At 47.7% G+C, this 70,960-nt stretch overlaps 3 protein-coding genes across 3 annotated transcripts in view; 1 reads left to right on the plus strand and 2 right to left on the minus strand.

Moving 5' to 3' along the window:
• LOC115117401 (cell division cycle-associated protein 7-like) overlaps positions 1 to 4,048 on the minus strand; it is a 7,124-nt gene extending 3,076 nt beyond the window's left edge. Inside the window, exons 1-7 of the mRNA XM_029645874.2 lie at positions 3,633 to 4,048; positions 3,409 to 3,531; positions 2,797 to 3,114; positions 2,586 to 2,678; positions 2,273 to 2,428; positions 1,902 to 2,045; positions 1,620 to 1,769 (exon numbers count right to left, since the gene is read on the minus strand). Of these exons, the coding sequence (XP_029501734.2) occupies positions 1,620 to 1,769; positions 1,902 to 2,045; positions 2,273 to 2,428; positions 2,586 to 2,678; positions 2,797 to 3,114; positions 3,409 to 3,531; positions 3,633 to 3,641 (993 nt within the window). The 5' untranslated portion in view covers positions 3,642 to 4,048. The remainder of the gene's footprint in view (positions 1 to 1,619; positions 1,770 to 1,901; positions 2,046 to 2,272; positions 2,429 to 2,585; positions 2,679 to 2,796; positions 3,115 to 3,408; positions 3,532 to 3,632) is intronic.
• Positions 4,049 to 6,805: 2,757 nt separating this feature from the next.
• Positions 6,806 to 38,342, plus strand: LOC115117405 (anti-Muellerian hormone type-2 receptor). Its single transcript, XM_029645881.2, has 10 exons — positions 6,806 to 7,247; positions 12,446 to 12,610; positions 13,055 to 13,144; positions 18,840 to 18,958; positions 19,037 to 19,258; positions 19,578 to 19,692; positions 34,197 to 34,354; positions 36,897 to 37,047; positions 37,512 to 37,639; positions 38,186 to 38,342. Exons 1-10 carry the CDS (start codon positions 7,142 to 7,144, stop codon positions 38,294 to 38,296), a joined length of 1,365 nt encoding a protein of 454 aa, XP_029501741.2. The 5' UTR covers positions 6,806 to 7,141; the 3' UTR covers positions 38,297 to 38,342.
• An 8,935-nt stretch (positions 38,343 to 47,277) lies between these two features.
• Positions 47,278 to 70,960, minus strand: part of LOC115117404 (NLR family CARD domain-containing protein 3-like) — a 29,468-nt gene continuing 5,785 nt past the window's right edge. Inside the window, 10 exon segments of the mRNA XM_029645880.2 lie at positions 47,278 to 50,500; positions 53,814 to 53,860; positions 54,901 to 55,053; positions 56,603 to 56,776; positions 57,154 to 58,742; positions 58,745 to 59,103; positions 60,108 to 60,330; positions 60,457 to 60,541; positions 60,698 to 60,814; positions 61,123 to 61,216. Coding sequence (XP_029501740.2) covers positions 50,001 to 50,500; positions 53,814 to 53,860; positions 54,901 to 55,053; positions 56,603 to 56,776; positions 57,154 to 58,742; positions 58,745 to 59,103; positions 60,108 to 60,330; positions 60,457 to 60,541; positions 60,698 to 60,814; positions 61,123 to 61,211 — 3,336 coding nt within the window. The 5' untranslated portion in view covers positions 61,212 to 61,216 and the 3' untranslated portion in view covers positions 47,278 to 50,000.

Raw genomic sequence — 70,960 nt, forward strand, 5'->3', positions numbered from 1 at the left:
CCCAATGCACCTGCAATAGGCTCTTGACAGTTCGTGTAAGCAGCTAGGCTCTAAAGGTAATGTTAATTTATTTTATTTATTTTTACCTTTATTTTACTAGGCAAGTCAGTTAAGAACAAATTCTTATTTTCAATGAGGGCCTAGGAACAGTGGGTTAACTGCCTGTTCAGGGGCAGAACGACAGATTTGTACCTTGTCAGCTCGGGGATTCGAACTTGCAACCTTTCGGTTACTAGTCCAACGCTCTAACCACTAGGCTACCCTGCCGCCCCTCCACTCTAACCACTAGGCTACCCTGCCGCCCCTCCACTCTAACCACTAGGCTACCCTGCCGCCCCTCCACTCTAACCACTAGGCTACCCTGCCGCCCCTCCACTCCACTCTAACCACTAGGCTACCCTGCCGCCCCTCCACTCCACTCCAACCACTAGGCTACCCTGCCGCCCCTCCACTCCACTCCACTCTAACCACTAGGCTACCCTGCCGCCCCTCCACTCCACTCTAACCACTAGGCTACCCTGCCGCCCCTCCACTCCACTCTAACCACTAGGCTACCCCACTAGGCCGCCCCTCCACTCTAACCACTAGGCTACCCTGCCGCCCCTCCACTCTAACCACTAGGCTACCCTGCCGCCCTCCACTCTAACCACTAGGCTACCCTGCCGCCCCTCCACTCTAACCACTAGGCTACCCTGCCGCCCCTCCACTCTAACCACTAGGCTACCCTGCCGCCCCTCCACTCTAACCACTAGGCTACCCTGCCGCCCCTCCACTCTAACCACTAGGCTACCCTGGCTACCCTGCCCCTCCACTCTAACCACTAGGCTACCCTGCCGCCCCTCCACTCTAACCACTAGGCTACCCTGCCGCCCCTCCACTCTAACCACTAGGCTACCCTGCCGCCCTCCACTCTAACCACTAGGCTACCCTGCCGCCCCTCCACTCTAACCACTAGGCTACCCCACTGCCGCCCCTCCACTCTAACCACTAGGCTACCCTGCCGCCCCTCCACTCTAACCACTAGGCTACCCTGCCGCCCCTCCACTCTAACCACTAGGCTACCCTGCCGCCCCTCCACTCTAACCACTAGGCTACCCTGCCGCCCCTCCACTCTAACCACTAGGCTACCCTGCCGCCCCTCCACTCTAACCACTAGGCTACCCTGCCGCCCTCCACTCTAACCACTAGGCTACCCTGCCGCCCCTCCACTCTAACCACTAGGCTACCCTGCCGCCCCTCCACTCTAACCACTAGGCTACCCTGCCGCCCCTACACTCTAACCACTAGGCTACCCTGCCGCCCCTACACTCTAACCACTAGGCTACCCTGCCGCCCCTCACTCTAACCACTGTGTGGATAGTTAATGTAGCCATGAACGCTGTAGGCTACTACCCACTGAACTACTTTCTACGAGCAAGGAGACTAAAGACTTTTAAAAAATATTGATGAATCATTAGTGCTTTTTTTTTTTTTTTCACAACAGCTGAACCAAGCCAGGCCACATCAGGTGTTAACTGTGCTGGCCTGGTTATGCAACTGTGAGAAAATAAAATAGAGCCAGCACAGTAAGATTTTGGTTGACATGAAAAGGGTATAAAGACAAGTGATGGAGTTCCTACCGGGTCGAGCAGGGCTTTCCTGACGTCCTCTCCATATCTGTTCCTCAGACACGGGCCACAGAACTGTCCCACTATACCACGACACTCCTCACTACGGCAACACGTTTTGGTGTCGGTAGTCTTTTGGCGACACTGGTGACACGTTGAGCCCTGAGAATCAGACAGACGTCAAATCAACAAGAGACCGCAAAAATACATTTTTGATGCAAATTGGTCAACAAAATTGTATTGTATCGTGCGCACAAGACAATACCCCTTCGACTTTGGTGAGACCTAACTTACTGTGGCTCTGTTGTACACCTTCTCTGTCGTGTGGTCTGCCACCAGCAGTAGCACATCCTCAGTGATCTCCTCCACAGGTGTTATGTTGTGAGGTTTGGCCTGTTTGGGACGCGGAGCACGCCTCTGCCTCGGATCACCACGTACCTGGAACAGAGAGTGGACCGCTCGTTGATAAATCTATTACCAGAACAAATCTCTATACATCACAAGCTACATTTCATACTATGTGAATCTAGAGGTTATTGTACCGTACTGGGGACACACAAAGCTGAACTTAACCAAGAAATACTGAGCTAGCATGGTTACGGCATCCACCCTCGGTGAAGCACAGTTTGGGTTGGTATGATCGCGTCAAAAGGGTATTTGTTAACCTCCAATAGTTCCTCCTCCAGACTGAGCTCCAGCGCTCTCTCCTCCTGGTGGGCCTCCAAGCTCTCAGCCCCCCCCATGGAGCGGGTCCGTCTCTGGGAGGATCTGTTAGGGCTCGTCCTGGACTTCCCTACTGCGCCCTTGGAGCGGGGGGCTCGCTGCAGGGGAAATAGGAAGAGATCAAGGAGCAATGAAGCTGCACTAGCCAATAGAAAAGCTGAAGAAACCTGCGCTGGCCAATAGAAAAGGTTCTAGGGACTTGAATATATTGAACATGCCCATCCATGGTGAGCAAGAAACACGGAATCAACTCACAGAGCCTTTCTCCTTTTTAAGATTGCCTTCTTTGTGACTCTTCAGCAGGGCAGCTCCTGGCATCTTATGCAGGTCTGCTATCAACTGAGCCAACTGCAGGAGACGGAGTTAAAACAAGGAATACACAGCATTAGTTGTACAGATAAACGTGACGTTATTTGATTGTCACCTCTCGGGAGTGTGTGGTAATTTGACCAAATGGCACGTTTACCATAGCTTTGTTAGCCTTGACGTTCTGGGCCCTCTTGGCCAGAAAAGATCCAGACTGTGCTAGATCAGCCTCAGAATCAGAACCTGACTGTTGTTTAACAGGCGGTGCTGCTTCAGTCACCAGCTTCTCTTCAACTTCAAATCTGACTGTTCCCTTCTCAGCCTCCATCTTCCTCTCCTCTTCTTCTTCTTCACTGGAGTGAGGAGTTGGTGTGGCTAGTTTATGGGGGTGCAGTACCACCCGTAATGTGAAGCGATGGGGTACAGGCTGTTTTATGGGGCTGCCTTTGAGATCCACTGGATTATCACGGTCTGAACTCTGGTGGAAAGACGGGGTAGATAGATGAAGGAAGAAAAAACAGTTGACAACCAAAATCTACCTGAATATTAGCACGTTTTTGACAACCATATAGAACCACTGAATGAGAACAAGGTCCATACAAATCTGATTCCCTCCAAACAGTACATTTTGAAATGAGGCCTATTATTAAAGTAACTCGCTGTGGGTATAAATTAGGATTTTACAAGACCCGATTAAATAGCATAAACTCATTGACTGGATAATTTGTAAACAAGTGCAAAATAAATGCACAAAATTACACTTATAGCAAACCTTGTTATCACATAGATCACTTTCACAGTCGGAAAACCCATAGAACGTTCTGTCATTTTCCGAATCTTCTGTGAAAATCTCGGCGAGTTTATTGGAGAGCAAAGATAATCCCAAAACACCAGTCTAGAAGAAGTGGAACAGAAAACAATTCAAAAGATCGACTAATTCAGTTAAACATTGTAACTAGAATCCATTTAGAGCAAAAGAAGACGAAACAAACTTACTTTGTCCATTTTGTCAATTGCGTTTGATTTCTTGTCAAAGGCAGCACTGAGAATCTTGGCTGTGTAGCCTATTGATCAGCCTAGCAAGGTAGCCTATCCAATTATTCAAATGAATCTTAATCAGGGTCGTGTTTATTAGGCACCAAACGGAAGGAAACGAACTGAAAAAGAGAGGAACTACCTAGCATCCAATAAAAATACGTTAATGTTTGTTTTCCGTTGCTAAATATTTTCCGTTGCTTGCTTTAATGAACATGACCCAATATTCATTCCACATGTTAAAATCACTGGGAACGCGGTTATATCCGACGTCCGAGCGTTCCGAACAACTGGGAACTCGGGGAGAAAAAACGAGCTCCGAGACCGTATTTAGTTTATGTCAGGGACCATAAAATAAATATCGTTCCTTTAACATATCATATTGATGATGATTTGGAATGGGACAATTTTACTCTAACCTACTTATTTTCAACAGTACAGTCAAAAATATATTTATAACTAACCCAAGATAGTTAATCTGTGTCGTTTTCAGTGGGAGAAAATGAAGCATAGTGGGCAGAACAAGCAAGGAAGTGGGCAGAGCCAAGCACGAGCTAGCGAGATCCTATTGGCACGTTGTAACATTTATTTGCATATTTCCTTTGGGGAACGCCTCTTCTGTGAAGTGCGCGTGTGCAGAATCTCATTTAGACCTTGTACTTCATCTGAACAGCGCCCTTTTTTTTATATAAAAAAAAAAAACTTTGTCAAAGAGTCAAATCTGTCAAATATAGTGCACTGTGTTCGTAACAGATTCTAGTTTTTGGAACAGAAAAATGTATTGAGATCAGATGTTTCATCAATGAGAAAATTAGAAGAATGTCGGCCCAGTTTCAGCCAGTTCCATCCTCTCCCACTATCCGCAACTGGACTTCCTCTCACCACCATATTTGGGGGGTGAGAAAACGTTCTAAACGGATGCTTCGACTTTATAGCGCCTGTGACGTATCTGAGTTACCCCTTCTGTCTGTGGTACGGTTGACAGAGATGAGGTAAGGGGGGCAGGGGATGTCTATGAGGGGGCATACAGGAGGAGAAGGAAACGTGCCACATCGATAAAGGTACTTACACTAACAAATTAAATACATTTATGTCAAACTATTTAAGATTGTGTGTAATTAGATACAATGAAATGTAACACAGTATACTTGTTATTTTAATAACTTTTTTAATAACCTAAAGTTACTTTAAGAAGAAAAAATCCTGGCTATAGGCTATTAATTGCAGACAAGTTGCTGCTATGCATTTGTTATTGAACAATTTAGTGTTTGTGTCCTCCTTATCAGCCAGTGTGTGCGTGTCACAGGTGTGTGATAGTGAAGGGGGGCTGGACTGTGTGGGAAACTCAGCTTCCACTCCCATCCCAGCTCACAGACATCAGACCTAGCCAGCAGTCAGCTCACAGACATCAGACCTAGCTTACAGTCAGCTCACATACATCAGACCTAGCCAGCAGTCAGCTCACAGACATCAGACCTAGCCAGCAGTCAGCTCACATACATCAGACCTAGCCAGCAGTCAGCTCACATACATCAGACCTAGCCAGCAGTCAGCTCACAGACATCAGACCTAGCCAGCAGCCAGCTCACAGACATCAGACCTAGCCAGCAGTCAGCTCACAGATATCAGACCTAGCTTACAGTCAGCTCGCATACATCAGACCTAGCCAGCAATCAGCTCACATACATCAGACCTAGCTTACAGTCAGCTCGCATACATCAGACCTAGCCAGCAATCAGCTCACATACATCAGACCTAGCCTACAGCCAGCTCACAGACATCAGACCTAGCCTACAGCCAGCTCACAGAGAGACAGAACAAATGTGGCTGTATTTAGTAATCTTTGGTAAGTTATGTTTTTATCAAATTTAATGACTGTGCTAATAATTTGAAGTTGACATGGAATTTGGGATACTTGACATTTGTAATCATAATTCAAAATCATTGCAGAATTATTGATGTGACTATCAGTTGCCATTCACTGTTTGAATGCTTTCTATCTGAAGGCCTTGAAGTTTTGAAACACCAAGAATAATGTTTCCGTTGTGTACTTTCTGTATCACCAAAGACCTTAAAGTTTAGCCTACATACCTTTGCAGAAAGGAAAACGGATGAGAATGTTTTGAAAGCAATTCTTATGGGAAAATTCTGAGGAAGTTTTTCCGTTTTTATATAATTGTATACCTAGGTCTGTGTAACCGGTGTGAAATGGCTTGCTAGTTAGCGGGGTGAGCACTAATAGGGTTTCAATCGGTGACGTCACTCGCTCTGAGACTTGAAGTAGTTGTTTCCCTTGCTCAGCAAGGGCGGTGGTTTTTATGGAGCGATGTGTAACGATGCTTTGTGGGAGGCAGCTGTTGATGTGTGCAGAGGGTCCCTGGTTCGAGCCCAGGTAGGGACGAGGAGAGGGACGGAAGCTAAACTGTTACACCTATTCCTGAATTTCAGTTTTTCCCTGATTTAACGTAATTTCAAATCAAATCAAATTTTATTTGTCACATACACATGGTTAGCAGATGTTAATGCGAGTGTAGCGAAATGCTTGTGCTTCTAGTTCCGACAATGCAGTAATCATTCTATTCTGTTTCGTTTCGTTCTGTTCTATTCTAGTCAAGTGAAATAACATTGTAAGTGTTTCTATCTTAGTTAAATTATTACACACTGAGTGTACAAAACATTAGGAACACATTCAAATATTGAGTTGCATGCCCTTTTTATTTTTATATTTGACCTTTATTTAACTAGGCAAGTCAGTTAAGAACAAATTCTTATTTTCAATGACGGCCTAGGAACAGTGGGTTAACTGCCTGTTCAGCGGCAGAACGACAGATTTGTACCTTGTCAGCTTGGGGATTTGAACTTGCAACCTTTTGCCTTCAGAGCAGCCTCAATTCATCAGGACATGGGCTCTACAAGGTGTCGAAAGCGTTCTACAGGGATGCTGGCCCATGTTGACTCCAATGCCTCCCACAGTTGTGTCAAGTCATTTAACCACCACTGCGACCTGTGTGCTCTCATTGGCTGGCACTCACTACATTCCGTCGCCAAACCCACTGGCTCCAGGTCATCTATAAGTCTTTGCTAGGTAAAGCCCCGGCTTAGCTCAGCTCACTGGTCACCATAGCAACACCCACCCGTAGCACGCGTTCCAGCAGATATAATGCACTGGTCATCCCCAAAGCCAACACCTTTGGCCACCTTTCCTTCCAGTTCTCTGCTGCCAATGACTGGAATGAATTGCAAAAATCTCAGAAGCTGGAGTCTTATATCGCCCTATCTAACTTTAAGCATCAGCTGTCTGAGCAGATTACCTTATCTGTACCTGTACAGATAACCTGTTCCTAATATTTTGTAAACTCTGTGTATCTTCCCTTTCTCGAATAGGATGTCTGCCACTGTGTGTTCCTGCTCCAGCGGTGGAGCAGGGAAGGAGTTGTGTGTTCCTGACCAGTTCCCGTAACTCCAAGAAAATGGAGGAGGGTCGCCTTAACGGCACAATCCAGTACTGTGCCCACACTAACTGCTGTGTCGGCTTCTTTCGTATTATCGCGGGCCAGCCAGTGGCAGAACTACAAGGTGATATTTATTTAGATTTTTTTATATTAAAAAAATATTAACAAACAAAAGAGGAATAGTCACATGCAAACAAGCATACATACAAACTATTTACATTGCCAGGAATCCTAAACAAACAAATTATATTCATTAATAAATAATACAACAAGTTTGAATTTCCTTTTTGTTTTTCATTTTAGTTAAAGTAGTGCCATATTGTTTCAAATCATTTTTAAAGTGAAAAAAGTTAGGTTTTGAATTAGACCACGTTTTGAATTAGACCATTTGCATAGCTACAAAGTGTCAGTAATTGCATGGAGTGGAAACAAACATTTTTTGGTGAAAACGGGCAGATTTGCGAGTGCTAATCAATCAACCAACCATCACTAACGTTAGCTATATCATAGCTAAATTACCTGGGAAATGAATCAGCCACACATTCCACCCAGAGACCAACAGTGGTGCTCACAGACATATTCAACTAACCTTCATGCACCCAGGATATATCAGGAGTCAATCAATCAGGAGTCAATATGTTTGAATGCACCCAGGATATATCAGGAGTCAATATGTTTGAATGCACCCAGGATATATCAGGAGTCGATCAGGAGTCGATCAGGAGTCAATATGTTTGAATGCACCCAGGATATATCAGGAGTTGATCAGGAGTCGATCAGGAGTCAATATGTTTGAATGCACCCAGGATATATCAGGAGTCGATCAGGAGTCGATCAGGAGTCGATATGTTTGAATGCACCCAGGATATATCAGGAGTTGATCAGGAGTCGATCAGGAGTCGATATGTTTGAATGCACCCAGGATATATCAGGAGTTGATCAGGAGTCGATCAGGAGTCGATATGTTTGAATGCACCCAGGATATATCAGGAGTTGATCAGGAGTCGATCAGGAGTCAATATGTTTGAATGCACCCAGGATATATCAGGAGTCGATCAGGAGTTGACCAGGAGTCAATATGTTTGTTGGCACCCAGGATATATCAGGAGTTGACCAGGAGTTGACCAGGAGTCAATATGTTTGAATGCACCCAGGATATATCAGGAGTCGATCAGGAGTTGACCAGGAGTCAATATGTTTGTTGGCACCCAGGATATATCAGGAGTTGACCAGGAGTTGACCAGGAGTCAATATGTTTGAATGCACCCAGGATATATCAGGAGTTGATCAGGAGTCGATCAGGAGTCAATATGTTTGTTGGTACCCAGGATATATCAGGAGTTGATCAGGAGTCAATATGTTTGACTCTTTGTAGTTGCAGATCTACAACAAAGGAAAGAAATCCTTGTGACTCTACGACGTGTCATCAACGACAGGGCAAAATATAGCCAAGATATGGCGTGTGATGTGATGATGCCTTCCTCTGTCCCAACTTCCAGGACAAACCTATGAAGGGGCCGCAAGCATGGCTGCAGGAAGCATGGCTGCAGGAAGCATGGCTGCAGGATTGCAGGGGGGTGCAAGACATTCTAAGGAAAGAACAACCCGCTGGCTATGTATTGTCACTGTGGTCCACACTGAGTGAACTTAGTTACGCAGGCTGCCTGTGTAGCCTCTCCACTAGGAAGAGATTCAATGGGTCTGGTGCATGAATCGGGGGGCTTCTTTAATCAATCTGGCAAGTTGATTTTACCAGGAAATCGCAAAATCAAAGCATGGTTTCACCTCGTTGAAACCTCTCTGTCCCACCAGGTGGACTGTTCACACCCCCTGTTTAGTTCTCAGCCAGTATGGGTCAATTTTTATTTTTTACTAGGCAAGTCAGTTAATAACAAATTCTTATTTTCAATGACGGCCTAGGAACAGTGGGTTAATTGCCTGTTCAGGGGCAGAACGACAGATTTGTACCTTGTCAGCTCGGGGATTTGAATTTGCAACCTTCCGTTTACTAGTCCAGCGCTCTAACCACTAGGCTACCCTGCCGCCCCAATGCTGACAGTCCTTGAAGAAATGGCACCACGCAGCTCATCTGACACTTCAACTAAGGCTAATGGTCTTGATGGAACATTTCTTAAAGGGAACACTGTGCTCGGCCTTGAAATGGCTGAAGACCTGATGGGGGATTTGTAGAGCCTGCACACCTCCCTGCAGCTTAGGAAACAGACCGTTTCAGGCATGTTGGAGGCTGTGGACCATGTCAAAACAAGCATGCAGGACAAGCAAATGGAGGAGCACTTTGATGTCTTGTTCGCAAAAGCAAATGCTATGGCAACAAAGTTGGACCTACAACCTATTCAGATGCTTCATATCCACAAACCAACAAAGTGTTACACCGGTCAGACTGCAGCCCCTATACATCCGGATGCCCAGTCTTTGTACAGAGCCCAGTTCTACAACTCTTGGGACACAGTGAATACTCAGCCCATATCCATCCGGATGCCCAGTCTTTGTACAGAGCCCAGTTCTACAACCCTTAGGACACAGTGAATACTCAGCCCCTATACATCCGGATGCCCAGTCTTTGTACAGAGCCCAGTTCTACAACCCTTAGGACACAGTGAATACTCAGCCCATATCCATCCGGATGCCCAGTCTTTGTACAGAGCCCAGTTCTACAACCCTTGGGACACAGTGAATACTCAGCCCATATCCATCCGGATGCCCAGTCTTTGTACAGAGCCCAGTTCTACAACCCTTAGGACACAGTGAATACTCAGCCCATATCCATCCGGATGCCCAGTCTTTGTACAGAGCCCAGTTCTACAACCCTTGGGACACAGTGAATACTCAGCCCATATCCATCCGGATGCCCAGTCTTTGTACAGAGCCCAGTTCTACAACCCTTAGGACACAGTGAATACTCAGCCCATATCCATCCGGATGCCCAGTCTTTGTACAGAGCCCAGTTCTACAACCCTTAGGACAGTGAATACTCAGCCCATATCCATCCGGATGCCCAGTCTTTGTACAGAGCCCAGTTCTTCAACCCTTGGGACACAGTGAATACTCAGCCCATATCCATCCGGATGCCCAGTCTTTGTACAGAGCCCAGTTCTACAACCCTTAGGATACAGTGAATACTCCATTCATACAGAGGTTTGATCAAGCTGGATCCCAGCTTGAAAATGTGTAGCTACGCGGAGACACGGACAAGGTGGTAGACCAGTATCCTGAATTGAATTCAAGACTACTGCAGGTGCAGCTGGCCTTGTTTTGGGGTTAATTACACATAACAATTCTAGCTCAAATGTTGCTAACATTATTGGGGAAATGGTGCCAGAGGTGAGAGGTCTCTTCAGTCAGGTGGAAGCTTTAGTAAGGCGTCTGCTGGTCGTCCCTGCCTCCTCTGTAGAGGCTGAGAGGAGTTTTAGTGCTCTGAGGAGGCTGAAAACATGGCTTAGATCAGCCATGAGTCAAACAAGGCTGAATGATGTGGCCATGTGGCACGTGCACTAAGGAGAAACTGGACAGACTGGACCTTGAAGGAATATGCCAGTCTTTTATTGGTGTCAACGATAAACGCAAAAAGGCCTTTGGATCCTTTGCTTGAAGAATGGCAAGTCAAAACACATGTCATTGCCTGGAGAGGAGATGAGTGGAGAGCAGGGGAGATGAGAGGATGGGGAGAGGAGAAGAGATGACTGGAGAGGAGAGGAGAGGAGAGGAGAGGAGATGACTGGAGAGGAGAGGAGAGGAGAGGATAGGAGAAGAGATGACTGGAGAGGAGAGGAGAGGAGAGGAGAGGAGAGGAGAGGAGAGGAGAGGAGAGGAGAGGAGAGGAGAGGAGAGGAGAGGAGATGAGATGACTGGAGAGGAGAGGAGAGGAGAGGAGAAGAGATGACTGGAGAAGAGAATATAGGACCAGAGGAGAGGAGGAGAGAGGGCTGGAGAGGAGAGGATAATATAGGAACAGAGGAGAGGAGGAGAGAGGGCTGGAGAGGAGAGGAGAATATAGGAACAGAGGAGAGGAGGAGAGAGGGCTGGAGAGAAGGAGAGAGGGCTGGAGAGGAGAGGAGAATATAGGAACAGAGGAGAGGAGGAGAGAGGGCTGGAGAGGAGAGGAGAATATAGGAACAGAGGAGAGGAGGAGAGAGGGCTGGAGAGGAGAGGAGAATATAGGAACAGAGGAGAGGAGGAGAGAGGGCTGGAGAGGAGAGGAGAATATAGGAACAGAGGAAAGGAGCAGAGAGGGCTGGAGAGGAGAGGAGAATATAGGAACAGAGGAGAGGAGGAGAGAGGGCTGGAGAGGAGAGGAGAATATAGGAACAGAGGAGAGGAGGAGAGAGGGCTGGAGAGGAGAGGAGAATATAGGAACAGAGGAGAGGAGGAGAGAGGGCTGGAGAGGAGAGGAGAATATAGGAACAGAGGAGAGGAGGAGAGAGGGCTGGAGAGGAGAGGAGAATATAGGACCAGAGGAGAGGAGGAGAGAGGGCTGGAGAGGAGAGGAGAATATAGGACCAGAGGAGAGGAGGAGAGAGGGCTGGAGAGGAGAGGAGAATATAGGAACAGAGGAGAGGAGGAGAGAGGGCTGGAGAGGAGAGGAGAATATAGGAACAGAGGAGAGAGGGCTGGAGAGGAGAGGAGAATATAGGAACAGAGGAGAGGAGGAGAGAGGGCTGGAAAGGAGAAGATAAGAGGAGAGGAGAGCAGAGCAAACACCCCTGCTGCCCGCCCAAGCTTACTTGTAGATAAAAACAACAATTTGCTAAACCTTGGCCACAATATCTGGACTTGTCTTCATATAACAATGCATATATTTCTGTTTATATGATTAGGGTTATGGTTGTACTTCATTAATTCCTCATCTCTGCCGTTACATAAAATGAAACAAGAAAAGGTTAAAAAAAAAAATATATAATAATAATAAAACAGAGAAATGTAATACAATACATTTATTAGATATTATTACCAAAAATGTAAATAAATAAAAAGTTAATCCAATAGTTTAGTGAATTTGTAAATATTTTAGAATGGCAGGAAATTAGTTTTCCCATGTTTATGTTGTTGTCTCCATGGCTACGGCCTTGTGACAGATGTATACAGACCCTTCATACACCAGACACAATTAGACCAGATACCAGATTTAAATTAAAGGCACAATGTGAAATTTCAACAACATTTTTTCTGCCTCTTTGCTTGATAATCTGAGGAATGGGGCAGGCGAAATGTAAACCTCTCTCATTCATAAACAGTCCAAAATAAATCCAAATAGCCTAAAAGTGGCGTTTGTGTACACCTCTGTTAATCTGTCATTCTCTGTAGGTTGCAAAATGGTAGTCGGTGGCTGCCTAGATCCTACCTGCTTTACATCAACCATCCATTTAGACTACATCAGATGTGAGTGCAGCTCAAACCTCTGTAATGGCAACATCACGTGGAACGCAGAAGAGAAGCAACCTCAACTCAAACACTCATCTCACTCTGCAGGTATGGATACTTTTTGTTTACTCGTGATTTAAAAATATATATAAACGCCTAATAGTGTTCATGTTAATGTGTGTGTTTGTGATTGCATCATATTCATTTCCTTTCTCGTCTGCCCATTCAACCTTGTGAGATCACTCCCTTTCCACTCCTCTTTTCTGTGTTCTGTTGTTTAACCTTGGAACCAAAGCCCAGCGTGTGAAGTCCCTGTCCCTTTCACTCCCTGTTCCTCTCTCCCCGTCCCCTCACTCCCTGTTCCTCACAGCCTGCACCCACGCAGTCACACAAACATCTACCCTGCTGCATAAAGACATAGCAAGGTGTCATCCATATACCGTATGCATTTATCACAATGGCGCCATGTACCGTAGGCATTACGAATGCAGATTTGACCTAATGCACATTTAAAAGCATGTACTTCATTCTGTTACTTTACTGTGTCTGCAGACATGGTCACGGCCCCTGTGGTTGTCCTTGGGATGTTACTGTGTACCCTAGTGGTGGCAGTTAAATGCAGACATCGTTTCAGAGGTTACGGTAAGTTTATGTTTACACAAATATTAATTTGGTAACCTTCTCCGACATAACTTATCCCCTTTTGATTTCAGCTTATTCTACACACACGGAACAAAATGATAAACGCAACATGTCAAGTGTTGATCTTATGCTTCACGATTTGAAATGAAAAGGTTTCTCTCCAATGTTGTGCCCAAAATTAGTTTACATCTCTGTTAGTAAGCGTTTCTCTTTTTCCAAGATGATACATCCACCTGACTGGTGTGGAATATCAAGAAGCTGATTAAAACAACATGATCGTTACACAGGTGCATCTTTTTTTCCGAGGACAATAAAAGGCCACTCTAAAATGTGCAGTTGTGTCACACAACACAGTGCTACAAATGTCTCAAGTTTTGAGGGAGCAGTGCCATTGGCTGACTGCAGGAATGTCCACCAGAGCGGTTTTGAGGGAGCAGTGCCATTGGCTGACTGCAGGAATGTCCAGCAGAGCGGTTTTGAGGGAGCAGTGCCATTGGCTGACTGCAGGAATGTCCACCAGAGCGGTTTTGAGGGAGCAGTGCCATTGGCTGACTGCAGGAATGTCCACCAGAGCGGTTTTGAGGGAGCAGTGCCATTGGCTGACTGCAGGAATGTCCAGCAGAGCGGTTTTGAGGGAGCAGTGCCATTGGCTGACTGCAGGAATGTCCAGCAGAGCGGTTTTGAGGGAGCAGTGCCATTGGCTGACTGCAGGAATGTCCAGCAGAGCGGTTTTGAGGGAGCAGTGCCATTGGCTGACTGCAGGAATGTCCACCAGAGCGGTTTTGAGGGAGCAGTGCCATTGGCTGACTGCAGGAATGTCCACCAGAGCATTTTTGAGGGAGCAGTGCCATTGGCTGACTGCAGGAATGTCCACCAGAGCGGTTTTGAGGGAGCAGTGCCATTGGCTGACTGCAGGAACGTCCAGCAGAGCGGTTTTGAGGGAGCAGTGCCATTGGCTGACTGCAGGAATGTCCACCAGAGCGGTTTTGAGGGAGCAGTGCCATTGGCTGACTGCAGGAATGTCCACCAGAGCGGTTTTGAGGGAGCAGTGCCATTGGCTGACTGCAGGAACGTCCAGCAGAGCGGTTTTGAGGGAGCAGTGCCATTGGCTGACTGCAGGAATGTCCACCAGAGCGGTTTTGAGGGAGCAGTGCCATTGGCTGACTGCAGGAATGTCCAGCAGAGCGGTTTTGAGGGAGCAGTGCCATTGGCTGACTGCAGGAATGTCCACCAGAGCGGTTTTGAGGGAGCAGTGCCATTGGCTGACTGCAGGAATGTCCACCAGAGCGGTTTTGAGGGAGCAGGGCCATTGGCTGACTGCAGGAATGTCCAGCAGAGCGGTTTTGAGGGAGCAGTGCCATTGGCTGACTGCAGGAATGTCCAGCAGAGCGGTTTTGAGGGAGCAGTGCCATTGGCTGACTGCAGGAATGTCCACCAGAGCGGTTTTGAGGGAGCAGTGCCATTGGCTGACTGCAGGAATGTCCACCAGAGCATTTTGACTGGGAATGTCAGTGCCATTGGCTGACTGCAGGAATGTCCACCAGAGCGGTTTTGAGGGAGCAGTGCCATTGGCTGACTGCAGGAACGTCCAGCAGAGCGGTTTTGAGGGAGCAGTGCCATTGGCTGACTGCAGGAATGTCCACCAGAGCGGTTTTGAGGGAGCAGTGCCATTGGCTGACTGCAGGAATGTCCAGCAGAGCGGTTTTGAGGGAGCAGTGCCATTGGCTGACTGCAGGAATGTCCACCAGAGCGGTTTTGAGGGAGCAGTGCCATTGGCTGACTGCAGGAATGTCCACCAGAGCGGTTTTGAGGGAGCAGTGCCATTGGCTGACTGCAGGAATGTCCAGCAGAGCGGTTTTGAGGGAGCAGTGCCATTGGCTGACTGCAGGAATGTCCACCAGAGCGGTTTTGAGGGAGCAGTGCCATTGGCTGACTGCAGGAATGTCCACCAGAGCGGTTTTGAGGGAGCAGTGCCATTGGCTGACTGCAGGAATGTCCACCAGAGCATTTTTGAGGGAGCAGTGCCATTGGCTGACTGCAGGAATGTCCACCAGAGCGGTTTTGAGGGAGCAGTGCCATTGGCTGACTGCAGGAACGTCCAGCAGAGCGGTTTTGAGGGAGCAGTGCCATTGGCTGACTGCAGGAATGTCCAGCAGAGCGGTTTTGAGGGAGCAGTGCCATTGGCTGACTGCAGGAATGTTCAGCAGAGCAGTTGCCAGAGAATTGAATGTTCAATTCTCTACCGTTTTAGTGATTTTGGCAGTACGTCCAACCGGCCTCACAACTGCAGACCGTGTGTAACCATGCCAACCCAGGGCCACCACATCCTGCTTCTTCACCTGTGGGATTGTCTGAGACCAGCCTCCCGGACAGCTGATGAAACTGTGGGTTTGCACAACCAAAGAATTTATACACAAACCGTCAGAAACCGTCTCAGGGAAGCTCATCAAGATCCTCGTCATCCTCACCAGGGTCTTAACCTGACTGTAGTTCGGCATCGTAAACCGACTTCAGTGGGCAAATGCTCACCTTCGATGGCCACTGTCGCACATTAGTGAAGTGTGCTCTTCACGGATGAATCAGATGGAAGACAGCGTGTTTGGCGTCTTGTGGGCATGTGGTTTGTTGATGTCAACGTTGTGATTAGAGTTTCCCATGGTGAGGTTGTGGTATGGGCAGGTATAAGCTACGGACAATGAACACAATTGCATTTAATCGATGGCAATTTGAATGCACAGAGATACCGTGATGAGATCCTGAGGCCCATTGTCGTGCCATTCATCCTCCGTCATCACCTCATGTTTCAGCATGATAATGCACGGTCCCATGTCGCAAGGATCTGTACACCATTCCTGGAAGCTGAAAATATCCCAGTTTTTCCATGGCCTGCATACTCACTAGACATAACACTCATTGAGCATGTTTGGGATGCTCTGGATCGATGTGTTCTAGTTCCCGCCAATATCCAGCAACTTCTCACAGCCAATGAAGAGGAGTGGAACAACATTCCACAGCCAATGAAGAGGAGTGGGACAACATTCCACAGCCAATGAAGAGGAGTGGGACAACATTCCACAGCCAATGAAGAGGAGTGGGACAACATTCCACAGCCAATGAAGAGGAGTGGGACAACATTCCACAGCCAATGAAGAGGAGTGGGACAACATTCCACAGCCAATGAAGAGGAGTGGGACAACATTCCACAGCCAATGAAGAGGAGTGGGACAACATTCCACAGCCAATGAAGAGGAGTGGGACAACATTCCACAGCCAATGAAGAGGAGTGGGACAACATTCCACAGCCAATGAAGAGGAGTGGGACAACATTCCACAGCCAATGAAGAGGAGTGGGACAACATTCCACAGCCAATGAAGAGGAGTGGGACAACATTCCACAGCCAATGAAGAGGAGTGGGACAACATTCCACAGCCATTGAAGAGGAGTGGGACAACATTCCACAGCCAATGAAGAGGAGTGGGACAACATTCCACAGCCAATGAAGAGGAGTGGAACAACATTCCACAGCCAATGAAGAGGAGTGGGACAACATTCCGCAGGCCACAATCAACAGCCTGATCAACTCTATGTGAAGGAGATGTGTTGTGCTGCATGAGGCAAATGGTGGTGACAGCAGATACTGGTTTTCTGATCCATCCTTATTTTTTTAAAGGTATCTGTGACCAACAGATGCATATCTGGATTCCCATCCATGTGAAATCCATAGATTAAGGCCTAATGAATTTATTTCAATTGAGCGATTTCCTTATATGAACTGTAACTCAGTAAAATCTTTGAAATTGTTGCTTTTTATTTTTTGTTCAGTGTATTCTATAACATTTGAGTCATTTTCATCATAATAGTTTAAATACATCCCTTGTATTTCCCATAAGTATATTAAATATATATTTGTTGTAGACTGCCACTAGAGTTTGATAAAACGCTCTTGTGGGTTGGGATTATCAAGAGTTAATGATATGTGGGATTTGGCCGAAATTACATTCACATGACTATTATGAATCATTCCATTAACCTACTAGCTAGATCCTCCCTCCCTCCCTCCCTCCCTCCCTCTCTCTCTCTCTCTCTCTCTCTCTCTCCCTCTCTCTCTCTCTCTACCTCTCTCTCTCTCTCTCTACCCCCTCCCTCCCTCCCTCTCTCTCCCTCTCTCTACCCCCCCTCTCTCTCTCTCTCTCTCTCTCTCTCTCTCTCTCTCTCTCTCTCTACCTCCCTCCCTCTCTCTCCCCTCTCTCTACCTCCCTCCCTCCCTCCCTCTCTCTCTCTCTCTCTCTACCCCTCCCTCCCTCCCTCTCTCTCCCTCTCTCTACCCCCTCCCTCCCTCCCTCCCCCTCTCTACCTCTCTCCCTCTCTCTACCTCCCTCCCTCCCTCTCTCTCTCTCTCTCTCTACCTCCCTCCCTCCCTCCCACACGCTGTCCTCTTTTGTTCACTGACCTTGGTTTTTCCTCAGACCACTTTTCACTGCTGTTGCATTTCAGTCTTTCATTTATTTTTTCAATCTCGTGATTTCTTATCTTCCTTTTCCTTTTGAGTCATTCCTGACTGGCTGACTGGCTGACTGACTGGCTGACTGGCTGACTGACTGACTGGCTGACTGGCTGACTGACTGGCTGACTGACTGGCTGACTGGCTAACTGACTGACTGACTCGCTGACTGACTGACTCGCTGACTGGCTGACTGGCTAACTGACAGGCTGGCTGACTGACTGACTGGCTGACAGGCTGGCTGACTGACTGACTGGCTAACTGGCTGACTGACTGACTGACTGGCTAACTGACTGACTCCCTGACTGGCTGACTGGCTAACTGACAGGCTGGCTGACTGACTGACTGGCTGACTGGCTAACTGACTGACTGACTCGCTGACTGGCTGACTGGCTAACTGACAGGCTGGCTGACTGACTGACTGGCTAACTGGCTGACTGGCTGACTGACTGGCTAACTGGCTAACTGACTCGCTGACTGACTGACTCGCTGACTGACTGACTCGCTGACTGGCTAACTGACTGACTGGCTGACTGGCTGGCTGACTGACTGGCTGGCTGGCTGACTGGCTGGATGGCTGGATGACTGGCTGGCTGAATGGCTGACTGGCTGGCTGGATAACTGACTGGCTAACTGACTGGCTGGCTGACTTAATGACTGGCTGGCTGACTGAATTGCTGACTGACTGGCTGACTGACTGACTGGCTGGCTGGATGACTGGCTGGCTAACTGACTGGATAACTGACTGACTTAATGGCTGACTGACTGGCTGGCTGACTTAATGACTTGCTGGCTGACTGAATTGCTGACTGGCTGACTGGCTGGCTGACTTAATGGCTGGCTGACTGACTGGCTGGCTGACTTAATGACTGGCTGACTGGCTGACTGAATGGCTGACTGACTGGCTGACTGACTGACTGGCTGACTGACTGGCTGACTGACCACCTGCACGCCCCAACACTAATGCAACACTGTATCAGTAAGTCAATTTGTCTAAAATATCGGAGTCTATTTGTTTATATTGTATTTTACCATAGGGTGAATCCTAACCTCCCGAAGAATCAAACATTTACTTAGTTATGCACTGATGTCAATGGGAGACTAAGTGAAAATGCGACCCTATCCTAAATTAGGATACACCCGCGCATTAACAGTAAATGGCTGAACATGAATTCTCTCCACCCGCCTCTTAGATGACAAGCAGCATCTATCTCTGCCAGAGGAATCTCTGACCTCACTGTGCTCATGCCACACATCAAAACAGTCTGATATGGACCTGACCAGCATGGAACTACAACAGGAAAGTATTCACGTAGGTCACTGGACATTGTGGGCATTCTGTGTACCTCTTCTCATTTCAGATTGATTCATTGATTTATTGATATTTCAGATTGTGGGTAGTGGTCACTTTGCGTCGGTGTGGCAAGGAAGTTACCAAGGAACTACGGTGGCTGTGAAGGTGTTCCCCACCTGGTGCAGACAGGAGTTCACAGTAGAGAGGGAAGTGTACGGTCTACCACACCTGGTGCATGCTGGGATTGCTCACTTCCTGGGAGCTGGCAGGAAGTCAGATAGCGGAGACTGTGTCCTGCTCCTGGAGCTAGCCACATGCGTGAGTAACACTGTTTACATAGAGAGACGACGTCAAATACCTCTTATAAGACATGAAGGTTCATACATGCTTATTACAACAAGTTATAAAGTCTTATAACCAGATGCTTTAATACGTAGTGTTACCATAGTAATTGTCTGATTCTCTAGCTTGGTTTGACATAAATCCTCATTCTGCTTCCTGTCCAAAGTTCAAAGTTCAAAGGCCAGGCTTCATGTTTATTGTTTGTTTAAATACTGATGTACGTTACGGTCATTTTAACTAGATAACCACACGAACGTGACACAAGGAAAAACTCTTGACTTGTCTTTCTATCCAGGGCTCTCTCAGCTCTTTCCTGTCCAAGAACAGCAGTGACTGGACGACAACACTGAAGCTGGCCCAGTCTCTGTCTGAGGGACTGGCTTACCTCCATTCTGACTTCTACAGGCATGGTGTGTATGGGCCATCATCATCAACAACATCATTATCATCATCATTATTATAAATCATCAACATCATCGTTATTGTTATCATCATTATTGTCATTATCATCATCGACATCATCATTATTATCATCATCATCTTCTGGCTGTGCTGGGTAGAAAGGAACCAGGCTCTGAGAGGTGGCCAGTCCTCTTCTGGCTGTGCTGGGTAGAAAGGAACCAGGCTCTGAGGGGTGGCCAGTCCTCTTCTGGCTGTGCTGGGTAGAAAGGAACCAGGCTCTGAGGGGTGACCAGTCCTCTTCTGGCTGTGCTGGGTAGAAAGGAACCAGGCTCTGAGGGGTGGCCAGTCCTCTTCTGGCTGTGCTGGGTAGAAAGGAACCAGGCTCTGAGAGGTGGCCAGTCCTCTTCTGGCTGTGCTGGGTAGAAAGGAACCAGGCTCTGAGAGGTGGCCAGTCCTCTTCTGGCTGTGCTGGGTAGAAAGGAACCAGGCTCTGAGGGGTGACCAGTCCTCTTCTGGCTGTGCTGGGTAGAGAGGAACCAGGCTCTGAGGGGTGGCCAGTCCTCTTCTAGCTGTGCTGGGTAGAAAGGAACCAGGCTCTGAGGGGTGGCCAGTCCTCTTCTAGCTGTGCTGGGTAGAAAGGAACCAGGCTCTGAGAGGTGGCCAGTCCTCTTCTGGCTGTGCTGGGTAGAAAGGAACCAGGCTCTGAGAGGTGGCCAGTCCTCTTCTGGCTGTGCTGGGTAGAAAGGAACCAGGCTCTGAGAGGTGGCCAGTCCTCTTCTGGCTGTGCTGGGTAGAAAGGAACCAGGCTCTGAGAGGTGGCCAGTCCTCTTCTGGCTGTGCTGGGTAGAAAGGAACCAGGCTCTGAGAGGTGGCCAGTCCTCTTCTGGCTGTGCTGGGTAGAAAGGAACCAGGCTCTGAGGGGTGACCAGTCCTCTTCTGGCTGTGCTGGGTAGAAAGGAACCAGGCTCTGAGGGGTGACCAGTCCTCTTCTGGCTGTGCTGGGTAGAAAGGAACCAGGCTCTGAGAGGTGGCCAGTCCTCTTCTGGCTGTGCTGGGTAGAAAGGAACCAGGCTCTGAGGGGTGACCAGTCCTCTTCTGGCTGTGCTGGGTAGAAAGGAACCAGGCTCTGAGAGGTGGCCAGTCCTCTTCTGGCTGTGCTGGGTAGAAAGGAACCAGGCTCTGAGAGGTGGCCAGTCCTCTTCTGGCTGTGCTGGGTAGAAAGGAACCAGGCTCTGAGGGGTGACCAGTCCTCTTCTGGCTGTGCTGGGTAGAAAGGAACCAGGCTCTGAGAGGTGGCCAGTCCTCTTCTGGCTGTGCTGGGTAGAAAGGAACCAGGCTCTGAGGGTGGCCAGTCCTCTTCTGGCTGTGCTGGGTAGAAAGGAACCAGGCTCTGAGGGTGACCAGTCCTCTTCTGGCTGTGCTGGGTAGAAAGGAACCAGGCTCTGAGAGGTGGCCAGTCCTCTTCTGGCTGTGCTGGGTAGAAAGGAACCAGGCTCTGAGGGGTGACCAGTCCTCTTCTGGCTGTGCTGGGTAGAAAGGAACCAGGCTCTGAGAGGTGACCAGTCCTCTTCTGGCTGTGCTGGGTAGAAAGGAACCAGGCTCTGAGGGGTGGCCAGTCCTCTTCTGGCTGTGCTGGGTAGAAAGGAACCAGGCTCTGAGAGGTGGCCAGTCCTCTTCTGGCTGTGCTGGGTAGAAAGGAACCAGGCTCTGAGAGGTGGCCAGTCCTCTTCTGGCTGTGCTGGGTAGAAAGGAACCAGGCTCTGAGGGGCCAGTCCTCTTCTGGCTGTGCTGGGTAGAAAGGAACCAGGCTCTGAGGGTGGCCAGTCCTCTTCTGGCTGTGCTGGGTAGAAAGGAACCAGGCTCTGAGGGTGGCCAGTCCTCTTCTGGCTGTGCTGGGTAGAAAGGAACCAGGCTCTGAGAGGTGGCCAGTCCTCTTCTGGCTGTGCTGGGTAGAAAGGAACCAGGCTCTGAGAGGTGGCCAGTCCTCTTCTGGCTGTGCTGGGTAGAAAGGAACCAGGCTCTGAGAGGTGGCCAGTCCTCTTCTGGCTGTGCTGGGTAGAAAGGAACCAGGCTCTGAGAGGTGGCCAGTCCTCTTCTGGCTGTGCTGGGTAGAAAGGAACCAGGCTCTGAGAGGTGGCCAGTCCTCTTCTGGCTGTGCTGGGTAGAAAGGAACCAGGCTCTGAGGGGTGACCAGTCCTCTTCTGGCTGTGCTGGGTAGAAAGGAACCAGGCTCTGAGGGGTGACCAGTCCTCTTCTGGCTGTGCTGGGTAGAAAGGAACCAGGCTCTGAGAGGTGGCCAGTCCTCTTCTGGCTGTGCTGGGTAGAAAGGAACCAGGCTCTGAGGGTGACCAGTCCTCTTCTGGCTGTGCTGGGTAGAAAGGAACCAGGCTCTGAGAGGTGACCAGTCCTCTTCTGGCTGTGCTGGGTAGAAAGGAACCAGGCTCTGAGGGGTGGCCAGTCCTCTTCTGGCTGTGCTGGGTAGAAAGGAACCAGGCTCTGAGGGGTGACCAGTCCTCTTCTGGCTGTGCTGGGTAGAAAGGAACCAGGCTCTGAGAGGTGGCCAGTCCTCTTCTGGCTGTGCTGGGTAGAAAGGAACCAGGCTCTCAGGGGTGGCCAGTCCTCTTCTGGCTGTGCTGGGTAGAAAGAACCAGGCTCTGAGGGTGACCAGTCCTCTTCTGGCTGTGCTGGGTAGAAAGGAACCAGGCTCTGAGAGGTGGCCAGTCCTCTTCTGGCTGTGCTGGGTAGAAAGGAACCAGGCTCTGAGAGGTGGCCAGTCCTCTTCTGGCTGTGCTGGGTAGAAAGGAACCAGGCTCTGAGAGGTGGCCAGTCCTCTTCTGGCTGTGCTGGGTAGAAAGGAACCAGGCTCTGAGAGGTGGCCAGTCCTCTTCTGGCTGTGCTGGGTAGAAAGGAACCAGGCTCTGAGGGGTGACCAGTCCTCTTCTGGCTGTGCTGGGTAGAAAGGAACCAGGCTCTGAGAGGTGGCCAGTCCTCTTCTGGCTGTGCTGGGTAGAAAGGAACCAGGCTCTGAGAGGTGGCCAGTCCTCTTCTGGCTGTGCTGGGTAGAAAGGAACCAGGCTCTGAGGGGTGGCCAGTCCTCTTCTGGCTGTGCTGGGTAGAAAGGAACCAGGCTCTGAGAGGTGGCCAGTCCTCTTCTGGCTGTGCTGGGTAGAAAGGAACCAGGCTCTGAGAGGTGGCCAGTCCTCTTCTGGCTGTGCTGGGTAGAAAGGAACCAGGCTCTGAGAGGTGGCCAGTCCTCTTCTGGCTGTGCTGGGTAGAAAGGAACCAGGCTCTGAGGGTGACCAGTCCTCTTCTGGCTGTGCTGGGTAGAAAGGAACCAGGCTCTGAGAGGTGGCCAGTCCTCTTCTGGCTGTGCTGGGTAGAAAGGAACCAGGCTCTGAGGGTGACCAGTCCTCTTCTGGCTGTGCTGGGTAGAAAGGAACCAGGCTCTGAGAGGTGGCCAGTCCTCTTCTGGCTGTGCTGGGTAGAAAGGAACCAGGCTCTGAGGTGACCAGTCCTCTTCTGGCTGTGCTGGGTACCAGGCTCTGAGAGGTGGCTCCTTCTGGCTGTGCTGGGTAGAAAGGAACCAGGCTCTGAGGGGTGACCAGTCCTCTTCTGGCTGTGCTGGGTAGAAAGGAACCAGGCTCTGAGAGGTGGCCAGTCCTCTTCTGGCTGTGCTGGGTAGAAAGGAACCAGGCTCTGAGGGGTGACCAGTCCTCTTCTGGCTGTGCTGGGTAGAAAGGAACCAGGCTCTGAGAGGTGGCCAGTCCTCTTCTGGCTGTGCTGGGTAGAAAGGAACCAGGCTCTGAGGGGTGACCAGTCCTCTTCTGGCTGTGCTGGGTAGAAAGGAACCAGGCTCTGAGGGTGACCAGTCCTCTTCTGGCTGTGCTGGGTAGAAAGGAACCAGGCTCTGAGGGTGACCAGTCCTCTTCTGGCTGTGCTGGGTAGAAAGGAACCAGGCTCTGAGAGGTGGCCAGTCCTCTTCTGGCTGTGCTGGGTAGAAAGGAACCAGGCTCTGAGAGGTGGCCAGTCCTCTTCTGGCTGTGCTGGGTAGAAAGGAACCAGGCTCTGAGGGTGACCAGTCCTCTTCTGGCTGTGCTGGGTAGAAAGGAACCAGGCTCTGAGAGGTGGCCAGTCCTCTTCTGGCTGTGCTGGGTAGAAAGGAACCAGGCTCTGAGGGGTGACCAGTCCTCTTCTGGCTGTGCTGGGTAGAAAGGAACCAGGCTCTGAGGGTGGCCAGTCCTCTTCTGGCTGTGCTGGGTAGAAAGGAACCAGGCTCTGAGGGGTGACCAGTCCTCTTCTGGCTGTGCTGGGTAGAAAGGAACCAGGCTCTGAGGGTGGCCAGTCCTCTTCTGGCTGTGCTGGGTAGAAAGGAACCAGGCTCTGAGGGTGACCAGTCCTCTTCTGGCTGTGCTGGGTAGAAAGGAACCAGGCTCTGAGGGGTGACCAGTCCTCTTCTGGCTGTGCTGGGTAGAAAGGAACCAGGCTCTGAGAGGTGGCCAGTCCTCTTCTGGCTGTGCTGGGTAGAAAGGAACCAGGCTCTGAGGGTGACCAGTCCTCTTCTGGCTGTGCTGGGTAGAAAGGAACCAGGCTCTGAGAGGTGGCCAGTCCTCTTCTGGCTGTGCTGGGTAGAAAGGAACCAGGCTCTGAGAGGTGGCCAGTCCTCTTCTGGCTGTGCTGGGTAGAAAGGAACCAGGCTCTGAGGGGTGGCCAGTCCTCTTCTGGCTGTGCTGGGTAGAAAGGAACCAGGCTCTGAGAGGTGGCCAGTCCTCTTCTGGCTGTGCTGGGTAGAAAGGAACCAGGCTCTGAGAGGTGGCCAGTCCTCTTCTGGCTGTGCTGGGTAGAAAGGAACCAGGCTCTGAGGGTGACCAGTCCTCTTCTGGCTGTGCTGGGTAGAAAGGAACCAGGCTCTGAGAGGTGGCCAGTCCTCTTCTGGCTGTGCTGGGTAGAAAGGAACCAGGCTCTGAGGGGTGGCCAGTCCTCTTCTGGCTGTGCTGGGTAGAAAGGAACCAGGCTCTGAGAGGTGGCCAGTCCTCTTCTGGCTGTGCTGGGTAGAAAGGAACCAGGCTCTGAGAGGTGGCCAGTCCTCTTCTGGCTGTGCTGGGTAGAAAGGAACCAGGCTCTGAGGGGTGACCAGTCCTCTTCTGGCTGTGCTGGGTAGAAAGGAACCAGGCTCTGAGGGTGGCCAGTCCTCTTCTGGCTGTGCTGGGTAGAAAGGAACCAGGCTCTGAGAGGTGGCCAGTCCTCTTCTGGCTGTGCTGGGTAGAAAGGAACCAGGCTCTGAGGGTGGCCAGTCCTCTTCTGGCTGTGCTGGGTAGAAAGGAACCAGGCTCTGAGGGGTGACCAGTCCTCTTCTGGCTGTGCTGGGTAGAAAGGAACCAGGCTCTGAGAGGTGGCCAGTCCTCTTCTGGCTGTGCTGGGTAGAAAGGAACCAGGCTCTGAGAGGTGGCCAGTCCTCTTCTGGCTGTGCTGGGTAGAAAGGAACCAGGCTCTGAGGGGTGACCAGTCCTCTTCTGGCTGTGCTGGGTAGAAAGGAACCAGGCTCTGAGAGGTGGCCAGTCCTCTTCTGGCTGTGCTGGGTAGAAAGGAACCAGGCTCTGAGGGGTGACCAGTCCTCTTCTGGCTGTGCTGGGTAGAAATGAACCAGGCTCTGAGGGGTGACCAGTCCTCTTCTGGCTGTGCTGGGTAGAAAGGAACCAGGCTCTGAGGGGTGACCAGTCCTCTTCTGGCTGTGCTGGGTAGAAAGGAACCAGGCTCTGAGGGGTGGCCAGTCCTCTTCTGGCTGTGCTGGGTAGAAAGGAACCAGGCTCTGAGGGGTGACCAGTCCTCTTCTGGCTGTGCTGGGTAGAAAGGAACCAGGCTCTGAGGGGGACCAGTCCTCTTCTGGCTGTGCTGGGTAGAAAGGAACCAGGCTCTGAGAGGTGGCCAGTCCTCTTCTGGCTGTGCTGGGTAGAAAGGAACCAGGCTCTGAGGGGTGACCAGTCCTCTTCTGGCTGTGCTGGGTAGAAAGGAACCAGGCTCTGAGAGGTGGCCAGTCCTCTTCTGGCTGTGCTGGGTAGAAAGGAACCAGGCTCTGAGAGGTGGCCAGTCCTCTTCTGGCTGTGCTGGGTAGAAAGGAACCAGGCTCTGAGGGGTGGTCAGTCCTCTTCTGGCTGTGCTGGGTAGAAAGGAACCAGGCTCTGAGAGGTGGCCAGTCCTCTTCTGGCTGTGCTGGGTAGAAAGGAACCAGGCTCTGAGGGGTGGCCAGTCCTCTTCTGGCTGTGCTGGGTAGAGAGGAACCAGGCTCTGAGGGGTGACCAGTCCTCTTCTGGCTGGCTGTGCTGGGTAGAAAGGAACCAGGCTCTGAGAGGTGGCCAGTCCTCTTCTGGCTGTGCTGGGTAGAAAGGAACCAGGCTCTGAGAGGTGGCCAGTCCTCTTCTGGCTGTGCTGGGTAGAAAGGAACCAGGCTCTGAGGGGTGACCAGTCCTCTTCTGGCTGTGCTGGGGGTGAGAGAAGGAACCAGGCTCTGAGGGGTGGCCAGTCCTCTTCTGGCTGTGCTGGGTAGAAAGGAACCAGGCTCTGAGGGGTGACCAGTCCTCTTCTGGCTGTGCTGGGTAGAAAGGAACCAGGCTCTGAGGGGTGACCAGTCCTCTTCTGGCTGTGCTGGGTAGAAAGGAACCAGGCTCTGAGAGGTGGCCAGTCCTCTTCTGTGCTGGGTAGAAAGGAACCAGGCTCTGAGGGGTGACCAGTCCTCTTCTACCTGTGCTGGGTAGAAAGGAACCAGGCTCTGAGAGGTGGCCAGTCCTCTTCTGGCTGTGCTGGGTAGAAAGGAACCAGGCTCTGAGAGGTGGCCAGTCCTCTTCTGGCTGTGCTGGGTAGAAAGGAACCAGGCTCTGAGGGGTGGCCAGTCCTCTTCTGGCTGTGCTGGGTAGAAAGGAACCAGGCTCTGAGAGGTGGCCAGTCCTCTTCTGGCTGTGCTGGGTAGAAAGGAACCAGGCTCTGAGGGGTGGCCAGTCCTCTTCTGGCTGTGCTGGGTAGAGAGGAACCAGGCTCTGAGGGGTGACCAGTCCTCTTCTGGCTGTGCTGGGTAGAAAGGAACCAGGCTCTGAGAGGTGGCCAGTCCTCTTCTGGCTGTGCTGGGTAGAAAGGAACCAGGCTCTGAGAGGTGGCCAGTCCTCTTCTGGCTGTGCTGGGTAGAAAGGAACCAGGCTCTGAGAGGTGGCCAGTCCTCTTCTGGCTGTGCTGGGTAGAAAGGAACCAGGCTCTGAGAGGTGGCCAGTCCTCTTCTGGCTGTGCTGGGTAGAAAGGAACCAGGCTCTGAGGGGTGGTCAGTCCTCTTCTGGCTGTGCTGGGTAGAAAGGAACCAGGCTCTGAGAGGTGGCCAGTCCTCTTCTGGCTGTGCTGGGTAGAAAGGAACCAGGCTCTGAGGGTGGCCAGTCCTCTTCTGGCTGTGCTGGGTAGAAAGGAACCAGGCTCTGAGGGGTGACCAGTCCTCTTCTGGCTGTGCTGGGTAGAAAGGAACCAGGCTCTGAGAGGTGGCCAGTCCTCTTCTGGCTGTGCTGGGTAGAAAGGAACCAGGCTCTGAGAGGTGGCCAGTCCTCTTCTGGCTGTGCTGGGTAGAAAGGAACCAGGCTCTGAGAGGTGGCCAGTCCTCTTCTGGCTGTGCTGGGTAGAAAGGAACCAGGCTCTGAGGGTGACCAGTCCTCTTCTGGCTGTGCTGGGTAGAAAGGAACCAGGCTCTGAGGGGTGACCAGTCCTCTTCTGGCTGTGCTGGGTAGAAAGGAACCAGGCTCTGAGGGGTGACCAGTCCTCTTCTGGCTGTGCTGGGTAGAGAGGAACCAGGCTCTGAGGGGTGACCAGTCCTCTTCTGGCTGTGCTGGGTAGAAAGGAACCAGGCTCTGAGGGGTGGCCAGTCCTCTTCTGGCTGTGCTGGGTAGAAAGGAACCAGGCTCTGAGGGGTGACCAGTCCTCTTCTGGCTGTGCTGGGTAGAAAGGAACCAGGCTCTGAGGGGTGACCAGTCCTCTTCTGGCTGTGCTGGGTAGAAAGGAACCAGGCTCTGAGAGGTGACCAGTCCTCTTCTGGCTGTGCTGGGTAGAAAGGAACCAGGCTCTGAGGGGTGACCAGTCCTCTTCTACCTGTGCTGGGTAGAAAGGAACCAGGCTCTGAGAGGTGGCCAGTCCTCTTCTGGCTGTGCTGGGTAGAAAGGAACCAGGCTCTGAGAGGTGGCCAGTCCTCTTCTGGCTGTGCTGGGTAGAAAGGAACCAGGCTCTGAGGGGTGGTCAGTCCTCTTCTGGCTGTGCTGGGTAGAAAGGAACCAGGCTCTGAGAGGTGGCCAGTCCTCTTCTGGCTGTGCTGGGTAGAAAGGAACCAGGCTCTGAGGGGTGGCCAGTCCTCTCTGGCTGTGCTGGGTAGAGAGGAACCAGGCTCTGAGGGTGACCAGTCCTCTTCTGGCTGTGCTGGGTAGAAAGGAACCAGGCTCTGAGAGGTGGCCAGTCCTCTTCTGGCTGTGCTGGGTAGAAAGGAACCAGGCTCTGAGAGGTGGCCAGTCCTCTTCTGGCTGTGCTGGGTAGAAAGGAACCAGGCTCTGAGAGGTGGCCAGTCCTCTTCTGGCTGTGCTGGGTAGAAAGGAACCAGGCTCTGAGGGGTGACCAGTCCTCTTCTGGCTGTGCTGGGTAGAAAGGAACCAGGCTCTGAGGGGTGGCCAGTCCTCTTCTGGCTGTGCTGGGTAGAAAGGAACCAGGCTCTGAGGGGTGACCAGTCCTCTTCTGGCTGTGCTGGGTAGAAAGGAACCAGGCTCTGAGGGGTGACCAGTCCTCTTCTGGCTGTGCTGGGTAGAAAGGAACCAGGCTCTGAGAGGTGGCCAGTCCTCTTCTGGCTGTGCTGGGTAGAAAGGAACCAGGCTCTGAGGGGTGACCAGTCCTCTTCTACCTGTGCTGGGTAGAAAGGAACCAGGCTCTGAGAGGTGGCCAGTCCTCTTCTGGCTGTGCTGGGTAGAAAGGAACCAGGCTCTGAGAGGTGGCCAGTCCTCTTCTGGCTGTGCTGGGTAGAAAGGAACCAGGCTCTGAGGGGTGGTCAGTCCTCTTCTGGCTGTGCTGGGTAGAAAGGAACCAGGCTCTGAGAGGTGGCCAGTCCTCTTCTGGCTGTGCTGGGTAGAAAGGAACCAGGCTCTGAGGGGTGGCCAGTCCTCTTCTGGCTGTGCTGGGTAGAGAGGAACCAGGCTCTGAGGGGTGACCAGTCCTCTTCTGGCTGTGCTGGGTAGAAAGGAACCAGGCTCTGAGAGGTGGCCAGTCCTCTTCTGGCTGTGCTGGGTAGAAAGGAACCAGGCTCTGAGAGGTGGCCAGTCCTCTTCTGGCTGTGCTGGGTAGAAAGGAACCAGGCTCTGAGAGGTGGCCAGTCCTCTTCTGGCTGTGCTGGGTAGAAAGGAACCAGGCTCTGAGAGGTGGCCAGTCCTCTTCTGGCTGTGCTGGGTAGAAAGGAACCAGGCTCTGAGGGGTGGTCAGTCCTCTTCTGGCTGTGCTGGGTAGAAAGGAACCAGGCTCTGAGAGGTGGCCAGTCCTCTTCTGGCTGTGCTGGGTAGAAAGGAACCAGGCTCTGAGGGGTGGCCAGTCCTCTTCTGGCTGTGCTGGGTAGAGAGGAACCAGGCTCTGAGGGGTGACCAGTCCTCTTCTGGCTGTGCTGGGTAGAAAGGAACCAGGCTCTGAGAGGTGGCCAGTCCTCTTCTGGCTGTGCTGGGTAGAAAGGAACCAGGCTCTGAGAGGTGGCCAGTCCTCTTCTGGCTGTGCTGGGTAGAAAGGAACCAGGCTCTGAGAGGTGGCCAGTCCTCTTCTGGCTGTGCTGGGTAGAAAGGAACCAGGCTCTGAGGGGTGACCAGTCCTCTTCTGGCTGTGCTGGGTAGAAAGGAACCAGGCTCTGAGGGGTGACCAGTCCTCTTCTGGCTGTGCTGGGTAGAAAGGAACCAGGCTCTGAGGGGTGGCCAGTCCTCTTCTGGCTGTGCTGGGTAGAAAGGAACCAGGCTCTGAGAGGTGGCCAGTCCTCTTCTGGCTGTGCTGGGTAGAAAGGAACCAGGCTCTGAGAGGTGGCCAGTCCTCTTCTGGCTGTGCTGGGTAGAGAGGAACCAGGCTCTGAGGGGTGACCAGTCCTCTTCTGGCTGTGCTGGGTAGAAAGGAACCAGGCTCTGAGAGGTGGCCAGTCCTCTTCTGGCTGTGCTGGGTAGAAAGGAACCAGGCTCTGAGAGGTGGCCAGTCCTCTTCTGGCTGTGCTGGGTAGAGAGGAACCAGGCTCTGAGGGGTGACCAGTCCTCTTCTGGCTGTGCTGGGTAGAAAGGAACCAGGCTCTGAGAGGTGGCCAGTCCTCTTCTGGCTGTGCTGGGTAGAAAGGAACCAGGCTCTGAGAGGTGGCCAGTCCTCTTCTGGCTGTGCTGGGTAGAAAGGAACCAGGCTCTGAGAGGTGGCCAGTCCTCTTCTGGCTGTGCTGGGTAGAAAGGAACCAGGCTCTGAGGGGTGACCAGTCCTCTTCTGGCTGTGCTGGGTAGAACGGAACCATGCTCTGAGAGTTGACCAGTCCTCTTCTGGCTGTGCTGGGTAGAAAGGAACCAGGCTCTGAGAGGTGGCCAGTCCTCTTCTGGCTGTGCTGGGTAGAAAGGAACCAGGCTCTGAGAGGTGGCCAGTCCTCTTCTGGCTGTGCTGGGTAGAAAGGAACCAGGCTCTGAGGGGTGACCAGTCCTCTTCTGGCTGTGCTGGGTAGAAAGGAACCAGGCTCTGAGGGGTGGCCAGTCCTCTTCTGGCTGTGCTGGGTAGAAAGGAACCAGGCTCTGAGAGGTGGCCAGTCCTCTTCTGGCTGTGCTGGGTAGAAAGGAACCAGGCTCTGAGGGGTGACCAGTCCTCTTCTGGCTGTGCTGGGTAGAAAGGAACCAGGCTCTGAGAGGTGGCCAGTCCTCTTCTGGCTGTGCTGGGTAGAAAGGAACCAGGCTCTGAGAGGTGGCCAGTCCTCTTCTGGCTGTGCTGGGTAGAAAGGAACCAGGCTCTGAGGGGTGACCAGTCCTCTTCTGGCTGTGCTGGGTAGAAAGGAACCAGGCTCTGAGGGGTGGCCAGTCCTCTTCTGGCTGTGCTGGGTAGAAAGGAACCAGGCTCTGAGAGGTGGCCAGTCCTCTTCTGGCTGTGCTGGGTAGAAAGGAACCAGGCTCTGAGAGGTGGCCAGTCCTCTTCTGGCTGTGCTGGGTAGAAAGGAACCAGGCTCTGAGAGGTGGCCAGTCCTCTTCTGGCTGTGCTGGGTAGAGAGGAACCAGGCTCTGAGGGGTGACCAGTCCTCTTCTGGCTGTGCTGGGTAGAAAGGAACCAGGCTCTGAGAGGTGGCCAGTCCTCTTCTGGCTGTGCTGGGTAGAAAGGAACCAGGCTCTGAGAGGTGGCCAGTCCTCTTCTGGCTGTGCTGGGTAGAAAGGAACCAGGCTCTGAGGGGTGACCAGTCCTCTTCTGGCTGTGCTGGGTAGAAAGGAACCAGGCTCTGAGAGGTGGCCAGTCCTCTTCTGGCTGTGCTGGGTAGAAAGGAACCAGGCTCTGAGAGGTGGCCAGTCCTCTTCTGGCTGTGCTGGGTAGAAAGGAACCAGGCTCTGAGAGGTGGCCAGTCCTCTTCTGGCTGTGCTGGGTAGAAAGGAACCAGGCTCTGAGGGGTGACCAGTCCTCTTCTGGCTGTGCTGGGTAGAACGGAACCATGCTCTGAGAGGTGACCAGTCCTCTTCTGGCTGTGCTGGGTAGAAAGGAACCAGGCTCTGAGAGGTGGCCAGTCCTCTTCTGGCTGTGCTGGGTAGAAAGGAACCAGGCTCTGAGAGGTGGCCAGTCCTCTTCTGGCTGTGCTGGGTAGAAAGGAACCAGGCTCTGAGGGGACCAGTCCTCTTCTGGCTGTGCTGGGTAGAAAGGAACCAGGCTCTGAGGGGTGGCCAGTCCTCTTCTGGCTGTGCTGGGTAGAAAGGAACCAGGCTCTGAGAGGTGGCCAGTCCTCTTCTGGCTGTGCTGGGTAGAAAGGAACCAGGCTCTGAGGGGTGACCAGTCCTCTTCTGGCTGTGCTGGGTAGAAAGGAACCAGGCTCTGAGAGGTGGCCAGTCCTCTTCTGGCTGTGCTGGGTAGAAAGGAACCAGGCTCTGAGAGGTGGCCAGTCCTCTTCTGGCTGTGCTGGGTAGAAAGGAACCAGGCTCTGAGAGGTGGCCAGTCCTCTTCTGGCTGTGCTGGGTAGAAAGGAACCAGGCTCTGAGGGGTGACCAGTCCTCTTCTGGCTGTGCTGGGTAGAAAGGAACCAGGCTCTGAGGGGTGGCCAGTCCTCTTCTGGCTGTGCTGGGTAGAAAGGAACCAGGCTCTGAGAGGTGGCCAGTCCTCTTCTGGCTGTGCTGGGTAGAAAGGAACCAGGCTCTGAGGGGTGACCAGTCCTCTTCTGGCTGTGCTGGGTAGAGAGGAACCAGGCTCTGAGGGGTGACCAGTCCTCTTCTGGCTGTGCTGGGTAGAAAGGAACCAGGCTCTGAGAGGTGGCCAGTCCTCTTCTGGCTGTGCTGGGTAGAAAGGAACCAGGCTCAGAGGTAGCCAGTCCTCTTCTAGCTGTGCCAGGTGGAGATTATAACAGTACATGGCCATTAAGGCCAGATCGTTCTTCAAGATGTTTAAACATTCATAGATAACCAGCAGGGTCAAATAATAATCACAGTGGTTGTAGAGGGTGCAACAGGTCAGCACCTCAGGAGTAAACGTCAGTAGGCTTTTCATAACCGAGCATTCAGAGGTCGAGACAGCAGGTCAGGTAGAGAGATAGAGGGGGGGGGTCGAAAACAGCAGGTCCGGGACAAAGTAGCACAGGTCAGGGTTCCATAGCCGCAGGCAGAACAGCAGAAACTGGATCAGCAGCACGACCAGGTGGACTGGGGTGGGGACAGCCAGGAGTCGTCAGGTCAGGTAGTCCTGAGGCATAGTCCTCGGGCTCAGGTCCTCTGGGTTGAGGCAGAGAGAGAGGTGGGAGAATTAGAGGGAGCATACATAAGATCACACAGGACACGAGATAAGACAGGAGAATTACACCAGATAGGACTTACTGACCCTAGCCCCCCAGCACATAGACTATTCCAACATAGATACTGGAGACAGAGACAGGGGGGGGGGGCCTGTGGCCTTGTCCGACGATACCCCCGTACAGGGCCAACCAGGCAGGATATAACCCCACCCACTTTTCCATAGCACAGCCCTAACACCACTAGAGGGATATCTTCAACCACCAACCTACTACCCTGAGACAATTGTCTTATTTATTTATTTATTTACTGATAGCCAGGGGCACACCTCCAGATCAGAGGCAGTAGGGATGGCGAGGGATGTTCTCTTGATAAGTGCGTGAATTGGACCATTTTCCTGTCAAAATGTAACGAGTACTTTTATGTGTGTCAGGGGAAAATGTATGGAGTAAAAAGTACATTATTTTATTTAGGAATGTAGCGGAGTAAAAGTTGCCAAAATATAAATAGTAAAGTAAAGTACAGATACCCCCAAAAACGACATAAGTAGTACTTTTAAGTATTTTTACTTAAGTACTTTTCCCCACTGTGGGAGATCACCAGTAAGCCAGTGACTCAGCCCCTGTAATAGGGTCAAAGGAAGAGAATCCCAGTGGAAAGAGGGGAGCCGGCCAGGCAAAGACAGCAAGGATGGTTCGTCGCTCCAGTGCCTGTTCACCTTCACACCCCTGGGCCAGACTACACTCAATCATAGGACCCACTGAAGAGATGAGTCTTCAGTAAAGACTTAAAGGTTGAGACTGAGTCTGCGTCTCTTACATGGATAGGCAGACCATTCCATAAAAATTAAGCTCTATAGGAGAAAGCCCTGCCACCAGCTGTTTGCTTAGAAATTCTAGGGACAATTAGGAGGCTTGGGTCTTGTGACCATAGTGTACGTGTAGATATGTACGGCAGGACCAAATCGTAAAGATAGATAGGAGCAAGGCCATGTAAAGCTTTGTAGGTTAACAGTAAAACGTTTAAATCAGCCCTTGCTTTGACAGGAAGCCAGTGTAGGGAGGCTAGCACTGGAGTAACATGATAACATGACAGGAAGCCAGTGTAGAGAGGCTAGCACTGGAGTAACATGATCCAATTTTGTGGTTCTAGTCAAGATTCTAGCCGCCGTATTTAGCACTAACTGAAGTTTATTTAGTGCTTTATCCGGGTAGCCGGAAAGTAGAACATTGCAGTAGTCTAACCTAGAAGTGACAAAGCATGGATTAATTTGGATTAGCTTTTCTGCATCATATGTGGACCTCACAGTTTAGACAACATACTGGGAAAAAGCTCCAAAGCCCCACTGCAGTTTCTCCTGACCACGTGACCTGCCCAGGAAGACCTTCTCCTGCCCCACTACAGTTTCTCCTGACCATGTGACCTGCCCAGGAAGACCTTCTCCTGCTCTCACCATGTGGTCAGGAATAACGCCTGACCCCAATCCTATATGTCCTTTGTCAGCGGCTGTACAGTGTGTGTTTGTGTGTGTCTGATGTCTGTGTTCTCAGGGGTGCACAAGCCAGCGGTGGCCCACAGAGATCTCAGTAGTAACAACGTGCTAGTGAGGGACGATGGTACCTGTGTCCTGTGTGACTTTGGCTCTTCCACCATCCTGCGCTCGTGCGCCGGTCCACACAGCTGGCAGCGCTACATGGTTAACGTACAGGTGGGCCTGTCTTTCCCCCAACCCCAGCTCCTTCTTTCCCCCAACCCCGGCTCCTTCTTTCCCCCAACCCCGGCTCCTTCTTTCCCCCAACCCCGGCTCCTTCTGTCCCCCAACCCCGGCTCCTTCTGTCCCCCAACCCCGGCTCCTTCTTTCCCCCAACCCCGGCTCCTTCTGTCCCCCAACCCCGGCTCCTTCTGTCCCCCAACCCCGGCTCCTTCTTTCCCCCAACCCCGGCTCCTTCTGTCCCCCAACCCCGGCTCCTTCTTTCCCCCAACCCCGGCTCCTTCTTTCCCCAACCCCGGCTCCTTCTTTCCCCCAACCCCGGCTCCTTCTTTCCCCCAACCCCGGCTCCTTCTGTCCCCCAACCCCGGCTCCTTCTGTCCCCCAACCCCGGCTCCTTCTTTCCCCCCAACCCCAACCCCGGCCCCCAACCCCGCTCCTTCTTTCCCCCAACCCCGGCTCCTTCTGTCCCCCAACCCCGGCTCCTTCTTTCCCCCAACCCCGGCTCCTTCTTTCCCCCAACCCTGGCTCCTTCTTTCCCCCAACCCGGCCCCTTCTGTCCCCAACCCCGGCTCCTTCTGTCCCCCAACCCCGGCTCCTTCTGTCCCCCAACCCCGGCTCCTTCTGTCCCCCAACCCCGGCTCCTTCTGTCCCCCAACCCCGGCTCCTTCTTTCCCCCAACCCCGGCTCCTTCTTTCCCCCAACCCCGCTCCTTCTTTCCCCAACCCCGGCTCCTTCTTTCCCCCAACCCCGGCTCCTTCTGTCCCCCAACCCCGGCTCCTTCTGTCCCCCAACCCCGGCTCCTTCTGTCCCCCAACCCCGGCTCCTTCTGTCCCCCAACCCCGGCTCCTTCTTTCCCCCAACCCCGGCTCCTTCTTTCCCCCAACCCCGGCTCCTTCTGTCCCCCAACCCCGGCTCCTTCTTTCCCCCAACCCCGGCTCCTTCTTTCCCCCAACCCCGGCTCCTTCTTTCCCCCAACCCCGGCTCCTTCTGTCCCCCAACCCCGGCTCCTTCTTTCCCCCAACCCCCGGCTCCTTCTTTCCCCCAACCCCGGCTCCTTCTTTCCCCCAACCCCGGCCCCTTCTGTCCCCCAACCCCGGCTCCTTCTGTCCCCCAACCCCGGCTCCTTCTGTCCCCCAACCCCGGCTCCTTCTGTCCCCCAACCCCGGCTCCTTCTTTCCCCCAACCCCGGCTCCTTCTTTCCCCCAACCCCGGCTCCTTCTTTCCCCAACCCCGGCTCCTTCTTTCCCCCAACCCCGGCTCCTTCTGTCCCCCAACCCCCCGGCCCTTCTGTCCCCAACCCCGCTCCTTCTGTCCCCCAACCCCGGCTCCTTCTGTCCCCCAACCCCGGCTCCTTCTTTCCCCAACCCCGGCTCCTTCTGTCCCCCAACCCCGGCTCCTTCTGTCCCCCAACCCCGGCTCCTTCTTTCCCCCAACCCCGGCTCCTTCTTTCCCCCAACCCCGGCTCCTTCTTTCCCCAACCCCGGCTCCTTCTGTCCCCCAACCCCGGCTCCTTCTGTCCCCCAACCCCGGCTCCTTCTTTCCCCCAACCCCGGCTCCCTTCTACTTCTTTAGGATGTTTTCTCAGTTTATTGAACATGTAGAGAGAGTGACAGAGATAGATTCTATCCCTCCTATCAAAACAATGCTGGTATATAATGCCAGAGGCTGTGGAACCTTAACTGCTACACCACCCAGTCTCTCATTTTAATAGCAACAACATGTTTTCAAATCAAATCAAATGTATTTGTCACATACACATGGTTAGCAGATGTTAATGCGAGTGTAGCGAAATGCTTGTGCTTCTAGTTCCGACAATGCAGTAATAACCAACAAGTAATCTAACCGAAACAATTCCAAAACTACTACACAAGTGTAAAGGGATAAAGAATATGTACATAAAGATATATGAATGAGTGATGGTACAGAACGGCATAGGCAAGATGCAATAGATGGTATCGAGTACAGTATATACATATGAGATGAGTAATGTAGGGTATGTAAACAAAGTGGCATAGTTAAAGTGGCTAGTTATACATGTATTACATAAAGATGCAGTAGATGATATAGAGTACAGTATATACATATACATATGAGATGAGTAATGTAGGGTATGTAAACAAAGTGGCATAGTTTAAAGTGGCTAGTGATATAGTATATAGAGTACAGTATATAGAGTACAGTATATACATATACATATGAGATGAGTAATGTAGGGTATGTAAACAAAGTGGCATAGTTTAAAGTGGCTAGTGATATAGTATATAGAGTACAGTATATACAGTACAGTATATACAGTACAGTATATAGAGTACAGTATATACATATACAGTGGGGCAAAAAAGTTTTTAGCCAGTCTCTTATTTTAATAGCAACAACATGTTTTTGAAAGGCAACTTCTGTTTCTACTCTCTCCACAGGCCAGCGTCCAGGCAGTGAGATGATCCTGTTGTTGTTATTGTTGATAATGATGTTGTCGTTGCAGTAGATCATACACACGCGGTGTTCAGTTTAGTGCAACCTTTCTCCTCTCCATCTACAGAGCCAGGTGGGGACGTTGTGCTATATGGCCCCCGAGCTCCTGGATGGCTGCGTGAACCTGAGCAGTGGCTGGTGTCTCATTCAGGGAGACGTCTACTCCTTAGGAACGCTGCTTTGGGAGCTGCTGATGCGCTGCTCAGACCTTTTCATAGGTAGGCTATATATCAAACCGGGGGGGGTTCAAAATTGTATTTTAAATATTTATAGAGCGTTTCCTTGAGCCTTCCTGGAGTGCCAGGTTGGCTGTGTTTGCACTTTTGGGACTATGGCATCTCTTCCGTTGCTAGTTAGTTAATTAATTAATTATGTTTCACTGTTAGCTAGCCAAGCGCATGTGAGATTTGGTTCTGAGATAATTCAATCTCTTAAGAGTTCTCAGTGTTTATCATAATCATTGGGTTATCCTAAGGTTATCCTAAGGTTACCCTAAGCTCGCTTGTGGTCTCAAAGCGCACTGCCCACAAATGTTTGTCAATGGGAGACTACCCCCTAACCCTAACACTAACCCTATGCCTGCGTCTCCCCCTGCAGTCTGCCCGGTGTCAGATAAAACTGTCTTATGAAGAGTTACATCGCCAACCCAAACCATAACCCTAACCTCTGTCTCCGCCTGCAGGCTGCCCAGTGCCAGAACACAGACTGCCTTATGAAGAGGAGCTAGGGGCCAGTCCTTCTTTAGAGCAGCTCATAGTCCATGTATCTGAGAGAAGGGAACGTCCTTCAGTACCCAAACACTGGCAACAGGTAGGTTATTTCTCTAGGAACTACTCAGTTTCAAGTATTTGTCTGACCTGACTGACCTGACTGACCTGACTGACCTGTCTGACCTGACTGACGTGACTGACCTGTCTGACCTGTCTGACCTGACTGACCTGACTGACCTGACTGACCTGTCTGACCTGACTGACCTGTCTGACCTGTCTGACCTGACTGACCTGTCTGACCTGTCTGACCTGTCTGACCTGACTGACCTGTCTGACCTGACTGACCTGTCTGACCTGTCTGACCTGACTGACCTGTCTGAACTGACTGACCTGACTGACCTGACTGACCTGACTGAGTTACTAGAAGATAGGAAACAAACAAACACATCATTCCCAGGTTATTACTGTCTAACTACTGTTGTTGTATAAAGTATTAGAGGTGATGACTGTCTACCCTGGGGGGCGAGTTTCCCCAAAACATTAAGATTATCTTTAGCTCAAAGACCACCTGGAAATAATGACAGTTAGGTGAAGCATGTTACACTATGTTTTTAGGAAACTGATTAATATGGGTTGTCTGTTGCAGGGCTTGCATGACATTCTGTTGGACAGTTGGGACCATGACTCAGATGCCAGACTGACAGCCCAGTGTGCCAGGGACAGACTAGTGTCTCTACCCCCCTGTTGCTCCATATGATATATATATACAGTGCCTTGCGAAAGTATTCGGCCCCCTTGAACTTTGCGACCTTTTGCCACATTTCAGGCTTCAAACATAAAGATATAAAACTGTATTTTTTTGTGAAGAATCAACAACAAGTGGGACACAATCATGAAGTGGAACGACATTTATTGGATATTTCAAACTTTTTTAACAAATCAAAAACTGAAAAATTGGGCGTGCAAAATTATTCAGCCACCTTAAGTTATACTTTGTAGCGCCACCTTTTGCTGCAATTACAGCTGTAAGTCGCTTGGGGTATATCTCTATCGGTTTTGCACATCGAGAGACTGAATTTTTTTCCCATTCCTCCTTGCAAAATAGCTCGAGCTCAGTGAGGTTGGATGGAGAGCAAATCTCCGTCCCAGTCTCAGGTCTTTTGCAGACTCCATCAGGTTTTCTTCCAGAATGGTCCTGTATTTGGCTCCATCCATCTTCCCATCAATTTGAACCATCTTCCCTGTCCCTGCTGAAGAAAAGCAGGCCCAAACCATGATGATGCCACCACCATGTTTGACAGTGGGGATGGTGTGTTCAGGGTGATGAGCTGTGCTGCTTTTACGCCAAACATAACGTTTTGCATTGTTGCCAAAAAGTTCCATTTTGGTTTCATCTGACCAGAGCACCTTCTTCCACATGTTTGGTGTGTCTCCCAGGTGGCTTGTGGCAAACTTTAAACAACACTTTTTATGGATATCTTTAAGAAATGGCTTTCTTCTTGCCACTCTTCCATAAAGGCCAGATTTGTGCAATATAAGACTGATTGTTGTCCTATGGACAGAGTCTCCCACCTCAGCTGTAGATCTCTGGAGTTCATCCAGTGATCATGGGCCTCTTGGCTGCATCTCTGATCAGTCTTCTCCTTGTATGAGCTGAAAGTTTAGAGGGACGGCCAGGTCTTGGTAGATTTGCAGTGGTCTGATACTCCTTCCATTTCAATATTATCGCTTGCACAGTGCTCCTTGGGATGTTTAAAGCTTGGGAAATATTTTTGTATCCAAATCCGGCTTTAAACTTCTTCACAACAGTATCTCGGACCTGCCTGGTGTGTTCCTTGTTCTTCATGATGCTCTCTGCGCTTTTAACGGACCTCTGAGACTATCACAGTGCAGGTGCATTTATACAGAGACTTGATTACACACAGGTGGATTGTATTTATCATCATTAGTCATTTAGGTCAACATTGGATCATTCAGAGATCCTCACTGAACCTCTGGAGAGAGTTTGCTGCACTGAAAGTAAAGGGGCTGAATAATTTTGCACGCCCAATTTTTCAGTTTTTGATTTGTTAAAAAAGTTTGAAATATTCAATAAATGTCGTTCCACTTCATGATTGTGTCCCACTTGTTGTTGATTCTTCACAAAAAAATACAGTTTTATATCTTTATGTTTGACGCCTGAAATGTGGCAAAAGGTCGCAAAGTTCAAGGGGGCCGAATACTTTCACAAGGCACTGTATATATATAATATTTTGGGATATGTAATTATTCCTTAGTCTAGGACCAGACTGACAGCTCAGTGTGCCAGTCTCTACTCTCATGTTGACGTGTGTGTGGTATTCTATTGTATTATATTCTATACTATTCAATAATATTCTCTATACTATTCCATTCTATAATATTATATTCTATACTATTCTTTTGTATTCTATTCCATTCTATAATATTCTATTCTATACTATTCTCTTGTATTCTATTCTCTTCCATTCTATAATATTATATTCTATACTATTCTCTTGTATTCTATTCTATAATATTATATTCTATACTTAGTCACCTCATTATTGTCACTGTCACAGTTGGAATAGATGTGTCTGCTTGCTAATTCATTGACTTACACATTTCCTACTTTTTGGTTTATTTTACCTAATGTTTGTGTATGCAGAAAATGTACTGTAGTGAAACTCTATTGGGCTCTTGCTAAAGACTTGTTTGACATTTGTTGTAGAATCCTATAAACCTAGTGGTAAACAGCACAGCAGAATCAGACGTTCGGTTGCTAAGGTACGACTGAGGTCAAAGCTGCTTTTAAATCTACATTTTATATTGGATCACAGTAATATCCTCTGACATTTTTATGTTGATATTTGTACGGTGGAAGACAGAAACGTGATTGGATTATCTTTGACTGATTTTGTGCAGAAGGCTCATAAAGCTCATAGTGATGAACATCATAGGCATAATGTGTTCGCTTTGAATGATCACTGTGTAATATGTTGACATGTTTCTATAGCAATACTATAGAATCATATACTGTATGCTTGTTTCTATAGCAATACTATAGAATCATATACTGTATGCTTGTTTCTATAGCAATACTATAGAATCATATACTGTATGCTTGTTTCTATAGCAATAATATAGAATCATATACTGTATGCTTGTTTCTATAGCAATAATATAGAATCATATACTGTATGCCATTTAGCAAATGCTTTAAAAGGTGCAATATGCAGCAGAAATCACTCTGCCATTTCCTGGTTTGCTTAAATTCTAATATTTCGCCTAATTTCAGTTTGTGTGACAAAACAAACAGTCATAGTGTAGAGACTCATTGGACCATCTAATATGTAGTGAAAAATATTTTCCATAACCAAAAATGTTGTATTTTCAGCGGTTTGAAGCTGGTGTACAAAACCGAAAGTAAAAGAACAAAAACTAAACACAGGAAGCATAGAAATAGAGCACATAGAACATATCTACCGCTTCTTAGACTTGCTTTCAATGAGAATGACAGATCTATAACTCACATTTCTAAGTGAATTTGGTGGGGTCGCCAAAAACATGACATATTGCATATTTACTACGTACGGCACGCTTACATTTTCATATATGTGGCTCCAGTGGTAATTCATATGGGTGGCTCCAGTGGTAATTCATATGGGTGGCTCCAGTGGTAATTCATATGGGTGGCTCCAGTGGTAATTCATATGGGTGGCTCCAGTGGTAATTCATATGGGTGGCTCCAGTGGTAATTCATATGGGTGGCTCCAGTGGTAATGCATATGGGTGGCTCCAGTGGTAATTCATATGGGTGGCTCCAGTGGTAATTCATATGGGTGGCTCCAGTGGTAATTCATATGGGTGGCTCCAGTGGTAATTCATATGGGTGGCTCCAGTGGTAATTCATATGGGTGGCTCCAGTGGTAATTGAACTCTTGATCCTGACTTTGCAAGCTTATTATATACAGTTGAAGTCGGAAGTTTACATACACCTTAGCCAAATACATTTAAACTCAGTTTTTCACAATTCCTGACATTAAATCCTAGTAAAAATTCCCTGTTTTAGGTCAGTTAGGATCACCATTTTATTTTAAGAATGTGAAATGTCAGAATAATAGTAGAGAGAATCATTTATTTCAGCTTTTATTTCATTCATCACATTCCCAGTGAGTCAGAAGTTTACATACACTCAATTAGTATTTGGTATTATTGCCTTTAAATTGTTTATCTTGGGTCAAATGTTTCAGGTAGCCTTCCACAAGCTTCCCACAATAAGTTGGGTGAATTTTGGCCCATTCCTCCTGACAGAGCTGGTGTAACTGAGTCAGGTTGTCACGCCCTGACCTTAGAGAGGCGTTTTATTTCTCTATTTTGGTTTGGTCAGGGTGTGATGTGGGGTGGGCATTCTATGTTTTGTTTTCTATGTTTCTTTATTTCTATGTTTTGGCCGGGTATGGGTCTCAATCAGGGACAGCTGTCTATCGTTGTCTCTGATTGGGAATCATATTTAGGTAGCCCTTTTCCCCTCCTTTGTGTGTGGGTAGTGAACTTTGTTTGTAGCACTTAGCCCTGTAAGCGTCACGGTTGTTTGTTGGCGACATTTTAAAATAAAATGTACGCTCACCACGCTGCACTTTGGTCTACATCCAACGACACATGCTTTACACAGATTTGTAGGCCTCCTTGCTCCCACACGCATTTTCAGTTCTGCCCACAAATTTTCTATAGGATTGAGGTCAGGGCTTTGTGATGGCCACTCCAATACCTTGACTTTGTTGTCCTTAAGCCATTTTGCCACAACTTTGGAAGTATGATTGGGGTCATTGTCCATTTGGAAGATCCATTTGTCTTGAGATGTTGCTTCAATATATCCACATCATTTTTCTTCCTCATGATGCCATCTATTTTGTGAAGTGCACCAGTGCCTCCTGCAGAAAAGCACACCCACAACATGATGCTGCCACCCCCGTGCTTCACGGTTGGGATGGTGTTCTTTGGCTTGCAAGCCTCCCCCTTTTTCCTCCAAACATAACGATGGTCATTATGGCCAAACAGTTCTATTCTGTCTCTAGGAGACAGAACATGTCTCCTTCCTGAGCGGTATGACGGCTGCGTGGTCCCATGGTGTTTATACTTGCGTACTATTGTTTGTACAGATGAACGTGGTACCTTCAGGCGTTTGGAAATTTCTCCCAAGGATGAACCAGACTTGTGGAGGTCTACAAATTGTTTTCTGAGGTCTTGGCTGATTTCTTTAGATTTTCCCATGATGTCAAGCAAAGAGGCACTGAGTGTGAAGGTAGGCCTTGAAATACATCCACAGGTACACCTCCAATTGACTCAAATTATGTCAATTAGCCTATCAGAAGCTTCTAAAGCCAAGACATCCTTTTCTGGAATTTTCCAAGCTGTTTAAAAGCTCAGTCAACATAGTGTATGTAAACTTCTGACCCACTGGAATTGTGATACAGTGAAATAATCTGTCTGTAAACAAATGTTGGTAAAAATGACTTGTGTCATGCACAAAGTAGATGTCCTAAATACTTATTTTCCACCATAATTTGCAAATAAATTCATAAAAAATCCTACAATGTGATTTTCTGGATTTTTTTTCTCATTTTGTCTGTCATAGTTGAAGTGTACCTATGATGAAAATTACAGGCCTCTCATCTTTTTAAGTGGGAGAACATGGCTGACTAAATACTTTTTTTGCCCCACTGTACATTATAAGAAATTAGTGGCACAATTATAACAGAGGCGGAAGAATGAGAAATACAAAAATACATGTGAACAGGGCTCCTTTCTCAGAGCTTAGTAGTTAAGATAGAGTCGAGATGTTAATGCCTGGCCTGTTCTATGTTTAGCGGAGATCTTCTGTGGAAAAGGTGTCGTGGAAAGGCAAAAAAAAGTAAATAAAGAACCATCTTATGGTGAATCTTTAGTAGCCAAGCTGTTTCCCAGAGCATTTTTTTTGTCTCATTAAAACCTTTCCACATCTACAAGTGATCCAGACTACCTCATAGAGCAGCCAAAGTGCATTTTAGATACTTTTTTGTTTGTTGCCCTTCCACAACACTTTTTTCCATAGAAGATCTCCGCTAAACATAGAATCAAGATGTTTATGCCTGGCCTGTTCTGTCTGACTGTGACGATCTATAACTTCAGAATTTTAAATTGACTACACATACAAAGTTGATAAAACATTTGCAATTGTTACAAACAAGTAGTGGCGATTTTAGCATGTAAATCCAGTGGTGGAAAAAGTACTCAATTGTCGTACTTGAGTAAAAGTAAAGATACCTTAATAGAAAACGACTCAAGTAAAAGTGAATGTCACCCAGTAAAATACTACTTGAGTAAAAGTCTAAAAGTATTTGGTTTTTAATATACTTAAGTATTGAAAGTAAATGGAATTCCTCAAATGTACTTAAGTATCAAAAGTAAAAACCATTTAAAATTCCTTATGTTAAGCAAACCAGATGGATGGCACAATGCTTTTAATAACATTGACGGACAGCCAGGGGCACACTCCAACATTCAGACATAATTTACAAACGAAGCATCTCTGTTTAGTGAGTCTGCCAGATCAGAGGCAGTAGGGATGTTCTCTGTTTAGTGAGTCCTCCAGATCAGAGGCAGTAGGGATGACCAGGGATGTTCTCTGTTTAGTGAGTCTGCCAGATCAGAGGCAGTAGGGATGACCAGGGATGTTCTCTGTTTAGTGAGTCCTCCAGATCAGAGGCAGTAGGGATGACCAGGGATGTTCTCTGTTTAGTGAGTCTGCCAGATCAGAGGCAGTAGGGATGACCAGGGATGTTCTCTGTTTAGTGAGTCTGCCAGATCAGAGCAGTAGGGATGACCAGGGATGTCCTCTGTTTAGTGAGTCTGCCAGATCAGAGGCAGTAGGGACCAGGGATGTTCTCTGTTTAGTAGGTCTGCCAGATCAGAGGCAGTAGGGATGACCAGGGATGTTCTCTGTTTAGTGAGTCTGCCAGATCAGAGGCAGTAGGGACCAGGGATGTTCTCTGTTTAGTAGGTCTGCCAGATCAGAGGCAGTAGGGATGACCAGGGATGTTCTCTGTTTAGTGAGTCTGCCAGATCAGAGGCAGTAGGGATGACCAGGGATGTTCTCTGTTTAGTGAGTCTGCCAGATCAGAGCAGTAGGGATGACCAGGGATGTCCTCTGTTTAGTGAGTCTGCCAGATCAGAGGCAGTAGGGATGACCAGGGATGTTCTCTGTTTAGTGAGTCTGCCAGATCAGAGGCAGTAGGGACCAGGGATGTTCTCTGTTTAGTAGGTCTGCCAGATCAGAGGCAGTAGGGATGACCAGGGATGTTCTCTGTTTAGTGAGTCTGCCAGATCAGAGGCAGTAGGGATGACCAGGGATGTTCTCTGTTTAGTGAGTCTGCCAGATCAGAGCAGTAGGGATGACCAGGGATGTTCTCTGTTTAGTAGGTCTGCCAGATCAGAGGCAGTAGGGATGACCAGGGATGTTCTCTGTTTAGTGAGTCTGCCAGATCAGAGGCAGTAGGGACGACCAGGGATGTTCTCTGTTTAGTGAGTCTGCCAGATCAGAGGCAGTAGGGATGACCAGGGATGTTCTCTGTTTAGTGAGTCCTCCAGATCAAAGGCAGTAGGGACGACCAGGGATGTTCTCTGTTTAGTGAGTCTGCCAGATCAGAGGCAGTAGGGATGACCAGGGATGTTCTCTGTTTAGTGAGTCTGCCAGATCAGAGGCAGTAGGGATGACCAGGGATGTTCTCTGTTTAGTGAGTCTGCCAGATCAGAGGCAGTAGGGATGACCAGGGATGTTCTCTGTTTAGTGAGTCTGCCAGATCAGAGGCAGTAGGGATGACCAGGGATGTTCTCTGTTTAGTGAGTCTGCCAGATCAGAGGCAGTAGGGATGACCAGGGATGTTCTCTTGATAAGTGTGTAAATTTGACAATTTTCCTGTCAAAATGTAACGAGTACTTTTGGGTGTCAGTGAAAATGCATGGACTAAAAAGTACCTTATTTTCTTTAGCAATGTAGTGAAGTCAAAGTAAAAGTTGGCAAAAATATGAATAGTAAAGCAGAGTACAGATAACCCCAAAACAACTTAAGTAGTACTTTAAAGTATTTTTGCTTAAGGACTTTACACCACTGTGTAAATCGTGGTGGGGAAAACTACCCACATATTTTTTTAGATGCATGCCAGCAAAGCCACTACACAACACAACACAAAACAATACATGACTTATACTATAACAGTGACAAACGGTGCCCACAAACTGTTAGGACCTTCAACAGCAGTCCCAACACCTTACCACTGCTACACCTGGCTTTCAGCGGAGTCTTGTCTGGCAGCCTAATTTAATGCCTCAGCTGATAAAAAAAAAACATAGCTGATACGGCTGACTTGCTTAAACAAATGTGGTTTCTACTGACAGTTGAGATGTACAAACTATGGCGTAAGGGGACGACGAGAGGATAAGAGGCAAACCGTAAGACAACTGGGAACTCTGGGGGGGGAAAAGAAGGTCAAATCATGATGACGTCAGTGATCTTCAGGTCGGAGTTCTAGAAGGAGGCCAGAGTTCCTGACTTGGAATCATGACATCAGTGATCTTCAGGTCGGAGTTCTAGAAGGAGGCCAGAGTTCCCCACTTGGAATCATGACATCAGTGATCTTCAGGTCGGAGTTCTAGAAGGAGGCCAGAGTTCCTGACTTGGAATCATGACATCAGTGATCTTCAGGTCGGAGTTCTAGAAGGAGGCCAGAGTTCCTGACTTGGAATCATGACATCAGTGATCTTGAGGTCGGAGTTCTAGAAGGAGGCCAGAGTTCCTGACTTGGAATCATGACATCAGTGATCTTCAGGTCGGAGTTCTAGAAGGAGGCCAGAGTTCCTGACTTGGAATCATGACATCAGTGATCTTAAGGTCGGAGTTCTAGAAGGAGGCCAGAGTTCCTGACTTGGAATTCCGAGTTGGATGACCGTTCGAAACGTATTTTCCCAGTCGTTTTTTTCCCCAGAGTTCCCAGTTGTCTTGAACTCACTGAAGTATGAGATTTCCCAGTTCCGAGTTTCCAAACGTTCCAGAAGTCAATCTGGATTGACAGCATGGCAAATGTTGAATGTTTATCCTTTTAAGCTTTGGAAAAGAGATCGTTAAACCCAGACTTGGACCACAAACCCACCCCACTGATTCCTTCCAAACCACTCAGTGTTGAATAGTCGATTTCCAACTTGTCGTATAATGTTTATGGCCGATGAGCACCGATACATTTTATCTATAATTTCTCTTCATATGACAAGGATTAAAAAGGATTTGCCAGTAGATTGTCGACTTGATTCATGATGATGACTGCTAGCTTGCTAGCTAAGATTTTGTAAGTATGATGTTGACATGTCCAATCAAAGCTAAAGTAGATATAACGTGATTTGACGACGATCTGTCCAATGACCTTGAGCCTTCTTGGATGGGCAATTCTAATGTAACTCTATGGCAGCACCCAAGGGGCTTGAATTTTCGAGCTCTACCCGTAGATTTTGCAGTGACGTAGTGTCCCCATGTGTAACAGAACACTGAGCCAATCACAGCGCAACTAGAGAACATTACCAATCCCCTAAACTCCATATTTTCCGCTGTCTGCCCCATCACCACAGAAAGCACTGAACTAGGCTGAAACACCTGCATTTTGGAGCTACCTTACTCAAGAAAGCAAAAAAGAGACCATGTTTGTATGCATCTTCATTAACTCAATTATTTATTTATTTTACATTGTTTGCAAACTGATATGTGACACGTATTAATGGCAAAATAACATGCAAAACAGGCAACAACAACAAAACGTTTTTATTTTTTAAGCTAAACAGGTGAATGACGGGTTGCCACTGAAAACAAGTGAAAGACACAATGCTTCAAATGAAAACCGAGATGACCTCATTAAAAGATAAATAGGATAATTGAGCCTTGAAATCATATCGAGTTATATTTTTCCACTAGGCTACTTACTGTCTGTAATTTTTGCCTCAATATGTTTCATGATGTGTGACAACATGTGCCCAATCTGTGATGTATTAGCTCTATTATTGGCTAAGCATAACAAGCACCTTCAATATTTGCAGCCATAGGTAATATCTCACTAGGAACTTATCTGTCGTCAATATTGTTGTATAATTGTAATGTTAAAGGTAAGATTTTAATGGAGAAAGCAGATTTTTGAGCAGCGCTGATTTTCTTTCGATCCTATCAATATCTACAGTCTAACGCAGCCTGGTCTCATAGACTAGACGTAACACAGGAAATGTAAAAAAAAATATTTAAAAAATAAATAAAACGTTTTTCAAATTTACAACATATCATAATTTTTTAAATGTGTAACATATCATACATTTTACAAATTCGTAACATATCATACGTTTTACAAATTCATCACATATCATACAACATGGGTGATGGAAATCGACAAATTAGGACTAATACATACCATACAAAACACATCATTTTGGGCTCCCGAGGCGCAGCAGTCTAAGGTACTGCATCTCAGTGCTAGAGGTGTCACTACAGACCCTGGTTTGATTCTAGGCTGTATCACAACAGGCTGTGATTGGGAGTCCCATAGGGCCCAGCGTCATCCAGGTTATAGGGTTTGGCTGGGGTAGGCTATCATTTTAAGTAAGAATTTGCTCTTAACTGACTTGCCTAGTTAAATAAAGGTTAAATAAAAAATCATACTAAGTGTAGTGTATTGAATTGATCTACAGAATAATACGAAAAGCTCTGAGACCAGGTTGTCTAACGATACACTTAGTGAAAGCTGGTAGCGTACGATCATCGTATTGTTTTAAGTTAGGCTACATCGCAAGTGGGAAACGAGGCCCAGGTAATTTACCAATACCCTGAAATTCCCTGGAGTGAGCAGAGGGTGGCGGTATACCCCTACACCCGTAAATTGGGTTTAGGGATAGGCATTCAAACTGACTAGGAACATAAAGTGTATAGTAATATACCGTAGAAACATACATGGTTTTTTCGATTAGGGCCCGGTTTCCCAAATACATCTTAAGGCTAAATTCATCGTTAGAACGTTCGTAAAACCATATTTACATTACCGAACGTTTCACAAAACCGTCTTTATTAACATTGCACTTGAAATTGCTCGTAATCTAACGCCTGCCTCAGACAACTCGTAGAACAGCTAAATTCATCGTTAAATCACCGTTTATGAAGATGTTTATCTGTTTCTCTGTGACCACCAAAAACTTCATAGTTGAATATAAATAGCTTAAAAAGTTTGCAATGTTAAAAAAAAGCGAAGCAAAAATAACTGAATTATATAATAGCTAGATTATTAGGATATATATTGACATCACTTTCATGTATGTTCAATCGATAGACCTACCTAGTATTAAGCCATTAGACTCTTGTCTGAGCTGTTTCAATATTATTAGGCCTATCTATTAGGTCCATAGGCTACTATTATCTAACCTTGCATGCTGACCAGACCGGACACGTAGCAAAATAAATGTAGAAATCCATGTTATTCAACTATTGCAACCACACTGCTCGCGCGCGCCAATGACGTCTGCGATACCAAGGGCTAAAATAGAAGTCATTACTATTTCTGACGCAGATCGCCCGGAAAGTCCTGCCTCTCCCATCTCCTCATTGGTTTATAGAAGCAGGTACCCTTGTCCCATCTCCTCATTGGTTATACCCACGTGGGTGATTGAAAGGCGAACTTTGTTGCCGGTTGTCGTGGTAATACAATGAAAGTTTAGATGCGATCACCATATAAGTTCAAAGATGAAAAAGCCTGGAAGGAGGAGAGATGACTAGAAACGATTCGATTGTCCGTTTTATGTGTGGATTAATTGTCGGATTAGAGGTCCTTGTGCATTTCAGGTAAAATAACAACTCAATGTTTATATCCCAGGACAAATTAGCTAGCAACAGCACGCTAGCTAAATAGAACAAATTAACGTTAGCTAGCAAGTGCAAGCTAGCTAAATAGGACAAATTAACGTTAGCTAGCAAGTGCAAGCTAACTAGCTAAATTGCCATACATGTTTAATGCTTTTCGACCTGTCCCCAAATTAATGTCATTGGTTCAGAGTTTGTTTTGATATTTTAACCTGCGTGTCGTGATCGCATTTGGTGTGAGGGGGGGGGCAAAATCCATTTATGCACGATGGCGCACGCGCGCAGCCGGTTTGGGTTCCGTGTAAAGGTCAATATATCAGGTCTATGGCAACATCGCTTAACTTCCTTCTTCATGTTGAATTATTTTTAATTGTATAATATCTGTAGGTCTACTTGAATACATAATATGCTACGTAACATTTTCTTCTATTGGTGGGGAAACTGTATTTTGTACCAAAGAAGAAGAAGAAAGATGGATTTGAATAGCCACATTTACCTGGAAGGTCCAGTTGCTAAGAAACAATAAGGTCTAGCAGGTCTAACAGGTCTAGCAGCTCGAGCTAAAAATCACCCTGCACAGGGACACCGTCTCCTCAACCAAAAACCCTGCATAGAGGGGCTCATTGAACGAGGTGTGGAATGTGTGCAGGTGGGTCAGTGTGTCAGAGGAGATGCTATAGAAGGTAAGAGAACCAGCCTGCCAGTCCAGATACACTCCAACTCTACTGGAGTAAGGTGCCAGTATGGTCGTGTGATTACCATTGTGCCAGGCAGTGTAACCATCACTGTAGCATCCCAGACCCCAAGATATGTCATTGCTTCCAAGTAGATTGGAGTCAAAACTACTTTTTCTTTTATAGGTCACTGCCAAACGAGTTTTTTCCCCACTCCACTCTACCTCCCAGTAGCAACGCCCAGTCAGACCCTCTCTACACAGCACCTGTGGCCGGTCCTTAAAACTCTCCATCGATGTCACTTTTCTGTTGTCCTCAGACAGAATCAGCTGTCTGCCTGCTGTGTTTGGATCCAGTGTGAGTTCACAGGCATCTGATGGCGAAACCAACAAAAAAACACATTACAAGTTACATTTGTCCCATCTAGTCAACTAACATTATTCACTGGTCTCCAGCTTCATATCACGCCATAAACAACATTGGTTATTGTTTATCTATGCATAGTCACTACACCCCTACCTACATGTACAAATTACCTCAACTAACCGGACCCCCACACACTGACTCGGTACCGGTACACTCCTGTATATATATCCTTGTTATTGTGATGTTATTGTGTTACTTTTTGTATTTATTTTTATTTGTTGATGTCTAACTGTAGACCAAACTCTGTATTTAAAACTTCTTTGGCTGAAATTGAGAATTAAAGATTAAAGGTCACTTAGAATCCCCAACCTTGAAACTCACCAGTTGTCTATGATCTTTTACTATTAAAAAGAAATTGTGCACACACAGGAGGCACAGTGAAAATAACGTGCCCGACCAATGGAAACCAGAGGCCCGTCCAACTGATTTATTCTGGCGCCGGCCCTGGGTCACTAGAGCAGGGACAGGTAACCCTGGTCCCGGAGTGCCATAGGCACTTCATGTTTTTAATTTAACCGACCTGGACCAGGCGGTGTCAGAGGAAGGCTCCAAAAAAAATGGTCAAAGACTCCAGTCACCCTAGTCATAGACTGTTGTCTCTGCTACGGCAAGCGGTACCGGATCACCAAAAGGCTCCGTAACAGCTTCTACCCCCAAGCCATAATGCCATACTGCTGAACAACTAATCAAAATGGCCACCTGGACTATTAATATTGACCCCACCTTATGTTTTTACACTGCTGCTACTCGCTGTTTATTATCTATACATAGTCACTTTACAAATTACCTCGGCTAACCTGTACCCCCGCACATTGACACGGTACCGGTACCCCCTGTATATAACCTCCACATTGACACGGTACCTGTACCCCCTGTATATAGCCTCCACATTGACACGGTACCTGTACCCCCTGTATATAGCCTCCACATTGACTCAGTACCGTAACACCCTGTATATAGCCTCCACATTGACTCAGTACCGGTACCCCCTGTATATAGCCTCCACATTGACTCTGTACCGGTACCCTCTGTATATAGCCTCCACATTGACTCAGTACCGGTACCCCCTGTATATAGCCTCCACATTGACTCAGTACCGGTACCCCCTGTATATAGCCTCCACATTGACTCTGTACCGGTACCCCCTGTATATAGCCTCTATATTGTTAGGTAAATGTGTTTTGATTGATTTTACTTTTTAAAACTTTAGTTTATTTAGTAAATATTTTATTCTCTTTATTTGAATTGCTCGTCAGTAAGCATTTCACAGTAAGGTCTACTACACCCGTTGTATTCAGCATTTCACTGTAAGGTCTACTACACCTGTTGTATTCAGCATTTCACAGTGAGGTCTACTACACCTGTTGTATTCAGCATTTCACTGTAAGGTCTACTACACCCGTTGTATTCAGCATTTCACTGTAAGGTCTACTACACCCGTTGTATTCAGCATTTCACTGTAAGGTCTACTACACCCGTTGTATTCAGCATTTCACTGTAATGTCTACTACACCTGTTGTATTCAGCATTTCACTGTAAGGTCTACTACACCTGTTGTATTCAGCATTTCACTGTAAGGTCTACTACACCTGTTGTATTCAGCATTTCACTGTAAGGTCTACTACACCTATTGTATTCGGCACATGTGACAAATAACATTTGATTTGACTTTTGATTTGAAAACCAGGTGTGTTGAATTTAGGCAATCACTAAACTGATCAATTAGCTCAGTTGTTCAGGTGTGGTGCCTAGTTGGAACAAAACCCTGCAAACTTACGGCACTCCAGGGCTGCATTCCAAACACTTAACAGACACACCCTCTCCCCTCAGCCCTCAAATTTAAGCGGACACTTTCGATGACGTATCACGACGTCTGACGAGTTTACACTTGCAGACAAAGGGGCGAGGAAGGAAGGAATGAATTTGAAATAGACCGTCCTTGCCCTGAATTCGTCCCGCGATTATTGTTTTTTCGGCCGCTGGTAGCTTGTGGGTGCTTTATATGCCCTACAGTCAATTATGATTGCATGTCTACTTATTTTAACGGTATAATTATTAATATACGCATACTGTATGATAGCGAGCAAATTAATTAGCTAACTGACGTTAGCCTGCCTAGCTGGAACTTCTGAAGAATTTCCAAAAGCTAACCAATGAAAAATATCATTCATTTTACGAAACGTGTTTGTGCATTAGTGGCACAATTTCTAACTTATTTCCATTTGTTTTTACGTACACTTGTATGTTGACTCCATATTGACGTTGAGGTTTTGGTGAACTTTTCTTAGCGGAAGTACAATCACCGCGAATTGAGTTATGGAGTGTTTCAGGCCCTGAAGTGAACAGAATTGTGCACTCGTAAACTCCATTAAAAAGGAAGGCAGAAGGACTTGCATTGCAAACTTCTCTTGCTTGGCTAATCATTTGGACCGATGACAAATATGGCCTTGGGGATTCCCCCAAGTGGATGAGGGTGTGTCTTTAATGAGTTTGAAATGCAGCCTAGGAATAGGGTTGCCAAGCCCTGCCCTAGAGTCTAGGAAGAAACGCAGCCTAGGAACAGGGTTGCCAAGCCCTGCCCTAGAGTCTAGGAAGAAACGCAGCCTAGGAACAGGGTTGCCAAGCCCTGCCCTAGAGTCTAGGAAGAAACGCAGCCTAGGAACAGGGTTGCCAAGCCCTGCCCTAGAGTCTAGGAAGAAACGCAGCCTAGGAACAGGGTTGCCAAGCCCTGCCCTAGAGTCTAGGAAGAAACGCAGCCTAGGAACAGGGTTGCCAAGCCCTGCCCTAGAGTCTAGGAAGAAACGCAGCCTAGGAACAGGGTTGCCAAGCCCTGCCCTAGAGTCTAGGAAGAAACGCAGCCTAGGAACAGGGTTGCCAAGCCCTGCCCTAGAGTCTAGGAAGAAACGCAGCCTAGGAACAGGGTTGCCAAGCCCTGCCCTAGAGTCTAGGAAGAAACACAGCCTAGGAACAGGGTTGCCAAGCCCTGCCCTAGAGTCTAGGAAGAAACGCAGCCTAGGAACAGGGTTGCCAAGCCCTGCCCTAGAGTCTAGGAAGAAACGCAGCCTAGGAACAGGGTTGCCAAGCCCTGCCCTAGAGTCTAGGAAGAAACACAGCCTAGGAACAGGGTTGCCTAGCCCTGCCCTAGAGTCTAGGAAGAAACGCAGGTCACTATATGGAACTTGAATCAGAACTTTGCATCAGAGCCTCCACAGCCCTGTTTCAGCTCAATACATTGTTTAACTTAAGCATTCATCACTTACATTTTTTAAGCCCTGGTTGTAACCGGCGCTCTCCACCATTGTCCAAACTGTAAAAGATTATGTAAAAAAAAAAAAGGATTAAAAAAAAGATAATGATTCATATATATCAGACTTACACACATGAAGTGTTGGGATTAGTTACTCGTTACATTTAACAATATTACAGACTATTACTGGAAGGTAACACATATTACTAGTTACATTACGTTGAGTTACTTTTACGAGAAAAAAAAATCAATATCTCACTGTTTGTTTGACTGTTGGGAGGAACAAGGCGAGCCGTGCCCACTCTACCAAAGATAGGCTACTTACTAACTCAGGTTTGATCACTAGTGTCTCCTTCAATCTGATAGGCTGCTTACTAACTCCGGTTTGACACACAGGAACACACTCACATGCATACAGACATGCAGGAACACACTCACATGCAGGCAGACACACAGGAACACACTCACATGCATGCAGACACACAGGACCACACTCACATGCAGGCAGGAACACACTCACATGCAGGCAGACACACAGGAACACACTCACATGCATACAGACACACAGGAACACACTCACATGCATACAGACATGCAGGAACACACTCACATGCATGCAGACACACAGGACCACACTCACATGCAGGCAGGAACACACTCACATGCAGGCAGACACACAGGAACACACTCACATGCATACAGACACACAGGAACACACTCACATGCATGCAGAAACACACTCACATGCATGCAGGAACACACTCACATGCAGGCAGGCACACAGGAACACACTCACATGCAGGCAGGAACACACTCACATGCAGGCAGGAACACACTCACATGCAGGCAGACACACAGGAACACACTCACATGCATGCAGGAACACACTCACATGCAGACAGGAACACTCACATGCAGGCAGGAACACACTCACATGCAGGCAGACACACAGGAACACACTCACATGCAGGCAGACACACAGGAGCACACTCACATGCAGACAGGAACACTCACATGCATGCAGGAACACACTCACATGCATACAGGAACACACTCGCATGCAGGCAGACAATACTGATAGAGGCAAACACTCAAAATACTTGAGTTTCTCCAGTCCTGCAGAGAACAGCTTCAGTGCTGAGTCTTCTGGGTGATTGTAGCTCAGGTCCAGCTCTCTTAGATGTGAGGGGTTTGACTTCAGAGCTGAGGCCAGAGAAGCACAGCCTTCCTCTGTGACCAGGCAGCCTGACAGCCTGCAGAGAGTTGATCATCATTTCTACACGTAAGCATTTCCACATTACACACCAACATTATTTTATACGCGGACTGCTAAAATCTTAAGTGGGCAGCTATCTTTTCATTCTTTTTGCCAGATAAACAACTGCAATGAAAACATTATTATTATTTTTTTTTTACAAAAGGGAATGAGTGGTTTATTGTACATTGATTTGAGTTAATACATCTCTTCATATATCGAACATGACAAGGAAGACTACAAAATACAGACTGGGAGCAGTGAATACTCAGTTCTCATGCCCAAATATATTAGGCTGGTACACACTAAGAAAAGAGGGTTCCCCAAGGGTTCTTTGGGAAGTGTGATGGTTCTATGTGGAACCATAATGACTCAGAGAACCCTTTGAGACCTTTAATGGTTCTTTGGGAAATGTGGGACCTTTAATGGTTCTTTGGGAAATGCCGTACCTTTAATGGTTCTTTGGGAAATGTGATGGTTCTATGTGGAACCATAATGACTCAGAGAACCCTTTGAGACCTTTAATGGTTCTTTGGGAAATGCCGTACCTTTAATGGTTCTTTGGGAAATGCCGTACCTTTAATGGTTCTTTGGGAAATGTGGGACCTTTAATGGTTCTTTGGGAAATGTGGGACCTTTAATGGTTCTTTGGGAGATGTGGGACCTTTAATGGTTCTTTGGGAGATGTGGGACCTTTAATGGTTCTTTGGGAAATGTGGGACCTTTAATGGTTCTTTGGGAAATGTGGGACCTTTAATGGTTCTTTGGGAAATGCCGTACCTTTAATGGTTCTTTGGGAAATGTGGGACCTTTAATGGTTCTTTGGGAAATGTGGGACCTTTAATGGTTCTTTGGGAAATGTGGGACCTTTAATGGTTCTTTGGGAAATGTGGGACCTTTAATGGTTCTTTGCGGTTCACAAAAGGGTCCCTTTCCTCTTTGAGTGATGATTCAAATGTAGGGGTGGTGGCCCATTCTAATATTTTGGGGCGTGGTTTGCAAACACAGCTCTTTTTGTGCACTCGTGAGAGTGTTTACCAGTATATCTAATGTTGTGTTAGGCCATCACATGACAGTGGTCTGTGACGGTGTCTTGGGATAGCGTCATATACTGTATGTCCTTCTGTCAATTGACAACGGTTGAGTAACTCAGTAGTTCACAATGATCTCCTCAGAGACTCCCTGCTGTTACAGAACTAACAAACCTGATTCAACCTTTTTTAAATGTATATAATATGGATATATGTGTGGTTCTTCAATAGGATCTATCTCTATAGAACCATTCTCCATAAAGGTTTCATAAAGAACCATAGAAAAGGGAACCCTTTTTTGGGGGGGTGATTAGGAAAGGGTTCCTTATAGGTTCCATTTAGAACCTTATTAGCATGGTTCTTTATAGAACATTCATAAAAGGTTCTATAAAGAACCAAAACGGGATCCACTATGGCAACAAGCCATAACCCTTTTTTTGGGGGGGGCACAGAAACGTTTGTGTTTAGTGTGTATCAGCCTACAGTATAGTGGCACTGTACGAAGTACATGTTGACCTCAGTGTCTCCAGTTGACAGTGTGGACTCTCCAGCCCAGCAGAGAGCAGCTTCACTCCTGAATCCTGCAAGTCATTGTTACTCAGGTCCAGCACCCTCAGTTGGGAGGAGTTTGAGCTGAGAGTCGAGGCCAAAGAAGCACAGCAGCTGTCTGTGAGGTTACATCCATTCAGCCTAAATGGAAAGTAGAAATAGGAAATGTTCACAAGTGTGTGCGTGACATGTTATTTGATTTAAAAAAAACAGTAATTGTGTTTTATTGTGGTGTAAATATAAATATTATTTCAGATGTTTACGTTTTTAATATCCATGTACTTACAGAGCTGTTCTGGAGGCTTTGACCACTGGCAGCAGCCTAACAAGACCTTCCTCTGATCTGGAGGCTTTGACCCACTGGCAGCAGCCTAACAAGACCTTCCTCTGATCTGGAGGCTTTGACCCACTGGCAGCAGCCTAACAAGACCTTCCTCTGATCTGGAGGCTTTGACCCACTGGCAGCAGCCTAACAAGACCTTCCTCTGATCTGGAGGCTTTGACCCACTGGCAGCAGCCTAACAAGACCTTCCTCTGATCTGGAGGCTTTGACCACTGGCAGCAGCCTAACAAGACCTTCCTCTGATCTGGAGGCTTTGACCACTGGCAGCAGCCTAACAAGACCTTCCTCTGATCTGGAGGCTTTGACCACTGGCAGCAGCCTAACAAGACCTTCCTCTGATCTGGAGGCTTTGACCACTGGCAGCAGCCTAACAAGACCTTCCTCTGATCTGGAGTATTTCTTTAGGTCAAACACTTCCAGCTTCTCTTCTGAAGTCAGCAACACAAAGACCAGAGCTGACCAATGAGCAGATGAGAGGCTGGCTTCTGAGAGACTTCCTGATCTCAGGTAGCTTTGGATCTCCTCCACTAAAGAATGGTCATTCAACTCATTCAGACAGTGGAACAGATTGATGCATCTCTCTGAGGTGGGCTTGTCCCTGATCTTTGCCTTGATGTACTTGACAATCATTTCATTGGTCTGTGAGCTGCTACTTGTCTGTGTCAGTAGGCCTCGTAGGAGAGTCTGATTGGACTTCAATGAGAGGCCCAGAAGGAAGCGGAGGAACAGGTCCAGGTGTCCACTCTCACTCTCTAAAGCCTTGTCCACTGCACTCCTTGCCAGGTCGATTAGACGGTTGTCAATAGACAGGGTCCGCAGCTTGGCAGAGGTTGATTGCGGATTGGCCATTAGATTCACGTTGTTGTTGACGACTGAGAGGAACACATACACAGCAGCCATGAACTCCTGGATGCTCAGATGAACAAAGCAGTATACCTTCTCCTGGTACAGCCCATTCTCCTCTCTGAAGATCTGTGTGCACAGTCCTGAATACACTGATGCCTCTCTGACATCAATACCACATTTTTTCAGGTCTTCCTCATAGAAAATCAGATTACCTATCTCCAACTGTTGGAAAGCCAGTTTCCCCAGTGACATAATGGTCTCTTTATCCCAGTGTTGATCGATCTGCTCTTTCCCTTCAAACTTCACCAGTGTCTGTTTGGACTGAAATATGAGGAAATACATGTACATCTCAGTCAGAGTCTTGGGCATCACTCTTTTTTCTGTCTTCATTATGTTCTCAAAAACTGTAGCAGAAATCCAACAGAAGACAGGTATGTGGCACATAATGTGGATGCTCCTTGATATCTTGATATGTGAGATGATTCTGCTGACGAAATTCTCATCACTGATTCTCTTCCTGAAGTACTCCTCCTTCTGTGGATCATTGAACCCTCGTACCTCTGTCACCTGGTCAACACACCCCAGAGGGATCTGATTGGCTGCTGTAGGTCGGGAGGTTATCCAGAGGAAAGCGGAGGGAAACAGATTCCCCTTGATGAGATTTGTCAGCAGCACGTCCACTGAGGTAGACTCTGTGACATCAAAACAGATCTTGTTGTTCTTGAAGTCTAGAGGAAGTCGACACTCATCCAGACCATCAAGGACAAACAGAACGTTGTACTTGTCATAGTTAGATATTCCTGATTCTTTGGTTTCCATGACAAAGCGATGAAGAAGTTCCGTCATGCTGTGGTTTCTCTCCTTCATCAAATTCATCTCCCGAAACGAAAGTGGAAATATGAATTGAAGCTCCTGGTTTTTGCTTTCCCTTCAGCCCAGTCCAGAATGAACTTCTGCACAGAGACTGTTTTTCCAATGCCAGCGACTCCCGTCGTCAGCACAGTTCTGATAGATTTATCTTGTCCAGGTAAGGGCTGAAAGATGTCATTACATTTTATTGGTGTCTCATGTGTTGCTGGTCTCCTGGATGCTGCCTCAATCTGTGTCATCTCATTTTCATGATTGACTCCTCCACTTCTACCCTCTGTGATATAGAGCTCTGTATAGATCTTACTGAGAAGTCTGGAGTTTCCTTGTTTCGCTATTCCCTCCAATACACATTCAAACTTATTTTTCAGATGAGATTTTAGCTTACGTTGGCTCTTCATGGCAGGTGTATCTAAAAAATGTTTTAAAAAAAAAAACAATGCAGAGGAATGATGATCAGAGGATGATCGCTCCCGGTAACCCTTTTTTACATTGTTATTTAATTGATTTTTTTATTATTTTTTAAAATGCACTTCCATTTTGTATCAGCTTTTTGTTCTTTGACTGCTTTTTGAGAATTATTGATGAATTGGTCATCTTGAATGAAGCAAGCTTGGGGACTGTTTGGATTTTAAATGATTAGAATGCCACATTGGTAAACTATCTATATGGGGCGGCAGGGTAGCCTAGTGGTTAGAGCATTGGACTAGTAACCGGAAAGTAGCAAGTTCAAATCCCCGAGCTGACAAGGTACAAATCTGTCGTTCCGCCCCTGAACAGGCAGTTAACCCACTGTTCCTAGGCCTTCATTGAAAATAAGTATTTGTTCTTAACTGACTTGCCTAAAGGTAAAATAAATCAAAAATACTCTCAGAGTAGCTTCACCAACATTGACAATTCATTGATTTGTTGCTGTTTGTTTGTATGCAAAATAAAGCTAAACTTAACTAAAACATACATGTTACTAGAGTTTTGATTTACTGTATCTAGGATCTCAAGATTAAAGGTTACTAGAGTTTTGATTTACTGGATCTCAAGATTAAAGTCTGAAAGTTTGCACACGATATTTGCACATGTAGTATATATTTAGCATAAAACTTAAATATTTATTTTTTACCTTTAGGCAAGTCAGTTAAGAACAAATTCTTATTTTCAATGAAGGCCTAGGAACAGTGGGTTAACTGCCTGTTCAGGGGGAGAACGACAGATTTGTACCTTGTCAGCTCAGGGATATGAACTTGCAAACTTTCGGTTACTAGTCCAACGCTCTAACCACTAGGCTACCCCAGGGGGTAATTGTACAATCTGATTATAAGCACCTAACCTAAACTAATGGGATTTTTTTTTAAAACCAACACACTTTCTTTGGCTCGCATATCATAAATTGAGCCTTAAACTACATTTTGAGAAATGTACTTTTCTCCAGTTTGTCAGCGAGCTCCATCTGGTTAATGTTCCTCAGGATGTACAGTGAGATGTCCAGAGCACCCTCTCGGGCAATCCTCTCCGGTTTATCCACTTCTTTATCCTCTGTCTGACTCCCGAAGAATACTGGGTGATCTGAACTCTCAGAACATAGAATCCTGTTGATGTTCTTCAACTCATTCTTCACAAATGTGATGACATTTTCTTCAAGTGACTGAACACAAAGATACATACATTCAGATCAAAATAATACCAATGTCATTTCAGCATATTGTAAAACTATGCTTTTATATCAAGTTTATTTTACTGAGGTAATCGAGACCAATGTAAAACATCTCACTTTTAGTATAGCGGACAGGTCTTGTTGATGACTCTGGGCAGACTGACCACTAGGAATCTCTGACTTTGGTCTGTTCTGTTGGTGTCTGTGGACAAAACACAAGATTATACACCTTACCCTACATACAGTAACTGGAAGATATGTGCACACACACACATAGGCTACAGTGTACAAAAACACACACATGTACACACACACAAACTGTCATGGATGATCTACCTGTGTAACACATTTCTCATACCTTTGTTTAGTAGAACCATCTCTCTTCCTGAAAAGCACTGGATGTCCCATAGATTGGTCACTCTTCATGGACACACTGCTAGTTACAGGTGAGACTGGTCTCTTCTGCTGGATTGGGCTTCAACACAACAGAGACAGACATTCAGCCTCTAATCTGTTCTGTGTAATGATGATGAAGATGTCACAAACTGTAAAGGTTCAGACAGAACATACATGTATGCTATTGTAGACACACACACACACACAGATACACACCCACACACACACACAGATACACACACACACACAGATACACACACACACACACAGAGATACACACACACACAGATACACACACACACACACACACAGATACACACACACAGATACACACACACACACACACATACATACACACACACTCTCTATCTATCCCTTTCCTCCCACCTTTCAGCTTTTGAGTTGGAGTCATGTTCTCCAGAGAGACTTATCTTAGAGGCAGTGGCCCACTGCTCTCCCTCCTCAGAGAGACTCATTGAACCTAACCAAAGACATGAAGCAGAACGTGACAGTAACGTTAGGCAAAAATCCAGACGGTCATGAAACACAAGTTGAAGCACAATGAGGCACAATAACATTAGCCATACAAAGCTCCTCTGATCCAAGGTCAATGGTAGCTTGTTGGTTAGAGCGTTGGGCCAGTAACCAAAAGGTTGCTGGATTGAATCCACGAGCTGGCAAGGTAAGAATCTGTCATTCTGCCGCTGAGCAAGGCTCTTAACCCACCAGCCACCGTGCTTCTACACCTGCATTGCTTGCTGTTTGTGGTTTTAGGCTGGGTTTCTGTACAGCACTTTGTGACATCAGCTGATGTAAGAAGAGCTTTATAAATACTATTGATTGATTGATTGATTGATTGTTATTCCCCGGGCACCAAACATGTGGATGTGAATTAAGGCAGCCACCCGCGCCTCTCTGATTCAGAGGTGTTGGGTTAAATGCAGAAGACACAATTCAGTTGAAGGCATTCTGACTAGGTATCCTCCTTTTCCCTGACATACAGACTGTTGCAAGTGTCTTATCAATAAACCTAAGACACAGTACAGTGAAACAAACTGACACTTTGACATAAGTACAACATCACAATACCCCATAATGGCATCACAATACCCCATAATGACATCACAATACCCCATAATGACATCACAATACCACATAATGACATCACAATACCACATAATGACATCACAATACCCCATAATGACATCACAATACCACATAATGACAAAGGTAAAACAGAAACAAATTGACACTTTGACATAAGTACAACATTTACATGTTTGTCCTTTAACAGAGCAATTTACCAGTTAGTGCATTCATCTTCAGATAACTAGGTGAGACAACTACATAGCACAGGCTTAGTCAGTGCATTCATCTTCAGATAGCTAGGTGAGACAACTACATAGCACAGGCTTAGTCAGTGCATTCATCTTCAGATAGCTAGGTGAGACAACTACATAGCACAGGCTTAGTCAGTGCATTCATCTTCAGATAGCTAGGTGAGACAACTACATAGCACAGGCTTAGTCAGTGCATTCATCTTCAGATAGCTAGGTGAGACAACTACATAGCACAGGCTTAGTTATCTTCTACCAGGGGTCCTCAACAACATTCAGCCTTCCTCTGTTACCTTCCACCAGGGGTCCCCAACAACGTTCAGCCTTCCTCTGTTACCTTCCACCAGGGGTCCCCAACAACGTTCAGCCTTCCTCTGTTACCTTCCACCAGGGGTCCCCAACAACGTTCAGCCTTCCTCTGTTACCTTCCACCAGGGGTCCCCAACAACGTTCAGCCTTCCTCTGTTACCTTCCACCAGGGGTCCCCAACAACATTCAGCCTTCCTCTGTTACCTTCCACCAGGGGTCCCCAACAACATTCAGCCTTCCTCTGTTACCTTCCACCAGGGGTCCCCAACAAGCCTTCCTCTGTTACATCCCCAACAACGTCAGCCTTCCTCTGTTACCTTCCACCAGGGGTCCCCAACAACGTTCAGCCTTCCTCTGTTACCTTCCACCAGGGGTCCTCAACAACATTCAGCCTTCCTCTGTTACCTTCCACCAGGGGTCCTCAACAACATTCAGCCTTCCTCTGTTACCTTCCACCAGGGGTCCTCAACAACAAGGTGACCTTATAACCGTCATACCGGTAGTGATGAATCATGACAGCAGTCAAATTCCACGGTCATCTCCTTTTATTCACTCTGGACATGTGTTAGTAGTACCCAACTCGCTCGTGATCATCAGGTCGCTAACGGCCTGGTAGTCAGGGATCTATTGTCCCTCTAACCTCTCTGACATCAATGCAAATGAGATGGAAAATCACATCAAAACACTTATCATCAAAAGAGTATCATGCTTTTAAAACTCACTTTAACTTGTGATCGATCAATTTGAAGAAAGTGATGCTTTCTAAGGTGATGATTAATTAAAAACACCCATATTACAGTTTATTCATATGCACAGGCCTATATGAGCCCAAGCCTGAAAAAAAACTGATATAAAATAATCATAGTAGATGGACTGGTTTATATATGCTACCATCCAAACCTTACATCCATGAGTCTGGAAGAGAACGTATTGGCCCGAGGCGATGATGTTGGTTGCTTACAGAGTTAGCCTACAATTATATTGAATTTGAAGGCCTATTTCATTTTCGATAGTCTAGTAATAGGGAATTTGTTATATTATCATATCTAATAGGCTGACACGTTACCTGTAATAGCTACAGAATATCTCACCACCGGATACGTTTCCAACTCCTCCTCTCTCTCTCTCTCCTTCTTGCCTTTCTCGAGCGCGCAGAGAAAGGGTCTGTCAACGGTTTAATTAAATGCTTTGTTGTGAAAACATGAGACTATTATTGTTCCCGAACTGTTTTCCAAATGAAGTGCGAATCTGTACACTCACCCATTCAGGTCAGAGTGTTATCGTCGAAGGGAAAAGACGAATGTTTCGGAGGACGTTTTATTTTTCAACAGTAACATGAATGTCTGAATGTTGTGCCTGGGGTTATTGAGGTTTTTACATGCTGTGTAATAATAAGTAATTACCACTAATTACTTCCTGTTACTTTGATAAGTTTCAGCCGTTTGTTCTACTGTATAACTGTTACTATTCTTCAGTGTTAGAGTTACCAATGCTACTTTGTGTATTGTTTATCGAGCTGGGACCGAAAGACTGAAAAACAGCTTCAATCTCAAGGCCATCAGACTGTTAAATAGCCATCACTAGCCAGCTACCACCAGGCTACTCAACCCTGCACCTTAGAAAGCTGTGTCTTCAGAAAATATTAAAGACTTTTTCCCCTTGACTTTTTCCACAATTTGTTACGTTACAACCTTATTCTAAAATGGATTACATGGGTTTTTTCCCCCTCATCAATCTACACACAATACCCCATAATGACATCACAATACCCCGTAATGACATCACAATACCCCATAATGACATCACAATACCCCGTAATGACATCACAATACCCCATAATGACATCACAATACCCCGTAATGACATCACAATACCCCATTATGACATCACAATACCCCGTAATGACATCACAATACCCTGTAATGACTTCACAATACCCCATAATGTCATCACAATACCCCGTAATGACATCACAATACCCCATAATGACATCACAATACCCCATAATGACATCACAATACCCCATAATGACAAAGGTAAAACAGGTTTGTAGAACATTTTGCAAATATATTACAAATAAAACAAGGAAATATTACATTTACATACAGTGGGGCAAAAAGTATTTAGTCAGCCACCAATTGTGCAAGTTCTCCCACTTAAAAAGATGAGAGAGGCCTGTAATTTTCATCATAGGTACACTTCAACTATGACAGACAAAATGTGAAGAAGAAAATCCAGAAAATCACATTGTAGGATTTTTAATGAATGTATTTGCAAATTATGGTGGAAAATAAGTATTTGGTCAATAACAAAAGTTTATCTCAATACTTTGTTATATACCCTTTGTTGGCAATGACAGAGGTCAAACGTTATCTGTAAGTCTTCACATGGTTTTCACACACTGTTGCTGGTATTTTGCCCCTTTCCTCCATGCAGATCTCCTCTAGAGCAGTGATGTTTTGGGGCTGTTGCTGGGCAACACGGACTTTCAACTCCCTCCAAAGATTGTCTATGGGGTTGAGATCTGGAGACTGGCTAGGCCACTCCAGGACCTTGAAATGCTTCTTACAAAGCCAATCCTTCGTTGCGGTGTGTTTGGGATAATTGTCATGCTGAAAGACCCAGCCACGTTTCATCTTCAATGCCCTTGCTGATGGAAGGAGGTTTTCACTCAAAATCTCACGATACATGGCCCCATTCATTCTTTCCTTTACACGGATCAGTCGTCTTGGTCCCTTTGCAGAAAAACAGCCCCGAAGCATGATGTTTCCACCCCTATGCTTCACAGTAGGTATGGTGTTCTTTGGATGCAACTCAGCATTCTTTGTCCTCCAAACACGACGAGTTGAGTTTTTACCAAAAAGTTATATTTTGGTTTCATCTGACCATATGACATTCTCCCAATCTTCTTCTGGATCATCCAAATGCTCTCTAGCAAACTTCAGACGGACCTGGACATGTACTGGCTTAAGCAGGGGGACATGTCTGGCACTGCAGGATTTGAGTCCCTGGCGGCGTAGTGTGTTACTGATGGTAGGCTTTGTTACTTTGGTCCCAGCTCTCTGCAGGTCATTCACTAGGTCCCTCCGTGTGGTTCTGGGATTTTTGCTCACCGTTCTTGTGATCATTTTGACCCCACGGGGTGAGATCTTGCGTGGAGCCCCAGATCGAGGGAGATTATCAGTGGTCTTGTATGTCTTCCATTTCCTAATAATTGCTCCCACAGTTGATTTCTTCAAACCAAGCTGCTTACCTATTGCAGATTCAGTCTTCCCAGCCTGGTGCAGGTCTACAATTTTGTTTCTGGTGTCCTTTGACAGCTCTTTGGTCTTGGCCATAGTGGAGTTTGGAGTGTGACTATTTGAGGTTGTGGACAAGTGTCTTTTTATACTGATAACAAGTTCAAACATGTGCCATTAATACAGGTAACGAGTGGAGGACAGAGGAGCCTCTTAAAGAAGAAGTTACAGGTCTGTGAGAGCCAGAAATCTTGCTTGTTTGTAGGTGACCAAATACTTATTTTCCACCATAATTTGCAAATAAATTCATTAAAAATCCTACAATGTGATTTTCTGAAAAAAAAATCTCTCATTTTGTCTGTCATAGTTGAAGTGTACCTATGATGAAAATTACAGGCCTCTCTCATCTTTTTAAGTGGGAGAACTTGCACAATTGGTTGCTGACTAAATACTTGTTTGCCCCACTGTAACTATTCAAACCCTTTACTCAGTACTTTGTTGAAGCACCTTTGGCAGCGATTACAGCATTGAGTCTTCTTGGCTATGATGCTACAAGCTTGGCACACCTGTATTTGGGGAGTTTCTCACATTATTCTCTGCAGATCCTCTCAAGCTCTGTTGGGTATTATGGGGAGCGTTGCTGCACAACTGTTTTCAGGTCTCTCCAGAGATGTTCGATCGGTTTCAAGTCTGGGTTCTGGCTGGGCCACTCAAGGACATTGAGGTTTGTCCCGAAGCCACTCCTGCGTTGTCTTTGCTGTGTGCTTAGGGTTGTTTTCCTGTTGGAAGGTGACCCTTCACCCCAGTCTGAGGTCCTGAGCGCTCTGGAGCAGGTTCTCATCGAGGATCTCTCTGTACTTTGCTCCGTTCATCTTTCCCTTGATCCTGACTAGTCTCCCAGACCCTGCTGCTGAAAAACATCCTCACAGCACGATGCTGCCACCACCATGCTTCACCGGGTGTCTGTAGTGACACCTCTAACACTGAGATGCCTTAGACTGCTGAACCAGGGTGTCTGTAGTGACACCTCTAACACTGAGATGCCTTAGACTGCTGAACCAGGGTGTCTGTAGTGACACCTCTAACACTGAGATGCCTTAGACTGCTGAACCAGGGTGTCTGTAGTGACACCTCTAACACTGAGATGCCTTAGACTGCTGAACCAGGGTGTCTGTAGTGACACCTCTAACACTGAGATGCCTTGTCTGTAGACTGCTGAACCAGGGTGTCTGTAGTGACACCTCTAACACTGAGATGCCTTAGACTGCTGAACCAGGGTGTCTGTAGTGACACCTCTAACACTGAGATGCCTTAGACTGCTGAACCAGGGTGTCTGTAGTGACACCTCTAACACTGAGATGCCTTAGACTGCTGAACCAGGGTGTCTGTAGTGACACCTCTAGCACTGAGATGCCTTAGACTGCTGAACCAGGGTGTCTGTAGTGACACCTCTAACACTGAGATGCCTTAGACTGCTGAACCAGGGTGTCTGTAGTGACACCTCTAACACTGAGATGCCTTAGACTGCTGAACCAGGGTGTCTGTAGTGACACCTCTAACACTGAGATGCCTTAGACTGCTGAACCAGGGTGTCTGTAGTGACACCTCTAACACTGAGATGCCTTAGACTGCTGAACCAGGGTGTCTGTAGTGACACCTCTAACACTGAGATGCCTTAGACTGCTGAACCAGGGTGTCTGTAGTGACACCTCTAACACTGAGATGCCTTAGACTGCTGAACCAGGGTGTCTGTAGTGACACCTCTAACACTGAGATGCCTTAGACTGCTGAACCAGGGTGTCTGTAGTGACACCTCTAACACTGAGATGCCTTAGACTGCTGAACCAGGGTGTCTGTAGTGACACCTCTAACACTGAGATGCCTTAGACTGCTGAACCAGGGTGTCTGTAGTGACACCTCTAACACTGAGATGCCTTAGACTGCTGAACCAGGGTGTCTGTAGTGACACCTCTAGCACTGAGATGCCTTAGACTGCTGAACCAGGGTGTCTGTAGTGACACCTCTAACACTGAGATGCCTTAGACTGCTGAACCAGGGTGTCTGTAGTGACACCTCTAACACTGAGATGCCTTAGACTGCTGAACCAGGGTGTCTGTAGTGACACCTCTAACACTGAGATGCCTTAGACTGCTGAACCAGGGTGTCTGTAGTGACACCTCTAACACTGAGATGCCTTAGACTGCTGAACCAGGGTGTCTGTAGTGACACCTCTAACACTGAGATGCCTTAGACTGCTGAACCAGGGTGTCTGTAGTGACACCTCTAACACTGAGATGCCTTAGACTGCTGAACCAGGGTGTCTGTAGTGACACCTCTAACACTGAGATGCCTTAGACTGCTGACCAGGGTGTCTGTAGTGACACCTCTAGCACTGAGATGCCTTAGACTGCTGAACCAGGGTGTCTGTAGTGACACCTCTAACACTGAGATGCCTTAGACTGCTGAACCAGGGTGTCTGTAGTGACACCTCTAACACTGAGATGCCTTAGACTGCTGAACCAGGGTGTCTGTAGTGACACCTCTAACACTGAGATGCCTTAGACTGCTGAACCAGGGTGTCTGTAGTGACACCTCTAACACTGAGATGCCTTAGACTGCTGAACCAGGGTGTCTGTAGTGACACCTCTAACACTGAGATGCCTTAGACTGCTGAACCAGGGTGTCTGTACACCTCTAACACTGAGATGCCTTACACCAGGGTGTCTACACACACTGAGATGCCTTAGACTGCTGAACCAGAGATGCCTTAGACTGCTGAACTGTCTGTAGTGACACCTCTAACACTGAGATGCCTTAGACTGCTGAACCAGGGTGTCTGTAGTGACACCTCTAACACTGAGATGCCTTAGACTGCTGAACCAGGGTGTCTGTAGTGACACCTCTAACACTGAGATGCCTTAGACTGCTGAACCAGGGTGTCTGTAGTGACACCTCTAACACTGAGATGCCTTAGACTGCTGAACCAGGGTGTCTGTAGTGACACCTCTAACACTGAGATGCCTTAGACTGCTGAACCAGGGTGTCTGTAGTGACACCTCTAGTGACATGCCTTAGACTGCTGAACCAGGGTGTCTGTAGTGAACACTGAGATGCCTTAGACTGCTGAACCAGGGTGTCTGTAGTGACACCTCTAACACTGAGATGCCTTAGACTGCTGAACCAGGGTGTCTGTAGTGACACCTCTAACACTGAGATGCCTTAGACTGCTGAACCAGGGTGTCTGTAGTGACACCTCTAACACTGAGATGCCTTAGACTGCTGAACCAGGGTGTCTGTAGTGACACCTCTAACACTGAGATGCCTTAGACTGCTGAACCAGGGTGTCTGTAGTGACACCTCTAACACTGAGATGCCTTAGACTGCTGAACCAGGGTGTCTGTAGTGACACCTCTAACACTGAGATGCCTTAGACTGCTGAACCAGGGTGTCTGTAGTGACACCTCTAACACTGAGATGATGCCTTCTGTAGACACCTGCTGAACCAGGGGGTGTCTGTAGTGACACCTCTAGCACTGAGATGCCTTAGACTGCTGAACCAGGGTGTCTGTAGTGACACCTCTAGCACTGAGATGCCTTAGACTGCTGAACCAGGGTGTCTGTAGTGACACCTCTAACACTGAGATGCCTTAGACTGCTGAACCAGGGTGTCTGTAGTGACACCAGGGTGTCTAACACTGAGATGCCTTAGACTGCTGAACCAGGGTGTCTGTAGTGACACCTCTAACACTGAGATGCCTTAGACTGCTGAACCAGGGTGTCTGTAGTGACACCTCTAACACTGAGATGCCTTAGACTGCTGAACCAGGGTGTCTGTAGTGACACCTCTAACACTGAGATGCCTTAGACTGCTGAACCAGGGTGTCTGTAGTGACACCTCTAACACTGAGATGCCTTAGACTGCTGAACCAGGGTGTCTGTAGTGACACCTCTAACACTGAGATGCCTTAGACTGCTGAACCAGGGTGTCTGTAGTGACACCTCTAACACTGAGATGCACTGAGATGCCTTAGACTGCTGAACCAGGGTGTCTGTAGTGACACCTCTAACACTGAGATGCCTTAGACTGCTGAACCAGGGTGTCTGTAGTGACACCTCTAACACTGAGATGCCTTAGACTGCTGAACCAGGGTGTCTGTAGTGACACCTCTAACACTGAGATGCCTTAGACTGCTGAACCAGGATGCCTGACTGCTGTAGTGACACACCTCTAACACTGAGATGCCTTAGACTGCTGAACCAGGGTGTCTGTGAGTGACACCTCTAACACTGAGATGCCTTAGACTGCTGAACCAGGGTGTCTGTAGTGACACCTCTAACACTGACTGAGATGCCTTAGACTGCTGAACCAGGGTGTCTGTAGTGACACCTCTAACACTGAGATGCCTTAGACTGCTGAACCAGGGTGTCTGTAGTGACACCTCTAACACTGAGATGCCTTAGACTGCTGAACCAGGGTGTCTGTAGTGACACCTCTAACACTGAGATGCCTTAGACTGCTGAACCAGGGTGTCTGTAGTGACACCTCTAACACTGAGATGCCTTAGACTGCTGAACCAGGGTGTCTGTAGTGACACCTCTAACACTGAGATGCCTTAGACTGCTGAACCAGGGTGTCTGTAGTGACACCTCTAACACTGAGATGCCTTAGACTGCTGAACCAGGGTGTCTGTAGTGACACCTCTAACACTGAGATGCCTTAGACTGCTGAACCAGGGTGTCTGTAGTGACACCTCTAACACTGAGATGCCTTAGACTGCTGAACCAGGGTGTCTGTAGTGACACCACCTCTAACACTGAACCAGGGTGTCTGTATGCACTTAGACTGAGATGCCTGAAACCAGGGTGTCTGTAGTGACACCTCTAACACTGAGATGCCTTAGACTGTCTGAACCAGGGTGTCTGTAGTGACACCTCTAACACTGAGATGCCTTAGACTGCTGAACCAGGGTGTCTGTAGTGACACCTCTAACACTGAGATGCCTTAGACTGCTGAACCAGGGTGTCTGTAGTGACACCTCTAACACTGAGATGCCTTAGACTGCTGAACCAGGGTGTCTGTAGTGACACCTCTAACACTGAGATATTGATATTTACAAAATTCTTCCATTTAAGAATGATAAAGGTCACTGCTGAACCAGGGTGTCTGGGGGACTTTCAATGCGGCATAAATGTTTTGGTACCATTCCCTGCTGAGCTCTGTGGCTGCAGGGTAGCCTAGTGGTTAGAGCATTGGACTAGTAACTGGAAGGTTGCAAGTTCAAACACCCGACCTGACAAGGTACAAATCTGTCGAACCAGGGTCTGTCCCTGAACAGGCAG

Source organism: Oncorhynchus nerka, linkage group LG15, assembly GCF_034236695.1.
Source record: "Oncorhynchus nerka isolate Pitt River linkage group LG15, Oner_Uvic_2.0, whole genome shotgun sequence".
NCBI classification, from domain to species: domain Eukaryota; kingdom Metazoa; phylum Chordata; class Actinopteri; order Salmoniformes; family Salmonidae; genus Oncorhynchus; species Oncorhynchus nerka.

Excerpts from the sequence above, each read along its gene's own strand:
- LOC115117405 (XM_029645881.2), top strand. The coding sequence starts at position 7,142 with ATGGAGGAGGGTCGCCTTAACGGCACAATCCAGTACTGTGCCCACACT. Across the intron at positions 19,693-34,196 it reads TTCTGACTTCTACAGGCATG|GGGTGCACAAGCCAGCGGTG; the intron begins GTGTGTATGGGC and ends CTGTGTTCTCAG. Across the intron at positions 37,048-37,511 it reads CTGCTCAGACCTTTTCATAG|GCTGCCCAGTGCCAGAACAC; the intron begins GTAGGCTATATA and ends CTCCGCCTGCAG.